At 42.7% G+C, this 71,932-nt stretch overlaps 3 protein-coding genes across 6 annotated transcripts in view; 1 reads left to right on the top strand and 2 right to left on the bottom strand.

The window, feature by feature from the left end:
* The window catches only part of hectd4 (HECT domain containing E3 ubiquitin protein ligase 4), a 54,050-nt gene extending 30,141 nt beyond the window's left edge, over nt 1–23,909 (bottom strand). The window contains exons 1-15 of the mRNA XM_088994705.1: nt 23,198–23,909; nt 6,513–7,060; nt 4,009–4,098; nt 3,795–3,922; nt 3,175–3,283; nt 2,318–2,456; nt 2,023–2,193; nt 1,736–1,928; nt 1,469–1,630; nt 1,258–1,371; nt 1,040–1,180; nt 648–883; nt 422–564; nt 259–329; nt 77–182 (exon numbers count right to left, since the gene is read on the bottom strand). Coding sequence (XP_088850831.1) covers nt 77–182; nt 259–329; nt 422–564; nt 648–883; nt 1,040–1,180; nt 1,258–1,371; nt 1,469–1,630; nt 1,736–1,928; nt 2,023–2,193; nt 2,318–2,456; nt 3,175–3,283; nt 3,795–3,922; nt 4,009–4,098; nt 6,513–7,060; nt 23,198–23,344 — 2,498 coding nt within the window. The 5' untranslated portion in view covers nt 23,345–23,909. The remainder of the gene's footprint in view (nt 1–76; nt 183–258; nt 330–421; nt 565–647; nt 884–1,039; nt 1,181–1,257; nt 1,372–1,468; nt 1,631–1,735; nt 1,929–2,022; nt 2,194–2,317; nt 2,457–3,174; nt 3,284–3,794; nt 3,923–4,008; nt 4,099–6,512; nt 7,061–23,197) is intronic.
* Nucleotides 23,910–43,009: 19,100 nt separating this feature from the next.
* Nucleotides 43,010–69,305, bottom strand: LOC148899459 (rabphilin-3A-like). Of its 3 annotated transcripts, none has more exons than XM_088994699.1 (19): nt 69,165–69,305; nt 52,925–53,013; nt 52,807–52,818; nt 52,405–52,536; nt 52,177–52,306; nt 51,390–51,473; nt 51,187–51,331; nt 51,031–51,069; nt 49,626–49,805; nt 49,350–49,532; nt 48,099–48,178; nt 47,667–47,741; nt 47,258–47,367; nt 47,019–47,145; nt 46,875–46,931; nt 46,627–46,781; nt 46,404–46,485; nt 46,187–46,283; nt 43,010–46,081 (listed from the first exon to the last, which is right to left on the bottom strand). In XM_088994699.1, exons 2-19 carry the CDS (start codon nt 52,933–52,935, stop codon nt 45,951–45,953), a joined length of 1,830 nt encoding a protein of 609 aa, XP_088850825.1. In that variant the 5' UTR covers nt 52,936–53,013; nt 69,165–69,305; the 3' UTR covers nt 43,010–45,950. The 3 variants fall into 3 exon arrangements, with proteins under 3 accessions (XP_088850825.1, XP_088850824.1, XP_088850826.1); XM_088994698.1 differs by lacking the exon at nt 69,165–69,305 and adding an exon at nt 62,104–62,299; XM_088994700.1 differs by lacking the exons at nt 52,807–52,818; nt 69,165–69,305 and adding an exon at nt 62,104–62,299.
* vps33a (VPS33A core subunit of CORVET and HOPS complexes) lies at nt 63,581–70,391 on the top strand. 2 transcript variants are annotated; one of them, XM_088994701.1, is made up of 13 exons: nt 63,581–63,706; nt 63,948–64,013; nt 64,145–64,272; nt 64,412–64,598; nt 65,188–65,304; nt 65,397–65,571; nt 65,803–65,996; nt 67,944–68,070; nt 68,174–68,241; nt 68,389–68,526; nt 68,908–69,045; nt 69,125–69,293; nt 69,791–70,391. In XM_088994701.1, the coding sequence occupies exons 1-13, from the start codon at nt 63,605–63,607 to the stop codon at nt 69,982–69,984; spliced, it is 1,803 nt and encodes a 600-aa protein (XP_088850827.1). In that variant the 5' UTR covers nt 63,581–63,604; the 3' UTR covers nt 69,985–70,391. The 2 variants fall into 2 exon arrangements, with proteins under 2 accessions (XP_088850827.1, XP_088850828.1); XM_088994702.1 differs by lacking the exon at nt 68,908–69,045.
* Nucleotides 70,392–71,932: the final 1,541 nt, after the last annotated feature.

Below are 71,932 nucleotides of genomic sequence, written 5' to 3'. Positions count from 1 at the left end.
ATTCAATCTCATTAGATAATCGTTGTTTTTTTGGTCCATATCACCCATCCCTATGTTACCAGATGGATGCACTCACCTATAGTGGTCATCTTCTTCACTTCCAAACCTATTTTTCTGCAGTAGATCCGCCATGTTAGTGAGGATTACATCCCGAAGCTGAGACAGCCCACTATTCCGTTCATCTGAGAATTAAAGCAAATGTTTACTTCTGAAGGATAATGGCATTCTGATTTATTGAAATAGTCTATATTTCAGCACCTTCACTTAAAACAAGTTTCAGCAATTCTTTGAGTTCAGTCTCTCCCTGATACAAAGTGTTCAGGCCTGAGCTGTACAAAAAGAGAAACAGTAAATACATTCGAAACATCTTTTCCAAAGGAAGCAGAAGGAGTATATAACGTTTAAAACACAATAACATTACCTTATGGCCAAGCACACCTCTCTTTGAATCTCAGCCCCTATTTGATCCACTGGAGCCATTAGTAGCTGCCATAAGAGCAGGCCTGCCCTACTCACAGTTTCCCTATTCTGATCTGACTGAGGATTGAAGAACCTAAATACAACCTGGAGAAACAAAGTACATACAATCACCAATTAAATGAAGAAAGTGGCTCAATACATATGGGTCAAAGTCACAGAAAACTAACCTGAAACACGACCAAAACACAGCGGATGATGCTGGTATCTCCACTGACCATGGCCTTTTCCATTATGTCACAGATGCTGCTAAAGTGACTGGCCTCGATAGGATGTTGTTTGCCCAACAGGGCACCCAGTGGAAGACTATTACTGCTGGCTGCTAGCAGGTTAAGTTGGTGGACACACATGGCACCTACATGATGAAGTAGCTGATTGATCACTTCACTTGTGTCCAACATTTCTTCTGTGAAAAGGAATTTTTTTTATTTTTAAAATTAGAATAAAAATAAACAACATGCACAATCACACACATTAATAATGCCTTGGGATCTGAGATTTGTGATTGACTATTTTTTTTTTTTAAACAGTTATATCGCATATTTAAATGCTAAATTACAACCTTTGGGTTCTCTTCTGACATGGCTCACACCCAACCTATGGCACACATGATGAAAGGCTTGATTCCCCGGGTTACACCACTGATCTATGTAATCACTAGAGCAAGTCCAGATCAAGTTGTTCAGTGCATCATAACATGCTCCTAAAAGGTCACACAATAAAATGGAAGTTAGTTTAATGTACGCTCCAACACTCATTTGGGACAGTGGTAGTGCTCACCCAGTCCTGCCACCTGAGCTCCTCTGCCAAGGGAACTACCAGGGGCATCAATGAGGTCAGCTCGGCTGCTGAACTGGCCATCAGCAAGGTTGAAGACTAAACTAGACGCTAGTACTGAAATAGAGGTTGCTTTAGTGGATAACTTCCACCCTTTAATTGAGCTATTATCCAAAAAATGGTAGTGACAATGACGGGCTAAATGTGCTCTTACTTTTCAAAGAGGACAAGCTACTGCTGCCTCCAAACAGTGAGCGTGTAGCAGAGCTCCCAGATACACCAGGAGGCGGGACTAGCATCACCAAGTATGTTCCACACACATACATTGGGGTCTTCCTCAGAGTCTTCAGAGGGAGTCCACAGCTTGTGTTGACAGCTACGGAGATGAAAAACACAGAGAAGAGCTAGGACACAAGAAACTCTTAGGATATTAATTAAGCATTGAAGTTAACTGGCTGGATTGTTAAAATGATTAATTTACCAGACTGCTCCTCTTTGACAGTGTTTGTGATGGTAGAGCCTGTGAGAGCAGCCAATGTGGCAGAATGTGAGGCCCGGAAGCGAGACATTCGACTCAATAGAAGCTCATTCAAGCACTTGGAAGACTCGCCTTCTTTGCGAGTCAGAATAACTCTCTCTTGCAAGATGTCGGCAACACACAGTCCTGTCTGTGTCTGCATTATGAACAAAAGCAGATAGCCCATCAAACACTGAACAAATCTCATAAGCCTGTTAAAAATCACCAAAGGGTGCAATGAAATGACTCACAGAAAGGTGAAAGACATCCATGAAGACTGAATGGCCCTTTTGGGTCTTCTCGTTGAGACTGGCCGGCGACCACACCCAATATAGGTAGGTTCCATCTGAGCAGAGATGCAGCGTAGTCATGCTGCTGCCCACTGGAAAGTGATGGGCTGGCATGGGGATAATCTGAATAACCTAAAAACAACAGCAGGAACATGAGATCATGTAAACAGGATTCATTTGTGAATATGCGGGAGATTATAACTATAAAAGTATTCCCATTTCCAGCTTTTATGATGCAGATTTGATGGACCATTACCTGTAACGTGAAGGGGTCAATGACCTGGCACAGCTGATGAGGCTTGGCATCAAAGGCAGAAGGGCGATGGAGAAGGCGACAACTGCAGTACACCACCCAACCAGGCTCCAACTCCTCGTTTCGACAGTAAACAAATCCCCTGCACAATCAGATGCAGATCTTTCATATTGGCACTTCGCGCAACTGAATCAGGGATGGATGATGCAAACAAAAATCTGATGAGCCTGCAAAACCACAAAATACTGCATTTGTCAAAATATGGGGAAAACTTGGTCATCACACCAGCGATAGGAAACAAAAAGAGGAGTAGAGAAAGAGAGACCTTTTTTAGATTTTGCATAATGCAGTGGGCTTTCCTCAACCTGATGAAAATGTGAGAAGTCAAAGAGATTTCAACAAGAGGTGGAACTGTTTTATAGCTCATCTAGGATATGCTGGGGTGCGGTCACTATGTAAGAATAAAAATGATAAATAAATATGTAATGTATAAAAATGATGACTTGGAAGTTAAGATAGATAAAGAACTAACGGTCTCATCTCAGCAGGAGCTATCTCTAACTGATTGAGAAGTATGTTTAACATTGAATGAGCTCATTTGTGAATGCAGTGAAAATAGCAATATAAATTGGATTCAACCACATCATGTGTTAAATAATTCAGGGATAAAGAGTGCCTTGTTGTCCCATCAACTAATCAATTAAAGCCATTCAAGAGGGACATGACTCCAAACAGCCTGATATCTATTTAGGAAATACAGCACAGGAAACAATGCAGAAATGAGTATGATGGATGTGATGAATGATATATATATAGCATTTTTTTTAGGGGCACTGTTGAATATAGGCGTGTCGTGTTACCTTAGTGTTCCATGTAAGCCAGAGCCAAGCTTACTGACTCCTCTCCCAGAGGAGTTTGTGGTGTACAGATAGAGGCCGTCTGTGGCCAGACAGCGCCCCAGGTCGGTGTCTGTGAGAAATGAGAACAAACAATTACAATGTAGGAAAGGATATTCAGTGGTGATGAAAAGGAGGATCAATACAACAAGAGAATTAGGAGGATCGCTGTTAGCACCGTTGGACTCAGTTGACAACTATACTGCCAGAACACATGCAAGGAAAGAAGACTTGATCTTATAGTGCTAACTTTTCAAGTACAGTACCATAAATGCAAAATCGTTGCTATGGACATGCAGCAGAACACTCCGGGTTGATGTCTATTGTTCTGTGAAATATTTTTTTCCATTTCTTTGTGAGTCATCACTGATTTGTCTGTACTCCACCTTTTAACACCCTGCTGAACAAATATTTCCGTATTTTCTGCAGAATACAGAATGCCTCCCTTAACCACGTTAATATGTTGTGCAGTAGTTAAAGCAGTCTCCAACACAAAAATATAGAATTAAAAAAAAAAAACACACACACACACACATAAAATACAATAAAAATCATAATAACTGAATGTAATCAGGTCTTTTTACCTTTATTCTCAGCTCCTCCAGCAGAGTTATCAGGTGTAGGTAGCATATCCTCGAATCCCCATGACACACTGTGTTTCCCCCCAAGTAGACATGATGAAGAGCCTGGCCCTCCTTCCAAGAGTAAAAGCCTGAAGCAAGTATGAAGGGTTACTTCCATGGAGGATAAAGTCACTTATTCAGTCAATTATTTGATGATTCAACAACAGAATGTTACCTATACAGTACGTCTGACACTGGGAGCTGGCCCAGATCCGACTGTTTCTGCAGTAGGTGCACTGTGTGGATGAAGGTCTTTAAAGATCCCCTGGAAAAAATAATGCCAGTTTGCCATTATGATGAGACCAAGTCTTTTAGAATATTGACATATCACAATGTGTCATCACTGCAGGGTACAAGAAATGTGCATTTGGTGCAATGGCTCATCCAGGATGGAACCGTGTAATACACGCCAGAAAGCAATCTGAATTCATGGCAAATAATCCATTCACTGAGATTTTCTGACAATAACACCAATTACCATGTTATTATGGGCAATGTTATGACAAATATTGTACGTTGCATTTGTCCAAATTGACAACATGTTCACACCATGACAGGCGAACAAGACTATCGTAAAGATTTTTTGTGTCTTCCTTAACCTTCCAAATCGTAAATTTACCAATAGCAATGCTTCCTGACAACAAAGAGCGGCTGATCCTATCAAAGGTTGAACAAAATGTAGAGAGTTCTGGTTTTGACAAGTCAAGATCAGTTGTCACCAGCAGAAGCTGAAGCAGTTGTAAGTTTACTGTCCACACTACACAGGTTCACAGGGCCTCCTATCTCTTGACAAGTTACAGGCTCGATGACCTACAGAAATAGATTTTCGAATTTTCTTTAAAAAGAGTACTCGCCGTACACAGGAACGGAAGTCACTTCATCAGAAGCTACTTTAATATATACAAACACTCCATCCAAAAACTCCTTGATGTCTATCCTTGCATAACTGTTCCAAGGATAGGCAAATTGCATGCAATGCAGGTAGGATGCTGTTTGAAACAGCAACTTAAAGAAGCTTACAGTGGCAACACTGCAAAAACACGCCATGAATTCTAACTTGACAATTGTGCAAGCAGTCAAAATATTGACACACGATGGAGTCAAGTCCCTCTATTAGACATTGAATTGGATTACATTTTTTGCAAGTAGAGGAATCCAACAGATATATTCATGCGTGAAATACAGTGCATATCCAGCTATGTTAAAACACCAGATTTCTGCAGTAAAATGAAATCATTTCAAAACGCTTGCCGTCGTTAATGTGATGTATAATCTCTATCGAGTGGGCATAAAAAGAATGGTTTTAGAGAGGAGAAGGAAAACTGAACAAGTGCAATATTACGATAGAACAAGTGTGTACCTTCTCTCTGAATTAGAGACATGGCTGCGATAAGATTCAAACATTCGTATTCGGACCAGTGTTAAATTGTAGCCCAACGCATACGTTTCACAATCTAGAATGCATCATATTAACCTCAAATAGTTAATCTGTTCTAATAGGCTTTTCCTGAGATCTGTTATGGCACAAGGCCCGATCCTGCAAGAGGCACTCACAGCACCAGACAGATCTCGTTGTTCAAAGGTAACAATCAAGAGAAGGGTATAAAATATTTTGAAGGCATAATAATCAGTGTACATATTGAAGTCATAACTCAGCGAAGACTACAGGTATAATGACAATACAAAGAACTGGATGTCAAAATTACTGAAAAGGTGAAAAGTGCTTGAAGAGGCTGCAAAGAGGCGACAGTAACCTTGAGGGAGCTTTAGGGCTTTTTTGGCAAGTAATGGTTGCTTACTGTATGTGAAGACAACCTCCTGTCTTCTTCATCTATCTAGGGATTCTAGGCTATGAGGTCGGGTGGAAACATCTAAAAGCACCTAAATTCATGTGCAAATATCTGTTATTGGGCAAATAAAAACAAAAGTTGAATTTGTTTTCGCAATTTCCAAAGGTACAAAAAAGTTTCAAAAACAATACCATCCCTATTTTGAAGAAATGTGCTGGCAGCACTGGACTTTGATGCTTTGAGGTTATTCTGCTGGTGGAAATGAGTCCGTCAAGATGGGAAGAGGGAATTTTCAACAGCTTGAAAGCTGAAGCTCATCTTTCAACACCACAATGACACAAGCCACACATTAAAATGATCTCACTAGACTCAAGACCTGCCTGAATATTAACCAAAATCTGTGGGTTGATCTGAAAAGAAGGATATCATTACAAACTGACAAATTTCAATTGTTTTTGAAGGGAGCAATAATTGCCACATTAAGATGTCACACTATAAAACCTCTAGTGCAAATAGATTAAGTGCTGTAATAAAAGTCAAAGATTCTGCAACAAAGCCTTAGTTTAAATGTATCCACATTTATGCATCCAGCTTAGTGCAGCCTCCCAGCCCCACAATAGATTTTTAACTCAATTGAAATGCAGAGTATAACAACTAAATACTAATAGTGAAAAATATTTTTAAATTCTATTTTTTACAGGACAAAAACAAGGCGCTTTGAGAGGTTGCGCAAAGCTTTTAGGTCTACGGTATGGACAGCGTTTTGTACTGCTCTTGAACCACACACTTGACTCTAGCACAGTGGTTGATGACTGTCTCAACCCAGGAATTAAGTCTATTTGCTTAACGCTCAGAAATTCAGTCACACAATATATCTCTCCGTACTCACCTGGCACCGGCAAGCGCAACCAGCGCAGCAGCAGCATTTTCCCTATCTCTGGGACTGCGAAGAATCTGCATTTGAGCAGCCTTTTGCATTTGGACGGACTCCTGAGCACCATCTTCCAACCAGGAGCAGAGCAGCCCTTCCAGGCCATTCAGGCAGTCGGCGGGCTCTTTGCTGAGGCTGAGCGGCTGGCAGTCTCGGAGACAAGACAGCAGCACCTCGGCGGTGACACCACAGAGCGCCGGGTCACTGCGAGTCTGTGACTGTAAAAGAGGGAAGACCAGCAGCAGGCCAACACGGGAGGTAAAGGGAGCCTGCTCGGGCTGCTGGAGCAGACCTTGTCTTTTGAGCAAGGCTAAGGTCTCCTCATCAGCACTCCCTTCTCGCTCCTGTTGTTCCTCCATGGCCAGCTGCCGCTGTGCCCCCCACAGGCCACGCAGAGCATTGAGTCTGTATTCCAGCAGGCGGGCATAAGCATTACTCTGATTTCCACAGACCGCACGTAGACGCTCAGCCAGCTCAACTGGGTTCTTCGTCTCAAATGTCAGAATCTAAAATGAAGGACAGTGGTGGACGATGAGAACAATGAAAAATTAAATTATGAGACTCAGTGGCACGCACGCACATCAGAAAAAAATGATTAAATAAATCTCCGAAGGCCCAAGGAGACAAAACCTTGGCTCAATTAAAAAGTTTCCTTAAAAAAGGCCATTTTGAATACAATCAAGGTAAAAACACCATCGTGCCTACAGTTCTTTTCTCTGGGAAATAATAGTCAAGACATAATGAAACAATGTGCTTCATGTGCACTTAAGCAGCATTTCAGCCATCGATTAGAATGTGAGCCTATGAAAGAACGACTAGCGGGGAAAAAACTATTATTGCATTTAGCAGGCACAATATATATTGATTACATTTCACGAACTCTACTAATGTTACGGGAAATGGCTTTAACCGGAGCCTTAGCCCTCTGTGCCTTGTTCTAAGAAATACTTGTGCTGCTGCTGAATGGAACACAGTTAGCATCAAAACAAAATCCAAAATAGTTATGCATTTTTAGGGTTTAGCACCGTTAGACAGAGGAGGGTGTGAGGGGTGGACAACGGCAAAAACATAAACAAATACTGTAGATTACAACCAATAGGAAGACAAAGGTTGAGCAGAATTTCAGGTTTTATTAACACAAATGATAGGCTTGTCGTAATTTTATTAAGGAGATCTTCTGTTCTTCTCCAAATGTGTTAAATCCATCATATGCCAAATAATATGTTGGCTTCATTCTAATGTTAACATTAATGAGATAATACAAAAAAGGTGTACCCTGTTTGAAGATTAAGAGGCGTCCCAGGCCAAACCGCCACTTAATGCTAAAAAGATACGTCAATTTGTTCATGCTGTCTAATTAAACAACCCCTTTTACATTGGCCAAATGACCTACATACTTTGCCCAAATAAAGTATCTGACTATATTCATCTTCCAACTTAAAGGACAACCAACGTCACTTTTTTGTTTACTGACATCAGAAAAATGTTTTCTAGCATCTAAAATACCCAAAACACGGAGTATGATATTTTTAGTCACATGCAAAACACCAATAAAAATGACTTAAAGTGTCTAAAGTACTTCAATTTCAAACCGGAAGTGGCCAGTTTCAGAAGGTCTCACTCCCATGTTCGTGGTGTCACGGAAAGACGTCTTGCCTTGCTGGAGAATCAAAACAATGGCTTCAGATTCTGAGAATATGCTTTCTTGTTACTGATCCAGTTATGAATATGATTCAAATAGTTCTGAAGAGGAAAGCATACATGTTTGTAATCGATTAAATAATTTATTCCGTGTCATTTTGAGGGGGGAAATGTAGCACCGAATGTGTGTCATCTGGGGGGGGGGGGGGGTGTAGCACAGAAAAGAGGCAGAAGAGGGTGAGAAAGCTCAGTGGAAACGGGCTTATTAATACCTTACAATTTTTGTCAGTGAATATCAAATACAGTGATACCACGGTTCTTGACCATAATCCGTTCCAGAAACCTTTTCGAAAAGCGATTTGTTCGAACACCGAAACCATTTTTCCCGTTCCAACACCCTGAATGTTTACCTTTTTAGTACAGTATGTTATACATTATTTTATGCTTGAAATTGCACATTAAAATGCTGACCAACACATAAAAAGCAATGTATATCTCAGAAAATGTTAAGCAAACTGGCAAAGACACAAATAACAAACATAAATTTTCATTATGTTAATTAATATGCTATAATTATTAATAATTGTACATTCGTAAAGAAAAGAATTATGAATAGGATTTTTTACCTTTGTAGTGGTCAGCAGAAGGCACAGGTGGACGGAGGAAGGAAATTTATTGTTTGGAAGGAGAGTCCCCTTCCATAAAAACTTCGGGGAGCTCTTCTGTCTGAGGGGTGCTCACATGTTCAAATCTCTTTGGTACGGATGACTCGGCTACAGGATGTTCTTAAAATATCTATCCAATGACACTTACTCTCACTCCCATAGCCACATCGCTAGATTTCACAGCCTCCTTATTCTTTAAGATCGTACTGATCGTAGATTTTGCCATGCGAAATCTACGATCAGTAGATTGACGTATTGAGCACCAGGGGTGCTCAATACGTCAATCGTGATCGACCAATCGATCTCCATGGTACTATTGGTAGATCGCAAGACAAGGTGATGTGACATTGTCAGGAACTGACGCTTAACAAATCAAGTGGAGTTCTTTTGAGAGAAAAAAACTCAACGTCAGCCAATCAGCCATCCCTTTATTTGATTGATACACCGGAGAACCAATCAAATGACATCTCATTGAGAGACTCACTGCGAGCTCAAACAACGCCCCTTCGTTGCAAAGTGAACAAGGATGTCGTTAGTTACATCGTAAGTTTTCGCTCGGTTTTTCCCCTTCAACGTAAGATAGAGTATAAAAAATGGAAGAGCTGGACCAAGTAAGAAGAAAAAAACGTATCACTTTCATACGAAATGAGAGGATGACTTTTTTTTCACGATAGGTCGTTTTTTTCACGATGACATTTTCAAGTGCGGTTGTCTCGTCTGCCAGTTATCAGAGTGAACTCAGGTAATGGCAAACAATTGACATAATTATGTTGTGTTGTACGTCTGTGTAAGCTCTCAGTCGTACAGGAGTGGTCCATCGATGAGAAGGTTTCTTCAGCCGTCATCTGTACAAAAGTGAAGGTTTCGGACGTTTCGCCTCCTATCCAAGAGGCTTCGTCAGCGAACTAAAGTCTGACTGGTCGTATCGGCCCCATTTATATATCCCTAATGTCCAGACATGGTGGCGCCAGACACAGCTATGATAGGTCCCTACTCTCAGGTTGGGGGGGGGGGAGAGGACCCCTCCCTGTGGCCTCACTGATTGTTCCTACATTCCTGACTAACGACTGGCTTATTTCCCCCACGCCCACCGGTATCACCTCATCAGCATAACGAATGTTGCCTAACCTGTTTTGCCTAAGCAGGCTATTGTATGAACGATCCAAATTGAATCTCACCCCACCAGACCGGTTTAAAGAAGGATTTTGTTGTTTTATAAGAATCGCTTCTTTTACCCCCCTTTCAAACCATCTATGTTCTTTCGCTAAGATTTTAACCTCATTGTCGTCAAATGAGTGGTTGCTAGCTTTTAGGTGCAAATGTACTGCCGATTGAGGCCCACTTGTATTATCCCTGCGATGTTGATAAAGTCTTTTTTTGAGAATTTGTTGAGTCTCCCCAATGTTCTGCTCTTTACAATTTTCATTCTTACAATGTATGGAATAAACTACATTACTTTGTTTTTCATTTGGTAGCCTATCATTTGGATGCACTAATTTTTGCCTTAACGCGTTTATCGGTTTGAAATAAGTTGGAATTTTATGTTGCCAAGGGACTCTTTGTAATTTTTCAGAAACTCCTGCAATGTAAGGTACTGCTACTCCTCTCCTTTTTGTATCTTGATAATTATTGGTTTCATTCCCTATTCTTTCTTTCTGACATTTGTTAAATGACCACTGAGGGTACCCACAGTTAGTGAGTGCTCTCCTGATATGTTTAGACTCCTTTTCTCTACCTTCAATGCTAGTTGGTATTAGTTTAGCCCTATGCAGATGACGGCTGAAGAAACCTTCTCATCGATGGACCACTCCTGTACGACTGAGAGCTTACACAGACGTATTCCTGGCCAATTGAACCATCTCCCTTCATTCCCTGTACATAAAATGTTGCAAACAAAGTAGATTTGCAAGGAGCTACAGGAAGATCTTCACTTGCGAATTACATCCAGTTGGATGCCTTGGCGTAGATAGGGTAGAAAGCATTTCATGAAAAAAACTAATCATAACAATAATAATGAAATATTTCTACAATGAATCAGAAGGTTCAATGCCCGTATTCTCTAATTTATGAATGAAATATGAAAACATATCACCGAGGTGGACAATATGTCTGCCTGTACCTGGATCAAATCCACCGAAATCACGTTACAGCACCCTGGAACACAACTCAGACCTGATTTCACTGAGTCTAAAATCTAGTCTACATGTTGTCACCCAATTGACCAGCATGCAAGGGGCCCTTGTTCTGCCGGAAAGCCAAATGAGGCTCAGCATGCTTTGCCAAATTCCCAAATGTAGACTTGCCTCAACATGAAGATGTGCTTGTCTTCCAAAATAGGGCCCAATGTATTCCATTGGTGCGAGATTTAGGTGGCTTGTCATTGCAGTCATTTTGGCATCCTTGGACTTGGTCGTGAGGATTTTACTTGAGGATGTTTGTTTATCTATTTGTGAGGACGTTTGTTTATCTATTTATGGCAGCATTGTATCATGACAGGCAGGATTAATTAAATGTTCTTCCATTAGATTGCAGACGCTTTTTGTTTCACCTTTATAATCTATTTTTTAATTGTGATGTCATGAGATAATGACCAGTGTAAAAATGTCTTGATTCAATAAAGGTCAGGAAACCTCCTCACACCGGAACAACACTTACAGCATATGGGTCCCCAAACTTTATGAAATTTGAAAGATTCTTTCTCACTTCTGTTTAGTGGGAAGGGCTGCCGGTTCGAGAGACATGTGCAAAATATGAAAATGCGCGCAAACTTTCATCATTATTTGTAATAACTAAAGTCATTTATGTGACGATGCCAATCGTGTCTTTCTCACGGTTAGTCAGAAACAGAAGATAAATATCAACACTTTCTTTCGATAAATCTGTCAGTTTTTGCATTTTCAAACGATTATTTACACAATATTAACAGAAAACCACAATGCACCATCATTGGTGAGATCCAAAATGTTTGTATTGTAATTAAAGAAATAAACTACTGTATTATAAAGTCGTTTTATTTACCTTTGTGATGGTCGTTAATGTTGTTGCCTCTCGACGATCCGAGTGAAGTTGGCGTACTTTCTCAGTGATAATACCCTCACTCACACGGTCCCCTGCTAGCTACTTTTCGGGAATCCAACCCAACAGAAGTTTGTAAACCTCTTTTATGACCTGAGACATTGCTTAGACAACACAGAAACACCCTTAGCCACACGTAGCAATGGTTGACTTAGCGTACTGGTACTGGGACGCTAAGTCACACAAACGCACACCTCGTTTATAATTTTGTTTCCTCTTCAGCTTTATACCAGCCTGTGGTGGGGTCTTTTTTCGGTCCCATAAGAGCAAAAGTATCCTCGATAACAAACCACGTCTGCACTCAAAGAAAGAAAGTGAGAAAAACTTGTCCGCCGGCCACCGTGGTGCTGTTCGACCGTGCGGTTTTGTGTTCATCCGCCGAAAACTAGTCCGCCAGCCACCGAGGCGCTATGTGGTTTGGTTCGTCCGCCGAAAACGAGTTTGTCTGCCAAGATTATACTCTCGCAAATTTCATGTTCGTGAGGCGAAACGTTTCGTGTCTGAAGCGTTCGTATGCGGAGGTATCACTATATACAATTTTACACGTTACAATGTACATTATGTCTACACAACATGAATTGATAAAAGTATTGATTTTTATCAACAAGTTGTTGTTTAAAGGGACAAAAACAGCTGAAGCTCGAACAAAGCGGTAACATGGAAAAAGGAAGATACTGCCCCCTTGTGGCAGGGAAACACATTGCCAGAGGCCATGGCCAGTGCTTTATCGGCACCCAAACAAGAAAAAAATAAAAGCCGAACAAATTCGGGAATGGTGCGCTCTACGTCATATTTTCAATTCCGGAGGCAGATGATCAGCACATTAAAATATCAGCCCTTCTTAGAAGTGCCAAACCACCTCCGTCCATAATAACATTAGAAGAGAGAAAGGTGTTAACTACTCTAAAAAAAGATACAAATATTACCATTTTGCCAGCAGACAAGGGTAGGTGTACAGTGCTTCTCAACACATCGGATTATGAAGATAAAATAAATAGGTAAATCAGTGATTCTTCCACTTATGAGCAACTAAAAACGATCCTTCCAATAGATACAAGAAAGAAATGATATACTGTCTCCAAAAGTTAGAGAAAGGAAAACATATAGACAAACAGACATTTTAGATTAAACCCAGGGGAGGCCACGCCATGTATCTATGGCCTGCCAAAAATACATAAAGAAGGGTTCCCCCTCAGACCCATTGTTTGTAGCATTGACTCCTCTACATACGATGTAGCCAAATACGTAGTTAAAAACTATCTTAGCTCAGTTGGTTGGTAACACAGAATATCACGTAGAGAACACCACAGGGTTTGTAGAGAGGATCAAAGACCTCATATTGGAACCTGAGGAAACTTTGGCATCATACGATGTGACTTCTCTCTTTACATCTGTCCCAACCCCAGCAGCAGTCTCAGTGGTGAGGACGAGGCTGCTGGCGGATGTTTCTCTGCATGAAAGAACCAAACTTAAACCGGATCACATCTGCCAATTATTAGAAATCTGCCTTAATACTACGTATTTTCAATTTCGGGAAAATTTTTATAAACAAATTCATGGTTGTGCTATGGGCTCACCAGTTTCACCCATAGTGGCTAATCTTTACATGGAAGAGATGGAGAAACAGACCCTCACATCCTTCCCAGGGACAAAACCTAGACACTGGTTTAGATATGTGGACGATACTTTTGTCATAATTAAGAAACAAGAAATTCAATCCTTCACAGATCACCTCAACTCTGTAGACTTCAACATTAAATTTACTCGTGAGGACATTCAAGAGAACCAACTAGCCTTCTTGGATTGTAAAGTAATTATAAAAGAGGACAGAGCGCTAACAACAGAAGTCTTTAGGAAGGCTACGCACACTGACCAATACTTACTTTTTGACTCTAACCACCCTTTACAACATAAACTAGTAGTTATCAGAACCCTCCAGCATAGGGCTAAACCAGGGGTGGGCAAACTTTTTGACTCGCGGGCCGCATTGGGTTCTAAAATTTGACAGAGGGGCCGGGCCAGGAGCATTTGGAGGGAGTGTTTGGGCCGGAAATACTCTGAACAAGTTATGTCCATAATTTATAAAATCACTTCAAATGACTTCGACTGAGCGTATTTTACAAAGATTCCACAGCATATAGCTATAGTTTACGTTTTAAGACTTGCGCTGAATATTCATGAAGTCTTGTTTTCGAGTTGATGACGATCCCCATGTGACGTCACGTTTGGACCGCCCCTGACCGAGAAAGCGACATACAATGCATTTTGGGTACTTTGTTTGGTCTGAAAACTTCGTGTTGATCAGTGTTGATGGTGAAATTAGAAAGAAAACACATAAATAACGCGATGGTGAATCGTTGTGTGTTGCACCAAGACAACTATTTGATATTCGCTGACATAAATTCCCAGCTGACAAATCAGCCCATTTCCAACGGAGCAATCTTCTGCATTTTCTGGGTGCTACATTGCTGTCATTGACGGATCGAATTGATATGGGAGGACTCCTTGAATCAATTGCAAACATTTATGCTTTCCTCTTTAAAACTATTTGAATCATATTCATAACTGGATGAGTAACAAGAAAACATCTTCTCCGAATCTGAAGCCGTTGTTTTGATTCTCGATCAAAGGCAAGACGTCTTGGCGTGACGTCACGAACAGGGGGGTGGGACCTTCTGAAACTGACCATTTCCGGATTCATTTGAAGTCATTTTTAAAAAATGGTGCCGGTGCCTTTAAATGTAGTATGTACAAACCTTATAGCACAGTAAGAACACTACAACCCAATTTATTAACTGTCTTTCAAATGTGAAAAATATCCCTGATCAGTTAATAAATTTGTCTCAAGGAACATGGCGTTTACATACTATTTCGCAGATACTTGGAGGAGGAAATGGAAATAGATTAAAATAACATGCACTGTGATTTATCAAGATTGCGTCTGTTTTTAATAAGTTTCCATCGAAGGGGCAAAGTTAAAGAAATCCACATTTATTGAAAAAATGGAATCACTTTCAAAATTCAAAACATATTATTACACAACGAAATATTCAAGCTCAATAATACCTACTTGTGTTAAATTCCGCCAAATCATAGATGGTTTGTCCTGACCGCGCGCTCAACAAACTCCTCACTGACGCCCTCGCCTACACGCACAAACAAAACACGAGTACCGTCGCCGAGCACACAAACATAGACCACCTGCAGTTGAAATTTGCATTCTCGGCACGGCAGCCAATCAGAAGCCTGCTTCTTTCTTCCGGACTTTCGCAAGCGTTATAAAGTCGTGCAATTGCATGTCATTTTCCAAAATAGATGCACAGAACCTCAGACCAGAAGAAAGATTCAAAAGAAGCTAACAACATATGTGACGCTAAAAAAACGTAAATTTACATTAAACCGTGACTGTAAAGTGTACGTGAGACTTATGAAAGGGGCTTAGTGGCTCGTAGGAAGCAATGCAAACGTTGCATTGTGCACCGCAGTGACAATCGACTACTGCAGCAAAATCTACGGCCATGCACATTTACCGTAAATTAAGCAAGGTGGCATTTGTAGTAGGTGCATTCTTGATTTAACAAAAAAACTTTATACTTTGTTACAATGTTTTTTTAATGTGATTAGTTGTCTCTTTGTGCTTCAAGTTGTGAAAAATGGGACAGGCGACTTTTCAGTTATCTGCCCTGTTGTTCGCTAACTTTTTGTCATGAGTTTTAGACACTGTTTGTACTATAATTTGGGCAAGTTCGGCGGGCCGGATTAAAAAGCCTAACGGGCCGTATGTGGCCCGCGGGCCGTAGTTTGCCCATGCCTGGGCTAAACTAATACCAACTAGCACTGAAGGTAGAGAAAAGGAGTCAAAACATATCAGGAGAGCACTCACTAACTGTGGGTACCCTCAGTGGTCATTCAACAAATGTCAGAAAGAAAGAATAGCGAATGAAACCAATAATTCTCAAGATACAAAAAGGAGAGGAGTAGCAGTACCTTACATTGCAGGAGTTTCTGAAAAATTACAAAGAGTCCCTTGGCAACATAAAATTCCAACTTATTTCAAACCGATAAACGCGTTAAGGCAAAAATTAGTGCATCCAAATGATAGGCTACCAAATGAAAAACAAAGTAATGTAGTTTATTCCATACATTGTAAGAATGAAAATTGTAAAGAGCAGAACATTGGGGAGACTCAACAAATTCTCAAAAAAAGACTTTATCAACATCGCAGGGATAATATAAGTGGACCTCAATCGGCAGTACATTTGCACCTAAAAGCTAGCATCCACTCATTTGATGACAATGAGGTTAAAATCTTAGAGAAAGAACATAGATGGTCTGAAAGGGGGGTAAAAGAAGCGATTCTTATAAAACAACAAAATCCTTCATTAAACCGGTCTGGTGGGGTGAGGTTCAATTTGGATCGTTCATACAATAGCCTGCTTAGGCAAAACAGGTTAGGCAACTTTCGCAATGCTGATGAGGGTCGTTATGCTGATAAGGTGATACCGAGGGGAGTGGGGGTAATAGGCCAGTCGTTAGTCAGGAATGTAGGAACAATCAGTGGGGCCACAGGGAGGGGTCCTCTGCCCCCCCCCCCCCCCAACCTGAGAGTAGGGACCTATCATAGCTGTGTCCGGCGCCACCATGTCTGGACATTAGGGATATATAAATGGGGCCGATACGACCAGTCAGACTTTAGTTCGCTGACGAAGCCTCTTGGATAGGAGGCGAAACGTCCGAAACCTTCACTTTTGTACAGATGACGGCTGAAGAAACCTTCTCATCGATATGTTGTGTTGTGCAACATATGCAGATATACATCAACATAAATTGCAATAATCTTCACTATATTTCCCAATAAATATAATGAGTAGATCATTTTGACTTGGTCATTTCAAAAGTAACTCCCTTGCTGAATAAAGTGTGAGCACCCCTGCCCGAGCCAGATCAGACACTCGCACATCTCCTTCATATTTTGCTATTACAGTAAAGTCTTGTTATATCGATATCGGATATATCGATAGTCCCTGTTATATCGATACTATTTCTATGCACGCACGGAGAAAATTACATGCAAACAGGGTTGGATATATCGATAGTCCCGGTTATATCGATATTTTTTCGGACTCCCTTGAATATCGATATAACAAGACTTTACTGTATTTCTTTCTTAAATGCAATAGTTGTCCACACTACTTTTTCTTTTTTCACTTGTAGCAGCACTTACTTTCTTTGGAGGCATGATTAGGGGCTAAAACTCTTCGTACACCTATATTGAACGCGAGAGCAAAACGCAGCACGTCCGCAAGCGACAACAGTTGGTCACGAAGTGAGCGATACACCTGTACGGCGCTCAGAATCCCACCCTCGCGTACGCACTCACGCGTCGTACCGCCGTTCGAAATCCGATTGTTGTTCGAACTACGAAGCAAGAATTTCTCGAATATTATGTTCGGACTCTGATTTGTTCGAACTGTGAGTCGTTCGAAAACCGAGGTTCCACTGTAGATGCTCGGTGCCACACACAAGGATTCACCATCGCATCATGTATGTGTTTTCCTTCTAATTTCGCCATCAACACGGATCAACACGAAGTTTTAAGACCAAACAAAGTATTGGAAAACGCATTGAGGTGATGCAAGGTATGTCCTTTCTCGCTGAGGGACGTTCCTTCAGTGATGTAGGGTGAGGACTCGTCACCAACTCAAAAACAAGACTTCCGGGATATTCAGCGCGAGTTTTAAAACGTAAAATATAGCTATATGCGGTGTAAAATACGCTCAGTAGAAGTCATTTGAAGCCATTTTACAAATTATGGACAGAACTTGTCCGGAGACGTCGGTTGTCCTTTAAAAGTTGGTTTAAGCAATCAGTCAGTGTGTTGGGTGACTAGGCGTGAACTGTGGCCGATAGCAGCTCACGCAGCTTTTAAATTAATATGCATTCTGTTTCTACATGTGGGAATGAAGCAACTGAAGCGGAATGGCAACTGTGTCATACAGTGGTACTGTAGCAGTTGAGGAACGAGTATACACGACTGACTGCAGTACGTCTTTATTCACACTGCGAACAAGTGGATCCGACTTGAACAAGGAAAAATGCAGTAAAATATTCTCAACATGAACACGCCCCCACTGTGCACCTGCTGGGTGAGATGCCTGGTCCTGGTGTCCGCCACACAGCCCCGGCAAAATGTCCTCGCCTGCAACTAAATGCGCTGGTTTGAGTCTGTCCAATGAAATTCCCTCCCTTCGCCCACCCATATCGAGCACAAAACTCTTCTCACCGCGTTCGAGCACTCTAAATGGGCCATTGTACGGCGGCTGAAGGGGAGAGCGGTGGGCATCGTGATGCAAGAAGACAAACTGGGCTCACCTAAGAGCAGACGGAACAAATACTTTGGGGAGACAATGGTGAAATGGTGCTAGCGTCAGGGGATCCTCTGGCAAAATGGGGAAAGAAGGTGCACCCAAAGCTTCAGGAAGAAATTCGCCGCGGAGTGGCTGACCGAGCACTAACTCTGCCGGAGCGGCGTTAAGGTCTTCTTTTGGGGCCGAACGTAACCCGAGCAGGACCCACGGAAGTCGGTCAACCCAGTTACCGTCCGATAGCGCGGCCCGTAGCGCGGCCCGTAGCGCGGCTTAAAAAGGACAACCGACGTCACTTTTTTGTTTCCTAACTGACATTAGAAAAACGTTTTATAGCATCTAAAATACCCAAAACACGCAGTATGATATTTTTATTCAAATGCAAAATACCAATAAAAATGACTGAAAGTGTCCAAAATCTGCAAAAAATTGAGCTGCGAATTGGGCATTTTCAGAAAGTCCCGCCCCCAGTTCGTGATGTCACGCCAAGACGTCTTGCATTGCTGGAGAATCAAAACAATGGCTTCAGATTCGGAGAATATGCTTTCTTGTTACACATCCAGTTATGAATATGATTCAAATAGTTCTGAAGAGGAAAGCATACATGTTTGCAATCAATTAAAGAATTTATTCCGTGCAATTTTGAGGCAACATTGAGGGGAAATGTCTCATCGAAAAAGAGGCACAAAATGGCGACCTCCTGTGGCCACCTACGTTTCCAGAGGCTGATAAATTCCTTATATGGAGCTTGGACGCCCTCTTCTGGCAGCTTTTGGGTGCAACACGAGGTCCCCAGACCAAACAAGTCCAGCAAAATACATTGACGTGATGAAAGGACCGCTACAATGCGTCTTTTTTTTCGGTCAGGGGCATTCCTTTAGTGATGGCACGTACGGACTCGTCAGCAACTCAAAAACAAGACTTCCTGTATATTCAGCGCGAGTCTTAAAACGTAAAATATAGCTATATGCAGTGGAATCTTATTAAAATACGCTCAGTAGAAGTCATTTGAAGCCATTTTACAAATTATGGACACAACTTGTCCGGAGACGTTGGTTGTCCTTTAAGTGACCGGTGGAAACGTTCACACATCGCGTTCGCCTGAGGGTGGTAGACCATAGTGCGGTGGACCTGCACACCCGAAGACTGCGCCATGGCCGACCAGAGCTCGGACACAAACTGGGGGCCCCTGTCCGAAGTGATATCGGATGGCGTGCCGAAACGCGCAAACCAGGACGACAGAAATGCGCGGGCTGTATCTGCCGAGGTCGTGGAGGACAGCGGGACTGCTTCTGTCGACCACGTGGTCTGATCGACCATAGTGAGGAGATGCGTGCAACCCTGCGAAGGAGGGAGGGGCCCGACCAGATCCACATGGATGTGGTCAAATCTCCTGGCCATGCATCAACCGAATGCAGCGTCCTCATCATTGCACAGTCCTTTGCAAAATAATAGAGAGTGAAAAAAAACTATGAAAAGTGAAATGACCATGATTTTTATTTTATACGCCATGATCTGTGCTTTACATTGTGTCCAACTCTCATTTCTTGTGCAATAATCTAATACCCTGGCGGGTGTCTGCTCAGCGATTTTAGCAATTTAAGAACCACAAAACCATGAATTTTATCACTGACATTCAACGGTATTTGTGAGAATAAAGTCCCTTGTTTGGTGGGCTACCAGTATGGCAAAATTGTTATTTCAGTTTCATTTTTTGCCATGCTTCAAATATTGCATTTGTTCGTTGTAAATTTTATGTAAGAGTTTCACCATTTGCCATAGTTCTGGGTGAATTTTCATTCTTCAATATCTATACATCATTATATTGTCAATGTAAACATAATATAGTATCCATCACCACAGCTACCCCTCACACTATCCAACTGCCTGGTGTCAACCGTTGAGACCTTCAAGTTCCTGGGAATCACAGGCTCCCAGGACATGAAGTGGGAGGTCAACACCAACTCTATGCTAAAAAAGGCCCAACAGAGAATGTACTTCCTGAGGCTGCTAAAGAAGCATGCTGCAACATTTCTACACGGCTGTCATCGAATCCATCCTGTGTTCTTCCATCACTGTTTGGTTCGGGGCCGCCACAAAAATGGACAAAATTCGACTTCAACGGACAGTTAGGACGGCGGAAAAAATTATTGGCACCGCCCTACCCACTCTTGAGGACTTGCACACTGCAAGACTCCAAAATAGGCTGCGGAAAATCATACTGGAACCTCCGCACCCTGCCCACCACCTTTTCCAGCTACTCCCCTCAGGCAGGCGCTACCGATCCATGCGCACCAAATCCAGCAGACATATAAACAGCTTCTTCCCCCAAGCCATTAACTCTTTGAACAGTAACCCAAATGGAATTGTATAGTGCCTCTTTGCAATTTTTTTGCTGATGATACTAGTGCAGCGTGTTCGACCGGAAACAAATTCCTTGTGTGTTCTACATACTTGGCAATAAAGATGATTCTGATTCTGATCATAGGACCACTTTCCCGATGTGGTCATCCATGTTCATCTTGACGGTTTGCTTGTCGATCTCCACGGTCACTGATCTTTCCAGCCATGCCCATCTAAAACAGTTTTTGATCCCAGCACTTGTCGATTTCCCTCGCTCAATCTTCATCCTTCTTTTGTCACACTTTCGCCATCGTAAGCAACGTCGCTTGAGTAGTTTGGCGCTATCTAACTATGTCTCACGCGCCATGACCACCAGCTAACTGTCGAGTTACACTACTATGCTAAGGGGCTTGTGAAAACCGATGGGGAAAGCATGGCAAAGGTAAAACTCGATTTACCGCTAATCCGATAGTCATTATACAGCAAAACTCGGTTGTACAATCGAGTCATCTGCCACAAACATGTTTTAATGTTTATGTCGCAAAACGCAAATATGTACACGACGAGGAGCTGAAGTAGAGTATATGATAGTCATGCTTGTGGCAGCACTTAGAATCTAACGTGGAGTGTATTTTATTTGTTTACATTTTCTTTTGTTTCATCTCAAATGAACTGTCTGTATTGTGTCAATAGTTGCTTTATAAAATTACTTGTGATCTTTGACGTAATCCTATCCCGCTGCTACTATCCGCCATCTTTATCTGTCTGCTGTTCTTGAACGTATGAGGTCACTGTGAGACGAGCTATTCTCAAATCTCATTTTTTTGAGCACCAGCAGACGCCGATTGAGGCTATTCGTAGTTCGGTCTCTGATAGAGATTAGACAGCGAACATCTCTGACAGTCACTTTCCAAATCTGGGTGAATGGTATGGTTACAAAACGGTGAAAATTGAGAGTGGAAAAAAACGCTTTTTTTGGAAATCGGGAGATTTGGCTCTCTAATCGTGAGGCGTGAGTATTGCGGTCAAAATCGGGAGTCTCCCGACCAAATCGTGGGACTTCATTTATATACGTATGTGTAACTGTCGCGGCTTCGAATTGAAGCGGATTTATGTTAGACACGAGATGTGAGACAATCTCTTTTTGTCAATGGATGCTACATTGTGGGACTATTAAAGGCTTTCAAATTCTGATTCTGACACAACCCTCTGTATATATCCGGGCTTGGGACCAGCACAATAAGACATTGGCTTGTGTCCCCTTGTGGCTAAAGAACAAGCAACTCTATAAACTTAATAAAGATGAAGATGCTTGATAAAAAAAAGGCCCCCAAACACTAAATGGTGTTCAACATTCAAATAAAGTAAAACTGCTCATCATTTGATGACAATGCTCTGATGAAAAGTCATAAATATGAAATAAAATAATCACATAAGACTGTTCCAGTTTCGGACAGATTATTTGAGACAGTGAAGTGATTTTTCTAGTTTGTAAACTAGACCAACATCCTTCTCTTCATAACCTTCTGGTGGTTTCATGTAAATGTCATTCCAAAGGTGCGTGTAAATACGCTGTGCTCATATTTATTTGGTGAAGAAGTAAAATAAAGTGAATGCTGCTGTGAAATGTAAATGTCTCCACTGCGAGACGAATAAAGGTAAATCCAATCCAATCTTACCATGAAATGGACGTCTCTTTCCCGACATGTCACAAACAGAACTTCAAAGTCTTTTCAGAAAGCTTTGCCTTTACGACAACAAAAATGCTGTGATTTTACATTAACGGGTGACGCTTCTTTTCTTCTAGGGATCAATATTCAAATGTATTCATGTTACTACATGAAGTCTTCATGTCACTACATGAAGACATTTGAATATTGATCACTAGAAGAAAAGAAGCGAAATGTTCATACCAATATGTATGTTATATATTTGGATACATTTTTGTGAAATGTGAAATGTTCATACCAACATGTATTTGTTATATATTTTGATACATTTTTATGCTTTAGAAAACACTTTTTTCAGAATTTTGGGGGGATTGGAACAAATTAGTCCATTTAAGGAAAATGTGTCTCAACTGAAAACTGAATTGTTTTCCAGAACCAATCAATCTTTAGATGCTCAACAAATATGTTAAATATCAATATCAATATCAAAATATCAATCATTATAGAGGTGTATGTTTCAGTTCTTGTGCGTTTTACCAAGCTAAATTACTCTCAATCAAGCCATAATTGTAAACGAATCCTTCCTTTAAATTTGGTACATTTAATTTACATTATGTGGGCGAAAAATAAATCGGATAATTTTATTTTGAAAGATTTACCGGAAACACGTGCACAAACAAGCAACCTGACAGTGAGTCGATAACAAGCTGGGCAGGGAAAGTTGCAATCGTTAGCGCGATATCGATATCATCCAGGGTGTGTTGCCGCAGACAGCAAAACACATTCTATAGATAAGCTGAACCAACGCCCGCCGCCGTCATCCTTGCTTGTTCCATATAAACACATTGAAATACAAAGCGTCATAGGCGTGTGACTCGACTCACCTCCTGCTCGGTGTCCCTCTGCTCAGACACGCCAATTTCACTCGGGAGTTCGGCCAGATCTGTGACCCGAATGAGCCCATCGTGGAGAAAAATTGTTTCCTCTTTCACCGAAAGCCACTGAGATGAGTCCACAGCCCCGGAACCCATCGCTCTCGCCTCCGACAATGATGCCGAAAGGGTCGAACATTAAAAATTCAGTGCCAGAATGACAGAAAACGCCCTAGCTTCGGCTGCTGTACGATAACAATATACTGTACTGTTAGCAGGTCCGTCTGTTTTGACGGCGGTGTTTCGACAGAACCCGCCGTGCTCGGCTGCAAGCTAGCGGACCGCAGCCGCACGGCGAAAATATAACGTTGACAGGTCCTGTTCACGTCCCATGTCTGCGCCTTGTCCGTCCGTGACTGCTGCTGCTAGCTGTCTGTTTCGGCTCGCTTCGAGCGGAGCATGCTACCCGTGCGGCGTCGACTCGGTTGCGTTACCCAGCAGTGTGGGCGTGACACTCGCTCCAAATTTGTTCGAGCGCCACGCCTTTACAGCGACAGTCGGATAGGGACGAATATTGGATTTGTCCTCGGCATTTTTTGTAAGAAAAATCACCCATTCGAGCAGCTCCGCGTACGGCCCAACCACTGAGTGGCCGAAGACGATAATGTATGAAAATGCAGCTGTCAGTGCGACGCCATGTTTCCAAGGCCAACAAGCTCCTCCCAACATGCACTGTGACCAAAAGGTCAAGTTTGGAAGTCCACCAACACGATGCAAGTACAGTACAGTACTTTCAATCGCTACGAAAAGTTACCATTTTGGTTACTGTTAAAACGCTAATACTGCTGCCAGAATGACTAGCGCAACACAGCATAACATCCAAAGATGTAGATTATAAAATGTATGACAAGAAATTGATTTGCTTTAACCAATCCATCAGAAGACTGAATAATCCATATGTAATTTTGAGGCATAAAACAAAACCTCAAGGTGAATTTAACACCTATTTGGTTAAAGAAACAGTCATATTTATATGAAGTCCAAGATGGCGCCCGAGTAGGCAGCCTCAGCAAGTGCTCTCACGAGCCTTGCTTTTTTTGGTTGTTTTTGTCTTGTTTTGTGTTTTCCTTTGTCACTTTGTGTTGTTGTGCATCATGTGGAACGGATACAGATTGTTTTTCAGCATTTTTGACCACGACATTCATCAAGGAGGAGACTGTGCTGAGCGGCTGCGCCTTTTCGGCAGCATGATTATGCCAGTACTGTTTTTGAATGTGAGGAATGTCGGAGCCATTCGACTGCCATCGCTGGACACCAAAAGGGCCGTTGTGCTTTTTTTTGCGCCTGTAATGGGCAGCATCTTCACAGCCCCGCTATGTTTAGCGGAAAGGTCAGTGCTGTTAGACAGTCTCCGGCTGGATGGATGCATGGCTTGAGGAACCCGCGATAAGAAGAAAGGAGCATCAGCGCAGAGCGCCGATGCGTATGTGGAACTGTTGCGGCTTGGAATTGAAGCAGATTTATGTGGAACAGGAGATGTGAGACAATCTCTTTTCGTCAATGGATGCTACAGCTGCGTGTTTGCTTTCAACATTTAGCTTGCCGATCCATGCGCACCAAATCCAGCAGACATTTAAACAGCTTCTTCCCCCAAGCCATTAACTCTTTGAACTCTTCAACAGTAGCCAAAATGGAACTGTATAGTGCCATTTAGCAGTTTTTTTGACAACGATACTAGTGCAGCGTGTTCTACCGGAAACAAATTCCTTGTGTGTTCTACATACTTGGCAATAAAGATGATTCTGATTCTGATTCTGACATGCACATTCCACCATGATGTCCCTGATCCACTGGTGGAAAGACGCTTTGATCCTCTCCTCTTTCATCTAGAACTGCTTCATGTCATCACAAAGAGGGTCCAGCAAGTCCTGAAGAATGAATGTCTCTCATCTACAACATCAACATCTTGTGGAACGATTCAACCGCACCATGCAACAGCAGCTTGCCATCCTCACCTCCACACACCAATGTGACTGGGACAGGCACATCCCACTGGTGCTGATGGCTTATCGATCAGCGGTTCAGAGTTCCACCAGCTGTACCCCTGCTCTGCTGATGCTGGGCCGGGAAATACGGACACTGGCAGAAATGGCGTTTGGAAGACCACCAGGCGGCCCAGAGGACCAGCCGGGGCTGGAGTATGCCCGTCGACTGCAGGATCGGCTGGAGGCAGCGCACGCATTCGCACGGGACCAGCTGGAGAAAGCCGGAGCACGCCAAAAGAGGAATTATGACGTGCGGAGCAAGGGGCGAGACTTCCAGGCCGGGGAACTGGTTTGGGTGTCTACGCCCAAACGGAAAAAAGGCCGCTGCCCCAAACTAGACAGCCACTGGGATTGGATTGGATTGGATTGGATATGCCTTTATTAGTCTCACAGTGGAGAAATTAACTTTAAGGGGATGGCCCTTGTCGGGTACTCGAGCGGGTGGGGGAGGTTGTTTATCGGGTAGCGGTCCCCCCCAGGGGCAAGAAAATTGCTCTACATCGGGACAGGTTGGCCCCCTACCGAGGCAGCGGTATTCCTGTATTTGAGGCGGGGTCTGCTTCGTCCACGTCAGGTAATCTGGTTAGCCCAGGTTCCCCACCCTCCTCCAGTTTTGCCCCGAGTTAGCCAGCGCAGGGGGGAACCGAGCCACAGCCAGGTCGACCACAGAGACGCAGACAAAGGCCACAGCGACTTGAGGACTTTTTTTGTTGACCCCTCGGGGCGAGGGTTTCATAAAGGGGAGGGTAGTGTAACGTTCAGTGCTTGTGTTATGCATGCTGGGCTTGTTGGGGTCCCGTGACGACACACACGGAGCGAAGGGAGGACCCAAGAACGGGGGTTAGGCAGTATGCCTGAGGGATTGTCTGCGCGTGAGTTGTGGCGTAATGGATGCTACAGCTGCGTGTTTGCTTTCAACATTTAGCTTGTAGTCGACGTGCACATTCCACCATGATGTCCCTGATCCACTGGTGGAAAGACGCTTTGATCCTCTCCTCTTTCATCTAGAACTGCTTCATGTCATCACAAAGAGGGTACAGCAAGTCCTGAAGAATGAATGTCTCTCTGTGTCTTTGTTTTGTCATATTGTCTCTATGCTGTCATATTATGTTTTTTTTGTTCTTTTGACTTCAAGACGGCGCTGCGAGAGTGGCTGCCTTTCCAGCAGCTGCCTTTCCAGCAGCTAATGTATTTTGTTTTTCTACTTTCATTCCTTTCATCACTTTGCTGCTGTGAAATGTAAATTTCTCCACCGTGAGACTAATAAAGGCATATCCAATCCAATCCAATCTACACATGCATGCTGGGACCAATGTAAAAAGGAGAACCTTTAGTAATTAGAAATTTACGTATAAATGAATTTAGATAAGAGATCTACACTAAGTATACTATTGAAGATGGTCCCAATAACCACAAAACAGACTCAGCTGTTGAAGATGACGAGATTTTCTGACAGGACAGATAGAGAAATTTGGAGTCTCAGAAAGGTGATACTGACATGGTTTGAACATGTTCAGAGAAGGGACTGTGGGTATATTCCTTCCTTCCGCCTCATGTCTGCTGACCAGACATTATTAGATGTGCTAAAAAGTAAACAGAGGCTGAGAGGGAATCTATTTAGCCTTTTCCGTTGCTGGTCCCACTCTCTGGAATGACCTGCCACAAAACATTCGGCAAGCCTTGGTCTAGGAACTCGGCAAACATTTTATTCTGCGCATGCTCTTAAAAAGGCTTCACAATTTCCGGGTATCACATGATCAGCTCGTTTCGCAGGTGATATCATGAAATTTCCTCTATCGTGTCAAGTCAAGTCAGTCAGCTTTATTGTCAAATATGCTAATATGCATGACATACAGCACAGATGAAATTAATGTCCTCTCAGACCCAGCGTGCGAGACATGCAAGGCACTTATAACGTGGCTAAAAAGACATACAATTGACAAGACAATACATGTAATTTATGTATGTAAAGTGAGGTAGTGTCGTCTGGAAAGTGAGGAAGTGACGTATATAAAGTGACGTAATGTAGTAATGCAAAAACAAACAAGAAAGGGTTGAAGTGAGGTCTTGCAGAAAAAAATGAGATAGAACAAAAAAATAGAGTTCAGGATGATCGTACAGCATGTAGCGTGTACTCAGAGTTCGGTGAGTGTGGCAGTGGGAAGGGGCAGGCTGGGCAGGGCTGGGAGGGAGTTGAGTCTCCGGACTGCCTGGTGGCAGAAACTGTCCTTGAGCCTGCTGGTCTTGGCTCGGAGACTCTGCAGTCTCCTACCCGATGGCAGCAGGCTGAAGAGGCTGTGGGAGGGGTGTGTGGGATCGCCAGCGATCCTGATGGCTCTGCGGGTGAGGCGGGTGTTGTAGATATCCTGAAGGGGGGAAGAGAGACACCGATGATCTTCTCAGACACAGGCAGACAGGATGAACTTAGTACAACGATCTTCTCAGCTGTCCTCACGATGCGCTGCAGAGTCTTACGGCAGGACACGGTGCAGGTGCCGTACCACACGGTGATACAGCTGGTCAGGATGCTCTCGATGGTACCGCGGTAGAAGGAGGTCATGATGGGGGTCGGGGCTCCAACTCTTTTGAGCTTGCGGAGGAAGTACAGGCGCTGGTGGGATCTCTTGGCCATCGGCCGTGTTGTGGCTCCAGGACAGGTCTTCGGATATGTGCACTCCCAGGAACTTGGTGCTGCTCACTCTCTCCACTGCAGCACCGTCGATGGTTAGTGGAGCATTCTGGGGGCGCACTCTCCTGAAGTCCACAACAATCTCCTTCGTCTTCTCCACATTCAGACGAAGATTGTTGTCCTTGCACCACGTGGCCAGGAGGCTGACCTCATCCCTGTAGGCTGTCTCCTCGTCGTTGTTGATGAGGCCCACCACAGTCGTGTCATCCGCAAACTTTATGAAGAGGTTGGAGCTGGGTGATGATGGTGAACAGTCTTGTGTGAGCAGAGTGAAGAGGCGGGGGCTCAGCACACACCCCTGGGGGCCCCTGTGTTCAGCGTGATGGTGCTGGAAGTGTTGTCGCCAACTCTGACTGCCTTTGGTCTCCCCGCCAGGAAGTCCAGCAGCCAGTTGCACAGGGAGGTGCTGATCCCCAGTTTGCTCAGTTTATCTGTGAGCTGTTGGGGGATGATTGTGTCTTTGCCTTACACACACATTGACACACGCACACTCAACACTCCCACTCAAAGACATGTTCACAATTTCATGGAGCAAACAAAAAGAATAACACGAAAAACATTGAAACAAGAAATACATTGTTGTAAAAATAAAAACATCCTACATATTTGCAACACTCTGCAAGCTTCAAAATATTCGCATTTCTCCAAAGAAATATCTCTTCAATCTTTCAAGTTTCACTTTTGTCACCACCTTAGTAAAAACATCTGCAACCATGTTTTCTGTCAGACAATATTTTATATTTTCCCCTCAGTATGCGCAGACCGTACAAAACAATATTTAATATCTACATGTTTGCTTCTCTGCCTACACACTGGGTTTTTGGACAAAGCTATTGCCCCCTGATTGTCCTCATATCTTTACTGGTACGTGGTGATTACTGCTATCTATCCCTTTTAATAATTGGACAAGGTACATGCTTTCTTGAGTTGTGGCCGTCAGTGCCATACTCCGCTTCACAGGTTGATAACGCCACAGTTGGCTGTTTTCTACTTTTCCACGATATAGCTGGACCTTCCTTAGTTAGGCTAAAACATTATCCGGTTGTGCTCCTCCTGTCATTTATATCGGCAGCCCAATCAGCGTCACTATATCCTTCTCGTCTTAACTTGCCTTAAAATTTTCGGAAATTAAGCTCTTGATCTGTAGTACCTTTTAAATATTTTAGTAAGTGTTTAACTGCAGTCCAATGCTGCCGTTTTGGCTCAGCTATAGGTGTTGTGAGAGTTTGCTAACAACCCAGCTTAAATCAGGTCTGGTACATGTATATTAGGCTGCCCACTATCTCTCTGTACCCTGATGAGTTGATAATTTCACCCTCACTGTTAAAGTCCAATTTCTGTTATATAGTTATTTTGATCTCTCCTTTACTTTGTTTAAAAGCGATTCCTAGGAAGTTTCTAAGTGGACCCATATCTTTTATTTTGAGCCTTCTTTTTAGCATTTCTTTTACTTCACTCAGTAGGGTATCGTTACTCGCCGCTATGATTAAGTCATTCACCCACACTAACAGAATGACTTTCTCATTTTTTGGATTCTCTGCAGTAGACACAGTGATCAGCATCATTTTGTACAAAACCATTCTTTATGACGTGGTTGTTTAGTAACATGTTCCAGTTACGCCGTGACTGCTTTAAGCCATACAGTGATTTGTTGAGCTTTCATACCAAACGTTCTCCTGTTTGTGACGTGATCTCAAAGCCTTCAGGTTGCTCCACATATAATTCACAGTCCATTGGGGCATGGAGATATGCAGTCTTCACGTCCATTTGGTGTAGGGTGAGATCTTCTTGCACATCCACCTGCATCAGTGCTCAAATGGAATTCATATTAGCTGTCGGCAAAAATGTCTCTCTGTAGTCAATTCCTTCCACTTGACCAAATGCTTTTGCCACAAATATGGCTTTACAAGTCTCAGATCCATCTGGGTTTTCTTTCACCGTATACACCCAGCGACCTGCCACGGCTTGTTTGCCCTTCGGTAGCGGGGTCAGAGTGAAAGTCTCATTTTCTTTCATGGATTCCATCTCCTCTTCCATTGCAGTAGCACATATTTTTTACTTTTCAGATTGCATAGCCTCTTTAAAAGTTCTAGGTACACCACCATTAGTAAGAAATAGTCAATATTTTCGGTTTTGGCATCATCACACATGTACTCCTTTAAATATTCTGGAGCCCTTTTTTGTCTTTTAGGAAACCTCCTTCCCTGTTCAGTCTGAATATTGCCTGTTTCTACTGTCTCTTCGGTACACGGTTCTTTGCTTTTCTCAAATAGATCTTGACTTGATTTCCTTTAGGGGTACTTTACTGTAGCTTTGAATATTGTCCCACAAGTCACAACCCGTTTGAGTTTGACCATCTGTGTTGTTTTTCATTAAGAATTTCACCAGTCTATGTCTCGGGGTGGTACACATTATAGGCTGGACTATACTTATCATAGCCTATGAAAATCCCCTTCTCACATCTGGAATCTAACTTCTTTTTGTCCTGTTTATATACGTAACATTCACATCCAAATATTTGCATGTTAGAAAGGTTGGGTACAATGTAGCCACAAGGGGGCACAAGCCAGTGTCTATTGTGCCGGTCCCAAGGCCGGATAAATACAAAGGGTTGTGTCAGGAAGGGCATCCGACGTAAAAAAAAAAATTGCCAAAACAAATATGCGAATCAAACCTATGAATCCCATACCGGATCGGTCGAGGCCCGGGTTAACAACGGCCGCCATTGGTACTGTTGACCTTCAGGGTGCCAGTGGAAAATGGACTACTGTTGGTCGAAGAAGGAGAGGAGGGAGGTGTGCCCGGAGGAAAAGAGAGAAATGGAACGCCAAGAGTATAGAACTAAGAGTAGGAACAATAACAGGTAAAGAGCTGGTTGACATGATGCAGAGAAGGAAGGTAGACATACTGTGTGTCCAGGAGACCAGGTGGAAAGGGAGCAAGGCTAGAAGCTTAGGGTCAGGGTTTAAGTTGTTCTATCATGGTGAAGACAGAAAGAGAAATGGAGTTGGGGTTATCTTAAAAGAGGAGTTTGTTAGGAATGTCTTAGAAGTAAAAAGAGTATCAGATAGAATGATGAGTCTGAAACTAGAAATTGAAGGCGTGATGTTCAATGATGTTTGTGGGTATGCCCCACAAGTAGGATGTGAGCTGGCGGAGAAGGAGAAATTTTGGTTGGACTTTGATGAAGTCATACAGAACATCCCGAGAAGTGAGAGGGTTGTAATTGGTGGAGACTTCAATGGACATGTTGGCGCAGGAAACAAAGATGATGAGGAGGTGATGGGCAGGTTTGGACTCCAGATGAGGAACGCTGAAGGACAGATGGTGGTTGACTTTGCTAAGAGAATGCAAATGGCTATTGTGAATACTTTCTTTCAGAAGAGACAGGAACATAGGGTGACCTATAAGAGTGGAGGCAGAAGTACACAGGTAGACTACATTTTGTGTCAACGGCGCCATCTAAAGGAAATCAGTAATTGCAAAGTAGTGGTTGGTGAGAGCGTAGCCAGACAGCATAGGTTGGTGGTGTGTAGGATGACGCTGGCAGTGAGGAAGATGAAGAAACCAAAGGCTGAAGTGAGGACAAAATGGTGGAAGTTGAAAAAGGAAGAATGTTGCATGACATTTAGGAAGGAGGTAAGACACGCACTGGGTGAGCAAGAGGTCCTCCCAGATGACTGGCAAACTACAGCAAACATCGATGAGAAGGTTTCTTCAGCCGTCACTCCTGTACGACTGAGAGCTTACACAGACAAACTACAGCAAACATAATCAGAGACACGGGTCGGAAAGTACTTGGTGTATCGAGTGGAAGAAAGGTAGATAAGGAGACTTGGTGGTGGAATGGGGAGGTGCAGGAGTGTATACAGAGAAAGAGGTTAGCAAAGAAGAAGTGGGACACAGAGGACGGACGAGAGTAGACAGCAGTACAAGGAGATGCAGCACACGGTTAAAGTAAAGGTGGCAAAGGCCAAACAAGAGGCCTATGATGACTTGTATGCTCGGCTAGACAGCAAGGAAGGTGAGACTGATCTTTACAGGCTGGCGAGACAGAGAAACAAAGACGGTAAGGACCTGCAGCAGGTTCGGGTGATTAAGGATAGAGATGGCAATGTATTAACAGGTGCCAGTAGTGTGATGGCAAGATGGAAAGAGTACTTTGAAGAATTGATGAATGAGGAAAATGAGAAGGAACAAAGAGTAGAAGACGTGACTGTTGTGGACCAAGACGTAGCAAGCATTAGCAAGGATGAAGTGAGGAGGGCGCTGAAGAGGATGAATGGGGGAAAGGCACTTGGGCCTGATGATTTACCAATCGAGGTATGGAAGTGTCTTGGAGAGGTGGCGGTGGTGTTCCTGACTGGGTTATTCAACAAGATCTTAGATGGTGAACAGATGCCTGAAGAATGGAGACGAAGTGTACTCGTGCCCATTTTTAAGAACAAAGTAGATGTGCAGAGTTTTACTAACTACAGAGGAATAAAGATGATGAGCCATACAATGAAACTCTGGGAAAGAGTAATTGAAGCTAGACCAGGGGTGGGCAAACTTTTTGACTCGCGGGCCGCATTGGGTTCTAAAATTTGACAGAGGGGCCGGGCCAGGAGCATTTGGAGGGAGTGTTTGGGCCGGAAATACTCCGAACAAGTTATGTCCATAATTTATAAAATCACTTCAAATGACTTCGACTGAGCGTATTTTACAAAGATTCCACAGCATATAGCTATAGTTTACATTCTAAGACTTGCGCTGAATATTCACGAAGTCTTGTTTTCGAGTTGATGACGATCCCCATGTGACGTCACGTTTGGACCGCCCCTGACCGAGAAAGCGACATACAATGCATTTTGGGTACTTTGTTTGGTCTGAAAACTTCGTGTTGATCCGTGTTGATGGCGAAATTAGAAGGAAAACACATAAATAACGCCATGGTGAATCGTTGTGTGTTGCACCAAGACAACTATTTGATATTCGCTGACACGAATTCCCAGCTGACAAATCAGCCCATTTCCAACGGAGCTTGGGCGCCATCTTCTGCTTTTTCTGGGCGCTACATTGCTGTCATTGACGGCTCGAATTGATATGGGAGGACTCCGAGAATCAATTGCAAACATTTATGCTTTCCTCTTCAGAAGAACAAGAACAAGAAACCATCTTCTCCGAATCTGAAGCCATTGTTTTGATTCTCGAGCAAGGCAAGACGTCTTGGCGTGACATCACGAACAGAGGGGTGGGACCTTCTGAAACTGATCATTTCCGGATTCATTTTGAAGTCATTTTTATTGGTGTTTTTCATTTAACTAAAAATATCAACCTGCCTGATTTGGGTATTTTAGATGCTATGAAACGTTTTTCTGATGTCAGTGGGAAACAAAAACAAAAAATGGTGCCGGTTGTCCTTTAAATGTAGTATGTACAAACATCATAGCACAGTAAGAACACTACAACCCAATTTATTAACTGTCTTTCAAATGTGAAAAATATCCCTGATCCGTTAATAAATTTGTCTCAAGGAATATGGCGTTTGCATACTATTTCGCAGATACTTGGAGGAGGAAATTGAAAAAGATTAAAATAACATATGCACTGTGATTTATCAAGATTGCGTCTGTTTTTAAGTTTCCATCGAAGGGGCAAAGTTAAACAAATCAACATTTATTGAAAAATGGAATCACTTTCAACATTCAAAACATATTATTACACAACGAAATATTCAAGCTCAATAATACCTACTTGTGTTAAATTCCGCCAAATCATAGATGGTTTGTCCTGACCGCGCGCTCAACAAACTCCTCACTGACGCTCTCGCCTTCACGCGCTAACAATACACGTGTACCGTCGCCGAGCACACAAACATAAGACTACCTGCAGTTGAAATTTGCATACTCGGCTCGGCAGCTAATCAGAAGCCTGCTTCTTTCTTCCGGACTTTCGCAAGCGTTACAAAGTCGTGCAATTGCATGTCATTTTCCAAAATAGATGCACAGAACCTCAGACTAGAAGAAAGATTCAAAAGAAGCTAACAACATATGTGACGCTACAAAACGTAAATTTACATTAAACCGTGACTGTAAAGTGTACGTGAGACTTATGAAAGGGGCTTAGTGGCTCGTAGGAATCAATGCAAACGTTGCATTGTGCACCACCGTGACAATCGACTACTGTAGCAAAATTTACAGCCATGCGCCTTTGCCGTAAATTAAGCAAGGTAGCATTTGTAGTTGGTGCATTCTTGATTTAAAAAAAACTTTATACTTTGTGACAATGTTTTTTAATGGGATTGGTCTCATTTTGCTTCAAGTTGTGAAAAATGGGGCAGGCAACTTTTCAGTTATCTGCCCTGTTGTTCGCTAGCTTTTTGTCATGAGTTTTATTAAAAAAAACTTTATACTTTGTGACAATGTTTTTTAATGGGATTGGTCTCATTTTGCTTCAAGTTGTGAAAAATGGGGCAGGCAACTTTTCAGTTATCTGCCCTGTTGTTCGCTAGCTTTTTGTCATGAGTTTTAGACACTGTTTGTACTATAATTTGGGCAAGTTCGGCGGGCCGGATTGAAAAGCCTAACGGGCCGTATGTGGCCCGCGGGCCGTAGTTTGCCCATATCTGAGCTAGAGTAAGAGCAGAAGTGAACATTTGTGAGCAGCAGTATGGCTTCATGCCAAAAAAAAAAAGAGTAAGACAGATGCAGTGTTTGCTTTAAGAATGCTGACAGAGAAGTACAGAAGGAATTGCATTGTGTCTTTGTAGATCTGGAGAAAGCGTACGACAGGGTGCCCAGAGAAGAGCTGTGGCATTGCATGAGGAAGTCTGGAGTGACGGAAAAGTATGTTAGAGCGGTACAAGACATGTATCATGACTGTAAGACAGTTGTGAGGTGCGCTGTCGGTATGACTGAGGAATTCAAGGTGGAGGTGGAGAGCTCTGAGCCCCTTCTTGTTTGCGATGGTGATGGACAGGCTGACAGACGATGTTAGACAAGAATCTCCTTGGACTATGATGTTTGCAGATGACATTGTGATCTGTAGCGAGAACAGGGAAAAGGTGGCGAAGAAACTAGAGATGTGGAGATATGCCCTGGAAAGGAGAGGAATGAAGATCATTCGCAGCAAGACGGAATATATGTGTGTGAATGAGAGGGATCCAAGTGCAAGAGTGATGCTACAGGGAGAAGAGATAAAGAAGGTGGAGGATTTTAAGTACTTGGGGTCAACTGTCCAGAGCAATGGAGAGTGTGGAAAAGAGGTGAAGAAGTGTGTCCAGGCAGGCTGGAGCGGCTGGAGAAAAATGTCAGGTATGATGTGTGATAGAAGGGTTTCAGCTAGGATGAAAGGGAAAGTGTATAAAACCGTGGTCAGACCAGCCATGATGTTTGGACTGGAGACAGTGCGTCTGAAGAAAAGACAGGAAGCAGAGCTGGAGGTAGCAGAGCTGAAGATGTTGAGGTTTTCTTTGGGAGTGACCAGGTTGGATAGGATCAGGAATGAGTACATTAGAGGCATAACTCATATTAGAGGCTTTGCAGAGAAAGTCAGAGATGCCAGACTGAGATGGTTTGGACATGTCCAGAGGAGAGAGAGTGACTATATCGGGAGAAGGATGCTGAGCCTTGAACTGCCAGGCAGGAGACCGAGAGGAAGACCAAAGAGAAGGTTTATGGATGTGGTCAAAGAGGATATGAAGGTAGCTGGTGTGAGAGAAGAGGATGCACAAAACCGGGATAGATGGAGGACATTGATTCGCTGTGGCGACCCCTGAGGGGAAAAGCAGAAAGGAAAAGAAGAAGAAAGGTTGGGTACCTTTCCTGTAAAAGCCTGGTAAGGTGTCTGTAGCCGCTTATTGTAGCATCTGTTGCAAATTTGAGCGGCCGCTTGTACAGCATATGTCCATAGTTGCTTGGGAAGGTTACTTTCCAACAGCATGCATCTAGACATCTCATATAGTGTTCGCCAACCTCTCTCGGCAGTACCGTTCTGATGGGGCGAGTAGGGTGCACTCTTCTCATGCCTTATCCCATTCTTTATTAGTAAAGATTGAAACTCTTGCCCAGTGAACTCTGTTCCCTTGTCGGATCGGATGCATTTTATTTGTCCATATGAGGCTACATCGGCTATGAATTTTTCTGTAGCCTTTGTCGTGTCAGCCTTTGCCTTAATAAAATATGGAAAAATCATCCCACTGTGGTCATCAGTGAATGCTATTGAGTACCTGTAGCCGTTTCTATCTGTCGGTTCTATAGGACCGCACAGGTCTGTGTGCACTAGCTGTAGCACAGTTGCAGCTTTAGCATCTGCATATCTGGTCCTGCTCTGTGTCAGCTTGCCCTGTGTGCATATTCCACAGTTTTGACTAGGCTTGTGTTTCCCTCTAATAGACATTTCTTGACCACTTTTTCTAATTTAGCTACATCTTCGAAGTTACAATGACCCAGTATTTTGTGCCAAGTTTGGATATCATAACAACCATATGCTTCATCGACATTTTTCTCTTCTATTGTGGTTAGGTAATGCATTCTACCAAATACCTCCATTTTGAATTTTGTCCCATCCCTGTGGATTAACCACTCATCACCGTCTTTGAAGCAGACCTCTGCTCCACTTGCTGTTGCTGCTTTGACGGAGAAAATGTTCTGCGGAAATGCTAGGATGTAGAGTGCTTGCTTGAGTCTTGTCTTCACGCGTCGTCCCTCGCTGTCCAGCAAGTAGACCTCAGCCTCGCCTCTCATCTTTGTCATTCCGCTCACCTTGGTTCTTGTCTGAGAGCTCTGTGATGTGTTCCTCGGGTTTGAAGCTCTTGTGGACTGTTTTGAACTAATGTGGCGTCGTTGACCATATGTGCTGTGGCGCCACTGTCGACCATAAAGCCTTTCTTGTTTCCACTTGTCGAATGGTCATTTAGATTGAAGAAGAATGTGTGCTCTGACTCGATCTCGTCAGCGGCTCCCTTCATGACATCGCAGCCTCGTCCTCAACCACGTTGGCCTTAATGTGGCGTGTCCCACCTTCTTTCCTCTCTTCTCGGCTGGGAAGTGCGAGGACATGTCCTGGCCATGTGACCTCTTTTACCGCAGGTGTAGCACTCGATATCAGCCAGGTCCATTTTCCTTTCACTCCCTCTCCCATGCGGTTTTGTAGTCCCGCTGGTTGTCATTACATTGTCTTGTTTGGCACTCTGGTCACCCTTTCCGTACTTTTCTGTATTCTCAAAACTTCTTAGCTTTGTTTTGAATTCGCCGAAAGTCATTCTGTCATTGGATTGGGTGACGTGCACAACGAACGGTTTGTAAGAGTCAGGAAGCCCTTTTAGCACCATGGCTATCTGAAGCCCGTCGCTAATATGCGCTTCTTAATGAGGTGAATACAGTCTCTGCTCGGATAACGTAGTCTGTGACTGTCTCATAGCTGCCTTTTCGTAGTGAGGAAAGTTCGCAATACAAACTCACCACCCGTGGTTTGTCCTTTCCAGCATAATGTTCACTGAGAATCTCCAGTGCTCTTCTCCCGTCACGTTTTGCGTCTCTCATGACCAGCGATAGGCTCTTATTGTCCAGACATTGCACCAACTCTGCATATGCCTCTCCATTCTTAGCCTTGTCTTCGGCGAGAGCTTCTTCGCTGTCTTCCTCAATGTTCGGGACGCCCAAAATAACGTCTCTGAGGCCTCGCAACTCCGTGTGCGCCAGGAACCTCGTCTCCCAGAGCTCGTAGTTTTTCTCATCGCCATCGAACAAAAGTCTAAACCATCTTTGGCCTGTGGTACTGGGCCCATAACCTGTTGCGGTAGTCATTCTGGCAGCAGTCCTAGCTTTTTAACAGTAACCAAAATGGTAACTTTTCGTAGCGATTGAAAGTACTCACGAGAGAAATGATGCACAGCAGTGTCATTCATTGGTCTGGGAACTCGACAAACATTTTATTCTGCGCATGCTCTTAAAAAGGCTTCACAATTTACGGGTATCACATGATCAGCTTGTTTCGCATCCAACCAGCCACGAACCCACCGAGCCATCAGATACCTAGCAAGGGAGCTTATTGTGTCACTACCTAAAACGCCTTAATTGTTTTAGTTCTGAAAATATTAATTGCAAAAGACTTACGTTTAAAAATGCAAAAGACTTAAACTTAAAAAGATATAAATTTCAAAGTATTACACTCGATCTAAATTAGTTTTAAAATTCCAACAAACTACATTTACATTTTCTGAAGTAATAGAAAACCATGAAATGTAAATCAATCAAATTCATTGTTGTTATTTCAATTTTCCGTTGTTAGCAAACAGGAGTCAATCTTCCTGCAAATTGAGGGAAGCTCTTGTTGCATCCAATGGTTCGCTCAACCGAACAATGTTGGATTTGTGGCGGGCACTGGGACCGGGCATCTCACCCAGCAAGTGTACGGGAGGGGGCGGGTTTATGTCACATATATTTCACTGCAGTTTCGGTTTTACTTTACTTTCTCCTTGTTAGCAGTTGGAATAAAGACGTACTCCAATTGACCGTGTGTTCTCATTCCTCAACTGCTACACTGGTGACCCCGACGTTCGAAATGTTCATGACAGCAGACGAAGAGATATCTTCCACGACCGGCGCCTCAGCTCGCAGTTGCCGCCTACGGCGCGAAGCTGCCCGAGTTTTGGAGTAGCGACCCGGCTTCGTGGTTCCAACATGTGGAAGCGCTTTTCCACCTACGAGGCGTCACGACAGATGAGCCGAAATATTATCTGGTCGTGGCGTCTCTCAACGAACAGACGACTCGTCGTGTGCTGCCTCTCTTGCGTGCACCTCCACCGAGCGAAAAATACGCAGCGCTCAAACACCTGCTGCTCCGACGGTTCACGTTGTCGGCCTCTGAGAGAGCAGACAGGCTTCTTTCTCTTCCCGGACTCGGCGACGGAACAGCAGTGGACCTGATGGACAAAATGTTGTCGCTACTGGGTTCGGATGACGGCGGATTCCTGTTCCCCCACGTGTTCCTTCGCCAGCTACCGGCCTCTGTGCGCGCCGTGCTAGCCAACTCGACGTGCCTAGCCACCGGCGACTACCGAGGTTTGGCTGAAGAAGCGGACCGGGTGCTGCTGGCGACACGGAGGTTCGCCGTGCAAAGCGTGACGGCCGAACCCCTCGGCGGAGCGGCAGCGAACATCGACCCGACCCTAATAGCCGGAGTGGTCACGCGGAAGCGACACGAGAAAGCCCTCTGTTTTTTCCACCAGCGGTTTGGCGCCAAGGCCCGACGCTGCACACCACCCTGCACCTACGAGGCTCCGGGAAACGCCAGCGCCGGCACCCAATAGCGGCCGTGGGTGCCGGCAACGAAAGCGAGCTGCTTTTTACCACAGACTCCTCGTCAGGTAGACGTTTTCTGGTGGACAGCGGGGCACAAGTAAGCCTGCTGACGCCCACGGCCTCGGACAAGACGGCAGGTGGATGTGGGCCTCCCCTGCGCGCAGCTAACGGCTCGCCCATCGCCAGCTTTGGCACCAGGTCGGTAACTGTGTGTTTCCACGAACAAAAATTCGAGTGGGACTTTATTGTGGCCTCGATTACAGTTCCGATAATCGGCGCGGATTTTTTATGCGCTCATGGACTGCTTGTGGACATTGCTAACCGTCGTTTGATCGACGCCATCTCTTTCGCCACTTTCCCATGTTAGGCTGGAGGGCTTGGAGCGTTGACGCACGCAAATTATTTAACGTCAGGTAACGTTTATGAACGCCTGCTTACCGATTATCCGTCGTTAACCACACCCGCCTTTTCCAATGCCGATACAAAACACGGGGTACAACATTTCATTCCCACGGTTGGCCCGCCAGTTTTTGCCCGCGCTCGTCGCCTCGACGCGGCAAAATTGGCAATGGCGAAAGGGGAGTTCGCGACGATGGAGCGCTTGGGCATCGTGAGGCGTTCCAACAGCCCGTGGGCCTCACCATTGCACATGGTGCCCAAAAGTGACGGTTCTTGGCGGCCGTGCGGTGATTTTCGTCGGCTTAATAATGTAACCACACACGACCGTTACCCAATTCCGCACATCCAGGACTTTTCCGCACGTTTGGCCGGAGCCGTGATCTTTTCCAAAGTTGATCTCGTTCGCGGTTATCACCAGGTTCCGGTACGGGCAGAAGATGTGCCAAAAACTGCAGTAATAACCCCTTTTGGCCTCTTTGAATTCTTCCGTATGCCTTTTGGCCTGAAGGGGGCGGCACAGACCTTTCAGAGACTGATGGACTCATTCTTGCGAGGCCTAGATTTTGTGTTCGTCTACCTCGACGACATTCTTGTGGCCAGCCCTTCACCAGAGGAACACCTGTCGCACTTAAGGATGGTTTTCAAGCGTCTTGATGTGCATGGCCTTATCGTTAACCCTGTGAAGTGCCAATTTGGTTTGCCCAAGATCGATTTCTTGGGGCACCGCATTTCTCCACAGGGTGCCATCCCCTTACCCGCCAAAGTGCAGGCTGTGGTGAATTTCCCCCGCCCAGCCACAGTTAAAGCTTTGCAGGAGTTTTTGGGCATGATAAATTTTTACAACCGGTTTCTTCCTCACGCAGCCGACCTCCTACAACCCCTCTACGGCGCCTTGAGAAAAAAGAAGGCTAACGACCCCGTCGAGTGGGCACCGCGACGAGCACAATCCTTCCAACGGGCCAAGGAAGTTCTTGCGGGTGCAACTCTTCTGGTCCACCCGATCTCAACCGCACAGGTGGCCTTGACTACCGACGCGTCTGATGTTGCCGTAGGGGCGGTGGTTGAGCAGCTTGTGGAGAACGAATGGCAGCCCCTTGCATTTTTCAGTCGGAAGCTGCAAGATAACGAACGCAAGTATAGTGTTTTCGACAGAGAGTTGTTAGCACTCTATCTTGCAACGCGCCATTTTCGTTTCCTCCTCGAGGGGCGCCGGTTCACCGCCTACGTAGATCATAAACCCCTTACATTCGCCATGTCCAAGGTGACCGAACCGTGGTCGGCCCGACAGCAACGGCATCTAGCGGCTATTTCCGAATTCACAACAGACATTCGGCATGTGGCCGGCAAATGTAACCCTGTGGCCGATTGCCTGTCACGCACGATCGTTTGTCCAGTCCAGCTCGGGGTGGATTTCTCAGAGATGGCCACGGCCCAATCTGAGGATCCGGACATCCACGAACTCAAGGCAGCAGGCACGGCCCTGAAACTGGAGGAGGTGGCAGTGTGTGAAGGGGGTCCCGCTCTCCTCTGCGATGTGTCTACGGGTTGTACTCGTCCCGTGGTTCCGCAGGCGTGGCGTCGGCGAATTTTTGATTCAATTCATTCCCTTTCACACCCTGGCGTCCGGGCGTCAGTCAAACTACTTGGGGCCAAGTTTGTCTGGCCTGGGTTAAGAAAGGACGTCAGGAAGTGGGCAGCTGCATGCGTGGCATGTCAGCGCGCCAAAGTCCAGAGGCACACCCGGGCGAACCTAGAAACTTTTCCGATTCCGGCCAGGAGATTTGACCACATCCATGTGGACCTGGTCGGGCCCCTCCCTCCTTCGCAGGGTTGCACACATCTCCTCACTATGGTCGATCGGACCACTAGGTGGCCGGAAGCTGTCCCCCTGTCCTCCACAACCTCGACAGACATTGCCCGCGCATTTCTTCCATCCTGGGTCGCACGTTTCGGCACGCCGTCCGATATCACTTCGGACAGAGGCCCCCAGTTTGTTTCCGAGCTCTGGTCGGCCATGGCGCAGTCCTTGGGTGTGCAGGTACACCGCACTATGGCCTACCACCCGCAGGCTAATGGGATGTGTGAACGTTTCCACCGGTCACTTAAAGCCGCGCTACGGGCCGCACTATCGGACGGTAACTGGGTTGACCGGCTTCCGTGGGTCCTGCTCGGGTTACGTTCAGCTCCTAAAGAAGACCTTAACGCCGCTCCGGCAGAGTTAGTACTCGGTCAGCCACTCCGCATCCCTGGTGAATTCCTGCCTGAAGCTTCGGGTGCACCTTCTTTCCCCCTTTTGCCAGGGGAGCCCCTGGCTCCAGCACCATTTCACCACGGCGTCCCCAAAATATTCATTCCGTCTGCTCTCAGGTCAGCCCGTTTCGTCTTCGTGCGTCATGATGCCCACCGCTCTCCCCTCCGGCCGCCGTATGATGGCCCGTTTAGAGTGCTCGAACACGGGGAAAAGAGTTTTGTGCTCGATATGGGTGGGAGAAGGGAGGGCGTTTCTATCGACAGACTCAAGCCGGCTCACATAATTGCAGGCGAGGACGTTTCGCCGGCCCAGGTCCCACGTCGCGGACGTGTCGTTCCCCCACTCAGTTCCCCCACTCAGTTCTCACCCGGATCACCTGCCCGAGCAATTTCACCTTTACCACCGAACGACGGACTGCATAGTCGTTGTGGCAGGCTGGTCAAGCCCCCTGCAAGATTTTCGCCTTGACTGTCCTTCTGGGTGTTCTGGGGGGGGCTGTGTGGCGGGCACTGGGACCGGGCATCTCACCCAGCAGGTGTACGGGAGGGGGCGGGTTTATGTCACATATATTTCACTGCAGTTTCGGTTTTACTTTACTTTCTCCTTGTTAGCAGTTGGAATAAAGACGTACTCCAATCGACCGTGTGTTCTCATTCCTCAACTGCTACAGATTAACATTATGAGGCACATTCTCTTTTTAAATTTTTTTTCAAGGTGGAACTCTGACATTAGTCAAGATGGAGGCAATGAGGGGCAGTTCCAAATATCAGTCAGTGTTACCACACAGCCTTCAGGTTTTTATGAGAAAGAAAAAAATACTCTGCAAAATCGTACTGGAACACCTGAACTTCATTCAGTGTTATACAGAGGTCATTTAAATTGGTGGTAACTGTGGGTTTACTTCCATTTTTATCTTTGAATGTGATTGGTGAACACATTCACATCCCCAGTGGGACATGATGCATGGGATTCAAAATGGTTGCAATGAATTAAAATTAGTATTATTAAGTTTACACTCATTATAAATGTTTTTAAAGTCATCTGATGGTAATGACACTTCATTCAGGTTATTTCTCTCAGAGAGATATCAACCAACCGCCCATAACAACGGGCATCACACCCAAGGACAACGTTGGTTTTAACACCACACATGAATTGATTTTATTTGATTTTATTGACCTGTGTTTACTCTGCAAAAAAAAATGCATGCAACATTGTGTGCAAACATACAAGTTCCCAGTGCATGCACTACTCTATTTACAGTACAACAGTGATCAAAGTTGGCAGAATGTTCTGAGAAATACCAGTTTTAAAGGAAACAATTAATCAAACATGATTTGTGTTGATCTCATGTAATTAACACGGCGGCCAAAGGAGCACAAAATAGAATCATGTACAAGATGCTACTGGCAGGTGCTGTACACACTGCCACAGGGGGTAGAGTTCTACAGACAATAATACTGCAATGACTCTCTTCAAAGTGCAGCTGCTACCCTTTAAGAGCCATGTGATGATATTCTTCTCAAATCAACTTTGAAGTTCATTCAAATATTAGGCATGTCATACAGAACATGGCCTCAAAGAGATGTAAACAAAATAATCACACATGATTATTCTCACTGTATATATATATATATATATATATATATACTGTATTGACTCGTACCACAATAAACTTCAAGCATAGAATTTCTTGTTTTTGTACTTGGAATCACTCGCAAAAAGCTCTGTAAATTGAGGTCATTCCACTTTTGTAAGGTGTGCTTTGCTTGGTTTGCTGTGATTATTGAATACACGCCACAAAGCCATGAATTGAGAGGGAGTGGCAGAATAACCCTGCGTTGTGCAAATGGTGTGTTTTGGGAAAGAGTGGGCCACTACTGCCGCAGGCACATGAGAGTTACAAGCACAGTACATGCAGGTAAGGCTGCACACACTTATGACAAAAACAGTTCCACTTTTTTTTGCTGACTAATTTGTTAAGGAATGAACGAACGCTTACCCTTTGCATTCAGTGTAAAACTTGACACAGAAAATCTGTCTGAGTGTTAATTACTACAAACTGAAATGTCACAGATTCAGTAACCACACATAAATACACCTATTATTTACCTTAGTGCCCTCTAATAAAATCACAACTTAACATCAATGGGTGGATCCAAATAGTCATGAGTCACTTATGTCAGATTTCTATCCTAACCTGAGCGATGTATCGGTATGTAAACATTTCTTCATGGTTGTATACATTATCTTTTGTGTTTTATTCCACATCAGTGGTTTGGCATGCTCGTATAATTCAAGTGCTGTCACCAGGTGTGAAATTATCACACTAGATAAGCTTGACATTGTAGTGAATGTTCAGTCGCAAGCTTTTTGCTTGGAGGATCCACAGTAATGATTGTGACCTCTGGTGCTACAACATATTGCTTTCCTTTTTTAATGCGTACAAAGCAACCAATGTCTCAGACTCGGCATACCGCTGTACAATTGTGCAACTCTTCGTCTACGTGTCTCTGATACATAAATGAAATTGCTGGCTAAGTCCTCACAAACAGGTATTATAAACTATTATTTCATACTTTCATCCGTGTTGTACAGTAGGTCACAGAAAAGTGATTTTTTCCAGGAACAAACTCTGCTCCACTCTCAGACCACATGTATGATTCCTGTTTTCATCAACATTTCTTGTTTTTGAGTACAATTTAAGACATATACATTAGTTTAGGGCTAGCATGCGCTTGACTCAAGCAAATGCATTTTGAGGGAACAAAGGTCATACTTGTAGACCGAGACTTGCTTTGTTTCTTTTTACCCTGCTGTTTGTATTCAATCCACATATGTTAACAATGGCAGACAAGACAGAAAACTTTTTTGCTGCATGATCAATGCACCAATGTAAAAATTCAAGAAATTACAACTAGGTTCAACTTTGAAGTGACAACAGTTTCCACTCTTCTGGTATGATTGCAGTCATATGAGATTTTTTTTTGTTGTCCATTCCTCCAAAAGAACATTTGTGAGGTCAGGCATCACTATAGTTGGACCTGAGAGAGGGCCCGGTGGCTCGTTATCTATGTTCCCAAAAGTGTTTGATGGAATTGAAGTTTGTGTTCTGTGCAGGTTATTCCACAGACAACTCATCCTACCATGGTTTTTATGGACCTTCCATAGGGCAATTATGCGCTGGGGCACTGATAGAGAATAGACAGAATAGAAGTTACCATATTTAAAAGCTTCAAGGTTAGTTAGCCGCCGAACACAAAGCCCACAATGGAAGCACAGAGAAACCTGGGGTCAATCTGAGGTGAACAGACACAGCCTGTTAACCTGTCATCTTCATGTAGGAGATTTGGCCTCGGACTGATTTAGTACTTAGTCAACTCCTTCACAGGACATAAATTAGGACTTTGGAAACTACTTCACATCATTAGCCATGTTACAAATGTATCGGTTCAGGGAAAGATGACTAATTAGAATGTCTATGTTCTGTTGTTTATAGTTGTTGGTGCTTGGGACATCCAGGGACGTGGTATTCAAATCAAGAAGACTATGTTTTACTAATGTATCACTTAAATGTGCAGATACTCTCAATAAATAGCTTGTCAGAGAGCTGCAGAACTTGGGCGTCGGTCATGAATGGCTGCGTCCCCTGCCGGCAGTAAAAGACAATCTTCCTGTGTTCGAGCCTTTGTTCAGTGTCCAACCGAATATCTGACTGGCACGCATAGCCATGCTGGGGCAGAAAATGGTCTTGTCTCTAATGTAACCATGTGTTAATTATAGAATTGACGAAAAGGTTATTGTCGGATGAAAATCTGATTTAGGATGATATAAGGGATAAAACCAACTTTTGATTGATTGACAAATTACTGAGTGTGCCTAGAAATATTTCTTGATAAATAAAGCATGTCTCAGATAGTGGATCAAGCCAGCAGAGGGAGAACAGAAAAAGACAGAAGAGGTACAAGAGTAGTGCGTATTATTAGGTAGTGAAATGCATAACAAAACAAGGCTATATAAAAAAAGCCGTACAGAGAGATAAATTCGGACCAAGAGGAAGGGGATGTTCTAGCTCATGCTGTTTTGTAACAGGTAGTTAATCACTTGCGGTGTGATTCTCAATCATCAATGTGTGCCAGCGCTCAATCCTCTTGTCTTTGTTCTTCAAACACTCATACCAGTGTTTTAGCCTTTCTCCTTTGGCAGTGATGCCCAGCTGACAGCCACCTGTCGGGATGGAAATAAAGGGTGAGGGCCTGGTGGTAAAATGACAGCTCAATTCTTTTTACTTTCCATTTGATTTTATCAATGCAATCCTGATCAAATATTTACCAATGTAGTCATTGGACTTCCCAATATCATAATCCCACACGGAGACATCCAAAGTCTTCTTAGCCAGTTCACTGTGTTTAATATCAAAGCTGAATTCCTGAAATGGAATAAAGACACACACATGACCAAATACAGTATTTGTCAAATCCAAACAGTGGTCAATAATTGTTTTTTGCATTCAACATATTTGTACTATACCAAGAGTTCTCCGACCAACCTCATTGAACTCTGGGTTTAAAGTCCTTTTCTTGATCTGAGTTTTGCACTTGCCCTTCTTTCCCATGTCGGGTTTCAGCACTCTGTCAATGATAGTAGCAGGTTTGACACACTTTTTCCAGTCTCAAATTCAAAAACTTTCAAGAGAAATATAAATCTTGTCCAAAACACTACAGCTGCGTCAAATTGCATGTTTACACATAAAAACACAGAGCAATGCGTACATTTTGACATAAGGGTCAGAATATCCATTCGCATCCATGGCAGCCAAATGAACGCAGCGCACCACACCCACAAGGAGGCGGTTGAGCTGGGTGTTGTACATTAGGGAGATCAGAATGCGACCACGTTCCTCTACCTCTCCACCATCTTTTGCAGACTAGAAAACACAGCAAGAGTGAGAGGGTACATATATCATAGGCATCAAACTTGGGCTGCAATGTGTTAGATTCTTTTGGAAACGGAGGGACACCTCATCTTCATAGAGAGCAATGCCTCGAGCTCCACCTGCTGTCGCTGTTCTCTTTGTCTGAGTGGAAGACATCGCATCATTGGTTCAGGTAGGGATTCGGAAAAAAAAACATACCATGAAAGGCTGCAAATCATCGTCACTCACTGGAACAACTCTCTCCAGACACACATTGAAATTTTTCTTCTGGTTCATCTTTAATTTCTTCAGTGCCACTCGGGTCTCTCCAATGAACTCATTGTGCCCAAACTTGTCCTCATCACAGACAGACAGCCTGCGCAAAACCAGTGCCAGGACACCATGCAATATTGAGGAGGCCCTTGAAAACAAATTGCCTACGCAATATGAGTCTGGGTAATCTGAGTGTCACTACTCTCTGTAATCACCTGAGGGTCTTACGCTGCATGTCATCATCCGTCAGGCCATGATAGGTGAGTGTTTCATTCCACGTAGGGTTGCGAGTGTTCCTCAGGGTCTTTGTGCGCAGCTTTGTTGACTGTTAATGAAGAAGAAATCAAAACAGGAGACATGAAGGAGGCTGTAGGAGATCATGTTGACTGCTTTCATTATTTAGCTCATACTTCTTTAAGTGTCCGCATTGAGAAAACAGCAGACATATTCATGAAATGTGGCTTTTTTTGGGATACCACACCTTTTTGGAATGAATGAATTTCTTTTTAATCACAAGGTGTCAGGATTGATCTTACAGAAAAGTCATATTCCCTCAATTGTGTTCCTTCATTTGGATAATAGATATACTGTGCATACTTTCAAATATTTTTCCTTTCATTTAACCTTGCTAGCTCCTGGCAGCAGATGAAGCTTGACGTAAGGATCTGCCAGTCCATTTGAGTCCATAGGTTTCAAGCCCTGAGGATGAGAAGGAGAATGTATGAAAAATATGTTGATGAGGAAATTTTCATGGACATATTGGATGTTGGGTTCAAATAATGTATTAATAAAAGAAGAAATATAAAATTACTCCAACATGATTCAAAATAACATTGAGTGACTATGTACTACAACTCTCAAAGATATCGGACTCTTGATTTCGTTTTTATGAGCTTCATTACTACATGACAGGTGTTTCCAAACTACAAACATGCACCAGTTTGCATTTTGCCGCATAGAAAGGAGGTGTGTTTAATCAATTATTAACATAACAACCCTATATTTAAGTAGAATTGTCCCTTGGTGCAAGAATTGAATCAGGAAAGTTGTGCGTACCTTTGCCTTAAGGATGCTACAATGAAGGCTGTTGTTTTCCTGGTCATACATAAGACTAAACTCCAGAGAGCCCAAGGTGGCTGAAAGACACCAATCAAGACAGGTCAGCACATGAAATAGGGTTTTTTATGCTTATGGGGTCAGGTTTAAAAATATAGCACATACCCTGCGTGTTTAATGTATGCTCAATGCAATTTTTGGTGGACTCTCATGCAGAAGCTATCACTTAAATGACCGATTGATACGGTAATAATAGAAACGGGGAGGTGCTTTAAAAAAATTAATGCAGACATTTTGCTTTTGCAAGTTTGAGAAAGCTCAGTCCTGCCCTGACAGAGAATAATCATATTATCCATTCATCTATCCATTTTCCAGACCGCCTTATCCTCAATAGGGTCGCGGGGGTTGCAGGAGCCTATCCCAGCTGTCTTCGGACATTAGGCGGCCAATTGCAGGGGACACAAAGACAAACAACCAGTCCCTTTCACACTCACACCTAGGGACAATTTAGAGCGGTGGTTCTTAATCTTGTTGGAGGCACCGAACCCCACCAGTTCCAATGCTCATTCACCGAACCCTTCTTCCAATGACTGTGCATACTAACTGCAGACAAGACTGAGGGGTGGACCTGTGGCGGAGGATCAACCGAACCCCTGAGACCGACTCACCCCGATCGAACCCAGGTTAAGAAACACTGATTTAGAGTGTTAAATCAGCCTGCCACATATGTTTTTGGAATGCGGATGGTCTTGAACTAACAACCTCTGCACTATGAAGTCGGTGTGCTAACCACTCGACTACGGGGCCGCCGTGCAATCATATCATCAAACTTTAATTTCGGGCATAAGTGAAACATGGTGGAATCTCATCAACAACAATGGTGAAAAATAAAATGTTTTGTTAAACATGATTTATTGAGTTTAGCATTTTTCAATCTACTTTGACCAGTTGTTGAGAATACATTTTGCTTCTTGGATACCTTGTAGTGCTTAATTCAGCTGTACTAGTCTAAATAGGTAAAGCAATGCTGAGAAATAAATACATTTGCTCTTTTTTTCAAGAACTAAGACTAAACATGTCCAACAGTTTGAAATGTAAATTCCAATTACAATGGGCCAAATGTTTTTTTAACCTTAAAAAGCCAGCAATGGGGAAAAAAAATTACAAATGTATGACAATAATTGTCACCCTGGCGAACCAAAACCTGTCAGTGTTACCCCAAAGAAAAGAGGGTGGACGTGATGTACGCACTGGCTTCATCAGAATCATAGTCATTGACCTCCTCTTCCTCTGTGGCGGGGGGAGGTTGATGTCGGGCTGGAGGAGCACTGTAAGCAGTGAGCTGCCTTCTGTCCTCTCGTACAGCAGAAGGTGCTCTCTGCTCTAAAGAGACTGTACCAGAGGAGTAAGCACCTCCTTCACGACCCACCTGACCTATAAACAAGCATGAAGGATATAGATGTTGCTTAATATTGAGGCCTGATAATGTGACGGTGTATAGAAGAATGGAGCCCAGCTGCCCCTCACCCTGTGGAGCCACAGACGGTGTCACAACGGGCTGCGGTCTGGAGCTCTGAACAGGCACCATTCTCTTCATCACCACAGGGCTTCCCTGCTCCACCTCTTCAGGGCCACCACTGCCTGTGGCCATGCGCACAACTGATGGCTTTGGGGCCACAGGTGGATAACCAGCACGGCCCTTAAGCTCTAAAAATGAGAATAATACAGTCAATACGCATACACACATCATTCATGAGAGACATGTGTATATTTGCACTTCTGGCTCTCACTGCAGCAGAATATATAATAACTCCCCAGTCTCCCTGGATGCTTTGGATGTTGCAGCTTTTTGTTCAAAGGCATTGACCTACATTCGGTACAACAAGCTGCTGCAGTCAACTACAGTGCATATATGGGACCACTGTATAGTTCATTCTTTCTATTTTCAGGAAGTCACGTGACATACTCTCACATGTACTGCACTGAGCAGTACTCTTGTTGACAATGAATTGAGAGAAGAGGAGGTAAGAGGGTGTTAAATTGGTTACAGCTGACAAGTATGAAAATGTAACTTGATAACCACTTTAAAAGTAAGGTAACTGTATTCAGATGACTTTTTATGGAGAATAATGTGTCGAAGAAACTCTTAACAGAAAAGTCCACAACAAGACACTGAAGCTATGAATTCAACAAATTCACCAGAATTGGATGACGGGTGGCTGAATGAATCTACAAATACAATTGGATCATAGGCTCAGTGAGAAAATGTAAAGCGCGACTCTTTCCTCTCTCCAATAAAATGAAAAGGGCCTAATTCAATGGGAAGTTATATGTAAAATGGATACAGAATTTTCTTTAGTGTACCTCCCAGGACTTGGGCAGTCATTCTCAAACCCTTTCGCATTAGCATTTAAGCAACTTGCACACCAAACCGACGAGGAGAAGTTTATTCACAACCAGGAATTCCTCAGCGAGCATGAAGAAAAAGTTATATTCGAAAGACACAGACAAAAAAAAACATAATGACATCACACTAGATCCGTATTCAATAGATTGTTTAAAATGTGTTGGAAAGTGAAATACTATCACGTCAACATTGACAAACGCAAAGGCAGATTTATTTAAAGACCAAAGGCATTTCAAATTTACTATGGTTCATGTCAAACAGGACTATTTTGGAGAAGTAACGTGAAAAGACCAATTATCAAGTATTTTCCCAACCAGGATAAAACAGAGACTAAACAATTCCTTGACAAACATTGTCTCCTTACATTTGCTGAATTTCAAAAACAGATACTGTACTGTCAAATTTAAATATTAGGCAACACCCACTGAAGCATCAAACACTTGGGTGCCACAAATCCTCAGAAAATAAAAAAGCCATGGAGAATAAACTTCTAGGCATGTGATCGATCAGTGTATGATAACTTGCCTGAAACCTGGTTACCAGTTACAGGAGGTTGACTCTGACCTGGGAGAAAGAACATCTCTCATTGAAAATGTGTGTTGCAGGATCTATGAGTCAGCCTATCCCATGCTAATAGATGTATAAATCAGACTAAAAGCAGCGAGCTACTGAACACACCACCTTGTTGATTTTGATTTGCCTCCTCCCTCGGTTTGGTGGTTGCTTCCTGGGCACGTTGATCTTTCGGTTTAGATAATGGCATGGGTGCAGGAAGGAATTGTTTGGGAAATCCTTTAAAGAACCAGGCACCAGACCTCTTCCAAACCTGAGAAAAAAAAGTTTCTTAAAGGGAAGTTCTTCATATCCTAGCAGGAATTACTTACCTCTCGCTGTTCTCTGCAAATTTTGCACAGCCACACAGCACGGGGCCTACTGCTGCACTGGGTCCCACACTTCGTACACATGTTCTAGATAAAAAGAAAACTGATAGAGCCCATTGCTTGCCATTTATAGTGCCATTACAAATACAAATTCATTGTAAGATGGCAGAATGTCGACAAAGATCAAACAGAATATTGTGTTCTAAGATTTGGAATCAACACTGCCAATTCATGTGGCCACATTGAGAGACAAGCACTGTACAGCTTCATCGCTTCAATGCCAGTGCATTGGAACACGTACTGAATGACCAGTGAGGTCGCTATGGTGACGTTCCGCTGTGCCTGTCACTCCAAGAGGGCACAGCGTGCGGTATCTGCTATCATGTGTTATGCATTAAATTGAGTTATACTGTCTAGGACAAGAGTGTCAAACACATTTTTTGCCGCATATTGTAGTTACGGTTTCCTCTCTTGTGGAAGCCATTAGAATATCCCCTCCACATATTACAAATAGAGCGCACAACAAATTAATAGCTAGTTTTGAAATTTGAAGTAAAAAATAAGGACTGTTCTTGTGGTTTTTACATGGGACATTTTGAAATTTGAGTTTGGACATTCAGAATTTCAACAGTTTGATTTGCTTTTCCGGGCCGACTAAAATGATGTGGCAGGACAGATTTGGCCCCGGGCACTTCACTTTGACATCGGTGATCTAGGATAAGTATCTCTCAGTATTCCCATCTCACAAATTCCTTAGGAAACTATCACTTGGGGTTATTTCAGCTCTTACCTTTTTGCAGTCCTCACACACCACAGAACTGACCCCAGGTGTGCCCAGCTGCTCCCCACACAGCACACAGCGAGACAGTCCATCCCCACACACAGTCTTCTTTATGTCATCCAGGCGGTTTATTAAGCGCCTACAGAGGCACACCTAACTTAATTGACAGCTGGCTTAAAATGACTAAGCGTGAAATTATCACTGTGCAAAGAACACTGGTAAGTTTCAATGTCTCACCCAATCCTCTCTTGCTCCATGGCCTCCATTTTCTCAGCTCGTGCTATAACACCATTGATAATTTCTTTTTCTTCATCTGTCAACTCTGGAGCAGGACCAGGACCAGGGCCTGGCTGCAAGGTCCAGTTGCCCCTAGTTTTCAAAGAGTGCATGCATGGATGGATGGATGGATGGATGGATGGATGGATTTTTAAAAAATATTTCACAAATGTGCCATAACACACGTCACATATTTGTAACAACTAAACTGAGTGCAGCATCCTTGACTATAATAATGCTACATGTGCAATGTAAACATACTTCTCATATTCATGTATAAACGTCCTTTCATACAGTTAAAGGGGCACAAAAATGCAGTGAAAGGGGAAGATGAGAGAGATAATTGAGGTGTTCCGCACTTACTGCTCTTTATCACTGTGTCGCAGATCACAAAACGGCAGGATGTAGGTGGAAACAAAGCATTACTCTTTGGTGATTATACAGCCAAATGACAACACCATGTGCTGATAATCATGCTCACCTTGCATGCATGTCTCTCTGCCTGTCGTTGGGCACCCAGCGATCCGAGATGCTGCTTATCACTGTTAGTCATAGCAGCACTAACACATTCTATAAAACAGAGGAATGCAACATCAAAGTTTAATCAGATTGAAATTCTAGCATTAAAGGTTTGGCCTCTGTTTAGTAGAAAATTAATATTGTGTGAGGAAGTCGGTATCGAGGCTTAATAAGTATAGTTGATTCTTTAGAAGAATGATTAGTTCTGATTTAAAACCTCGAGTTCACACATTTACCTTTTTCATTGTTTTTACACTGCACTGACTTAACTTAAACTCCAGGTTGCTCTGTCATCAGAGAACATTTGATCTAAACGGGCCAGAGCAGTGCAGGCCTGTAATTGGCCACCCACCAGATGCATTTCATTGCTACAGACTGATGAAATGAATGAGTCAAAACAGAATTTTGCTGACCTCATATTTATGACTACCACAATGTACATAAATCAATTCAACAGGTAAAAACGTTTTTGTATAATCACTTTGACATTAATTTGAATGCTTAAAATTAATCCAAGTGCTGAATCATTCAAATATCTGCTATAGTCCCAATTCTAAAATATGCACATTTGCGGTGTTTATTTTATAGTGGATTTTCTCTGGCCACTCCGGTTTCCTCCTACATTCCAAAAATATGCATGGCAGGCTGATTGAACATTCCGAATTGTCCCTAGGTGTGAGTATGAGCACGGATTTTTGTTCATCTCTGTGTGCCCTGGGATTGGCTGGCAACTGGTTCAGGGTGTCCCCCACCTATTGCCGGTAGACATCTGGGATTGGCAACAGCACCTACCGCAATCCTTTTGAGGTCAAAGTGGATCAGAAAATGAATAAAAGAATGGATGAATAATGCACCGCACATTTTCAATGTGGGGCAGGTCAGTCTATTACTCACACTTGTTTTATCACGGAGCCACGCTGTTATAAAATGTAAAGAATGTGGCTTGCCATTGTCATGTTGAAATAAAAGAGACAGTCAAGAAGTTGCAGCTCTGATGACGGCGATGATGCTCCAAAACCTGTTTGTACTTTTTCAGCATTATTGGTGCCTTCACAGATGTTCAAGTTCACCATGCTATTGTTGTACATGTATTCTGAACATTTGAAGTACCTTAAACATTTGTTAACGGTACTGTTGAAGAGTTAATAGACCACATCGCATGATCACTAAATTTTCCTTTTGCCGTTGGGTAATTGCATTAGTATTTTTTCCTCTCTGCTTGTTTTAAACATGTGACTTCCTTTGAATAGCATATTTTTTTAGGCCGCCTCAAAGTAAAAAAGTTTGCATTTGAAAATCCTTGTGCAATCCATTTTTTTGGAAATCCATGTGCAAAGATGTGTCCACTCCAGTGCCAGGGTTTTCGTCATTGTCACTCGAATTCCAGGACCCACAAAACATTGAGTTTTAGGACTACAAATACATTCAATGCAGCGTAAGAAACATTTGACTCTCTTCTTTCATCAGAAAAAAACACTAGTTACTTCCTAGATGATATGGGTCTGGAGTTATATGAGCTTGGAATGAGGGTGGCTGTCCAAAATACAATACAAAACACATATTGGTTTATATGGCGCTTTAACAACAGCTGAAGATGGAATAAAGCGCTAACATGGAAAAAAAGGAAATGCCCTGTTGTGGAAGGAAAAAACCATAGCCAGAGGCCATGGCCTGCGCTTTATCAGCACCCAAACGAGAAAAAAAACAAAACCTGAACAAATTAGGGAATGGCACTTTCATTCATATTTTCAATTCCTGAATTAATTCGTGAATGGCAGTGAATGAGTTAATGTCACATAAAGTCTTCACACGGGCCAAGGTTATAAATGCAATTAATCTGCCTCACCTCCATGTGAAAAAGCAGTGCAGATATAGGGCCACAAACACGGTTAACATTTACACAATATGATATACAGCAGAAACTCTCAGGGAGGGGACCACGATGATATTTAAAGTAACCTCAGAATCATCTTCAATCCATTTAGCTGCCGAAATACAGTATACTGCATCGGTGCTTTTCAATAGTGAGCACTGGCACCAAAGCAAAACATACAAACAACAGATAACACAAGCTACATTTAGCATGTACACTCGTGCAAAACCATGAACATAAAGTCTTCCGTTCACCAATTTACTGCACAGAATTTCATATGGAGGAAGAAGAGAATGAATTTAGCAAGGCATTTATACGTCGAAGACAATAATAATTTCATATCTACATCGGTACTCCCCGAGCACATTTTATGCACAAAGCATCTGTCAGGCATTTTTAGAAACATGACCATGCCCTCATCTCGCTTATTTGAAGTGATTGAAGTTACCAGCACAAATTGAAAAGCAGGTGTATGAGTCATTACAGTAGGCTCACTGAAAGCACAGAGTTCAGTCAATATTTTCTTTACAAGATGTTATTGTTCACATGTGGTATGCAATGTAGGCAGGGTGACAACAATGCATGCAGGACAATGATGGATTGATCCAATATGGATCGTTATGGATCTTCCCGCTGCATACCACACTCGGATGAGGAGACATTAGGCTTAGACTATGCATAACAGAAATAGTGTTGACGTCTTTTGGCAGGAAAGACATCTTAAGTGTCAGCAGAGAAGTAACCAGAAATCATTTCTGGTTGGCAAGGTTGACAAATCGCCTCACGGAGTGGTGGCAGAGCCACTGCCCTTCAAACACACAATCAAGTCGGTACGAGTCGACGTAAAAATCTGCATTTTGCTGAGCTTCATTTACTTGATGATGGAATTTTCCTTGCTTTTGCGGCCTCTCATTTGCTACTTCTACTTTATGAACTGATTTGAAACAGACGGACGGGCGAGAATACTGAACAGTGATACCTTGGCTTATGAACTAAATTGGTTCCCAGACAGAGTGTTTAAGGTGAAAAGTGTGTATCCCAAAAATTAACTTCCCATAGGAAACCATTAAAATGAGAATAATCCGTTCCCAGGTCCCCATAATTTTCTACTTTCGAATTTTCTAAGCTTTAAAACTACATAAAATATACCTTATTGTATGTATAATAAATGTGCTGGGGTATTATAATTAAAGAAACTGTACTATATAATAAAGTTGCTTTATTTACCTTTGTGCTGGTCGTTGATGGCTTGTACATCTTGGAAGTTGTGAGATTGCAAAAGCAACAGATGCAAGCAGACACACTAGAAACATCATTAATAGCTGGTTCCCTTGCTTGTCTTCATTTCATGGCTAGTGTGGGTTAGTTGTTATTTTCGGGTCTTAACATCAGTGGTCTGAATCTCTTCCTTTGGCCACCTTATTATTCCTGCAGGGTATCTGATCACTGGCAGGGCATATCTGTTTATTGCCCGGGTCTTGTTCTTGCCATTGAGTTGGCTTCTGAGAAGTTGCCTCACCCGCTGGAGGTATTTGGTCGTAGCCGCTTTCCTTGTTGCTAGTTCGAGGTTGCCATTGGCCTGTGGTATACCAAGGTACTTGTAGCTGTGAACGTATATATATATATATATATATATATATATATATATATATATATATATATATATATATATATATATAGTAAAGTCTCGTTATATCGATATCGGATATATCGATAGTCCCGGTTATATCGATACTATTTCTATGCACGCACGGAGAAAATTACATGCAAACAGGGTCGGATATATCGATAGTCCCGGTTATATCGATATTTTTTCGGACTCCCTTGAATATCGATATAACGAGACTTTACTGTATATATATATATACATACATACATACATACATACATACATACATACATACATACATACATACATACATACATATATACATACATATATATATATATATATATATATATATATATATATATATATATATATATATATATATATATATATATATATATATATATATATATATATATATATATATATATATATATATATATATATATATATATATATATATATATATATATATATTCTTGGATTGGGAATTGTTACACAAAAAAAGAACTAAATCACATTCCCAGGACAGAGATTGTCATGCAGATAGAAGCTGTTGGAGATTACATTTAACTAACTTGATCAACCAAAGCTAAACAGGAGACTGTGTTGGCAAGTTAAATAAGATGGTGTTAATTGTTTATTTAATTTGTTTTAAGTACAGTAAAGTCTCGTTATATCGATATCGGATATATCGATAGTCCCGGTTATATCGATACTATTTCTATGCACACACGGAGAAAATTACATGACAACAGGGTCGGATATATCGATAGTCCCGGTTATATCGATATTTTTTCGGACTCCCTTGAATATCGATATAACGAGACTTTACTGTATATATTTTTAATATTCCTTTTTGGTAAACAGTTATTTTTAGAGCTGGAAATTTCACAAGATAGTGAACACAGAGATTATGTAGAAAAGACCAAAAACGGCCACACATCTATTCCACCAAAGGCATCCATCCCAATAGTGGTCTTAGACGAGAGTGCGCTGCACCGTGCAGTCCTACACGACTTGAGGAAGGCATCACTCAGCATTTCTTAATTATTTACTACTTCAGCCCCCAGTGCCGCTCACTTTGTGTACGCCCCCTCTCTCAAGGCATTTCCATCAGCTTTCTGATTCTCAGATCTTGAAAGGACAACCGACATCATTTTTTTGTTTCCTAAGTGACATCAGAAAAAACGTTTTATAGCATCTAAAATACCCAAAACACGCAGACTGATATTTTTAGTCAAATGCAAAACACCAATACAAATGACGTAGAGTGTCCCAAAACTACTTCAAAATGACCTCGGAAATGGCGAGTTTCAGAAGGTCCCGCCCCCTTGTTCGTGACATTACGCCAGGACGTCTTGCCTTGCTCTAAAAACAAAACAATGGCCTCAGATTCGGAGAAGATGCTTTCTTGTTACTCATCCAGTTATGAATATGAGTCAAATAGTTCTGAAGAGGAAAGCATAAATGTTCGCAATCGATTAAAGAAGTCCTTCTGGATCATTTTGAGGATTGGACTCCAATGTAACTCCCAAAAAATGCACAAGATGGCGCACAAGCTCCCTTGTAAATGGGCTGATTTGTCTGCTGGGAATTTGTGTCAACTGATATCAAATAGTAGTCTTGGTGCAACACACAACGATTCACCATCGCATTATTTATTTTCCTTCAAATTTCGCCATCAACACAGATAAACACGATGTTTTCAGACCAAACAAAGTACCCAAAATGCTTTGTGTGTCGCTTTCTCGGTCAGGGGCGTTCCTGACATTACCTCACGTCAGGAATCGTCACAAATTAGAAAACAAGACTTCCTGAATATTCAGCACGAGTCTCAAAACGTAAAATATAGCTATATGTGGTGGAATCTTTGTAAAATACGGTCAGTAGAAGTAATTTGAAGTGATTTGAAGTAATTTTACAAATTACACAACTTGTCCGGAGCCGTGGGTTGTCCTTTAAACATCTGCAGTGGATATTAAATGAGATCAACTCTCTGCATGGTTGTATTTGACAAATTGTATTAAAATAAAGTCAGCAGGAACAAAATCTAACACATCAAAGTCATCCGAACAGAAAAGTACAAAGTATCAAAGAAAACCATGAGTAAAAATCTGCCAAGATGACAGGGTGAAGCAAACACATACAATGACCCGACACGGAATGGTTGTGCCGGGAGTTCTTTAAACTGCCATTGATTGGAACGACCAACACAGTGGTTCTAAACCTCGTTGGAGGTACTGAACCCACCAGTTTCATATGTGCATTCACCGAACCCCTCGAGTGAAAAATAAAATATGTTTTTTTTTTCAAATTCAAGACATCGCTATGTTTTGTATTGCTACACAAAATGAGCCGTGCATGAACATCACCTTGTTTAAAGAACAAAACCAACACATTGCATAAACTCACAACAAATTACATATCTGCAAATCAGTTTGAGTTGTGCTGTTGCCTTTGAGAGACCAGTTCAGATATGCGTGGCTTTGCAAATGACATGAGAGTGCAAATCATGCAGATAGGACGCTCACTCCCATCACGTTCCATGATACATGAGAATCCATGTTGTACATATTCATCCGACCATTTTCTTCTTTTGCCCGACATAGTATGGATAAAATATTAAAACGACGTACTACGACAACAGTCACACGTTGATTACTGCTAGCTATTAGCTAGCCTATTCATTTGTTGTGAATGGGGGAAGCAGCAGCAGTCTAACTGGCCTCTCTTCTTTTCTCTGTATTCATTTTTCCGATTTGATATGCTTCTGACTCTATACTGCCCCCACAATTTCCTGTGGTATTTCTCCGTATTGCCCGGAGCTCTACCGATTGCCAAACAGACATAACAATGGACGAAATGACCTCTGGGGCCGGATGAAATATTCTGTTTCCGCAATCAACAGAAGTGTGTCAGCGGAGGCTCCGCCGAACCCCTGAGATCGTCTCACCGAACCCCACGGGTTGGATCAAACCCAGGTTAAGAACCAGTGGACCAACACCAATGCAGCTGGAGGCGGGGCTGACAGCGCTAGCCGTTGTTCAACAAGCAGAACGTGACAGTCTGCCACTGATCGGAACGACCAACACCTGTGCAGGTGCTGGCGGGGCCGACAGCACCACTCGTTGGTCGCCAACCAGATTGTGACAGTACCCTCCCCTCAAGGGACTGCTTCCAGAAGTACCAACAGTCTACCAAAAAGCCCAACTTGCCAAGGAACAAGGTGGAGACGGCAACCATTGCCTCTCCAGCCAATAAAAGGCGGTGGGCCAATGGAAACGGGACTCGGCCTGACGTGGAACGGCTTGTCGTGTGACGCAATTCAAACTCGATGAGGCATGGCACAACGTGGACGTGCTCTGCCAGGCGCAGAGTGGCACCCAGGAGTGAGTGGGGCCTCGGCCTGATGTAGACGCGGACGTAGCACGGCTCGTCGTGGATGTGACTCAATTCAAACATACACGACGACGCATGGCTGGACGTGGACGTGCACTGCCAGACACTGAGTGTCACCCTGGACGGCCACCTGGAAAGAGGTCTCGGCCTGACGTGGACGTGTATATAGATCCCAACTGTCCAGACCCTTGCTATGATAGGTCCCTGCCCTAAGGTTGGGGTGAGCAGAGGACTATTTCCTGAGGCTACACTGATTACTTCAGCCGTCAAAAGGACTCCCGGCACGACCATTGGGCGTTGGGTCATTGTATGCAATTGTATGCATTGTGCATTGTGTATGCTGTGCATGTGTTTGTTTCATCTTGGCAGACTTTTACTCTTGGTTTTTCTTTTGATACTTTGTATTTTTCTGTTCAAATGTATGGGTTGTAATTTATGTTTATATTGTCAAGTTATGTGTTTTATTGTTCTAAGAGGGTTAATTACCATGCTGATTTAAACAACTGCAAAGTTATTTAAAGAATTGCTTGTAGGGTTAATAGAGACAGGTCTCTGTTGGACCTTGAAGAGTCTAAATGTACAGTGATGACGAAAGTGGGTTTTGGTCTCTTTTATACTCAAGGCTCTCCTAAGTTAACTTGATCAGTAAGCCTCATGAATGACTTCAGACTCCTCAGAAATGCCTGAGCGTTCCAGGAGATCTAATTGCGATTTTTCAGAAAGGCATTGATTCGCACCAACTGCACTGATGAGAGTTTCAAGATGAAGACACTCCCCTTTGAAGATTGACTGACTGACTGAATGCAAATGGCAAAATAACTTTGGTTGGGAAACTAAAAGGAAACCTTAGTACAAAATTGACATCTCCCACATTTTGTTCTAAAAGGTATAAATACAAGACATTTTGATGAGCACACGTGCACCTTTCCCCAACAATATGGTAACAGCAGGGTGGGGGGGGGGAACTAAAATTATTTAAGAGTTTGAGTTAATGTGCATTAATATGTATAATCATGGCAGTATCAGTGCAATGCGAAATGGGCCTCTATTTTACAAACCGTGTCAATGCATCTGATAGGATGCATCTACCTCAGGTAAGTCATACTCGTCATCAGGGAGGAAGATAAGCCAATGGCACGAGAATCTGCTAACGGTCACCTAGATTTTCATCATTTTAAATAATGCAGTTAGTAAGCAGGACACTGACTAGACATCTTTTCCATATTTTTTTCCCTGAACACACACCTATATACTATAACATAATGTTCTTCTTTGCATTTGACTAGATTTGCACCATTTTGTCCATGCTGACAAGCCTGTAAAATTAAAAGAGGTATAAGCAAACATCATTGTCAAACCGTATACTGTACTAGGTATTTATGTAGAAGGAAACAGCTGTAGATATTTCTCAAACAGAATATTGTGTTTTTTTTTCTCCCCTCCCCCTTTTAATTCCTGGATTTCAGGTCTGTAGAAAGAAATGGAGATGGTAGAACCAATTCCTACTGCCACCCTCCAGCATCAGTTGACAAAGGTAGTAACTTGAGGGTGCAAAGTGAGACAACAACACAACAAGGAGACAGAAGCATCCGTTCAGTGGGCTCACTGGAGATTACATGTGCCCTGTCCCCATCAGAATTGGAAGGAATTCATTGAGGTTTTCCATCCTGCTACAAAAAAAATCCCGCAGCAACGCCCAAGGAGCGCAACCACTCAATTTCCTACATGCTTACCAAGTCTATGGTTTTATTCCAAGATCTGACTGCAACCGGCAAGCAAGGATTGTTTGAAGGCTGTCATCTTGTCATATTGACAATGCATTTTAGAAGGTGTAAAAATAGAACACAGCACATAGTCAAATGTATCTTCAAGATGAATTGACACTCTGCATCGATCTATGCTGCCATGAATGGCAATTTGCTTTTAAAACCTCATGGTTTTCAGAATAATAGCACATAATTGATCGTTCACTTAGGTTAATTAACAGGAGCGTCATGCATGAACAATGATCTGCAGAAATTGCCATTTTTCATGCAGGTGACTCAGTGAGTGAGTGGAGATCTGCTCCATCGAATTAATAAGGGGACATTGAAAAATGTTCCAGGTAAAATATCATTATTGGTCCTCCTCTCTTGTGAATGAAAGGTTGCATCCATTCAGTCAGTCAGTGGTCGAACGCGTGACCCTCACTGATGCTTCAGTTTGAGAATGCGTAATTTCAATATTTTATCATGCTTCTGGCGATGCGATGACATACCTGAGAATCCAGAGCATCCTCTCCTTCACAGTCAGTTGTCGGAGCAAGGATATGGAGATGACTATTATGGCGAACGAGTCAGTCAATACGCATGCTTCTTGACACACCGGAGCCTGGATTTTAACAATAAGCCCGCAAGAGTAGTCCGTGGCTCCAGGCACAGATCACTACGGTGCGCGTGGGAACTCGCCTTCTATTCTGCGTGGGGAATGAAAGCCCTTGATTCACGGGGAAGGAAACCCCTGGACGTGAAGTGATAACACTAATGCATAAATGAGCAGTCTCCACCTGATCAAAATTTGTCTAGCACGGCGAATTGAGGCACAATTCCGAGATATCTCGTTATTCATTAAATAGACGCACTTAGCACCTATTTGTTTAAATGTAATTTTATTTCAATTCTAGACTTCAGTGTATTTGAACATTGTGATATGTACAAAACAGTTAATGTTGACCCACGGTTGCTTAAAAAAGTATGTATGCTTAAATACAATGGAGCGATCTGGGGCAAACATTTCTGGGCAGCGATTTCAAAATTCGTCGCTTTCACTTCAATACTAAATCGAGGAAATCTCCAACGGGGCAATTGCGCCATCTAAAAGACAATGTATTTATTGCACTAAAGTGTCAAATACGACCGCTTTGTTTCTTTTCGTCATGAACTGTCACAAAAGATGAGTGGATCAAGCACCTAAAACTTGAACATACTCACTTTGTGTCAAATAAACATAATAGATGTGAAGTGTATGATAGAGGCATTGATGTTGTTGCCCATTCTGGATGTCTCATGCATGCCACGCCTTCAATTATGAAAAAAATGACACCTCCGAATCAGTGTCACTGTGGAATACTCGCATATCGGCAGTGTTCCGTGTATATGATTAGAAACATCCCAAAGGTGCTACGCAAACAATATTGCCCTGCAGTGACGTGCGGTGAGGTTCATGGCTGGTGAGGCACTGACGTCATCGATGACGTCACCGCCCGTCTCTACTTAGTATTTGAACGGTAAATTCGGCGATTTTGAAAAAAATCCTAAAACGGTGAAGTTAAATGGACAAGAACTTTACAGTACAAATCACTAAATACATCTAACTGTTTAAATTATTTTTTCATTTGATATTTCCATGACAGCTTTCCATGATGACAGGTGAGGCAGTGCCTCACCTGTCATCATGAGTGCCTCCGCTGACTGCACGTCACTGTTGCCCTGATATTTTGTAAAATGAAGTGACAGGGATGCGCTCTCTCGTAACCATAATTCACCCAGTACGCATGCGCAGAGTTTAGTTACTTTTCATCTTAAATAGCTTTCCCATCGATATCATGTGTGTCTGACTGACTGAATAAGTGATGTTTATTGAGAGTATTTTTTAGACTGTTATTGCACCAAAAAAATTATCATGTCAACGGAGAGATGTTTTTTGTCGGGTTATGTGGCGCAGGTCACATGAGATCGTACGAGTCACGTGATTTGCTCTCACCCCCAAAAAAAACAAAAATGGCTGCCCACTTATCATACGGCCGAGTTAATTTAAACATATTGAGAGAAGCAGCTCGAAAGGAGCTCAGGGAGTTCTTGGACAAGTGTGCAGGAAGCAAGGTAACTCATGTCTGTCGTAGACATAGGACCGGAGACAGGCTTTGACGAGTGACATCGGTGTGTAGCCATCAACAGAGCATGCTAAAAAGTGTTCGGAGCTTTGACTGACAGTTGATTTGATGTACTACTGTATATCGACAATATCTAACATTGGCAAACTTCGAAATACTGTACCGAGGGATTTTTTTACACATTGTGGATATAGGTACTCACGTGCTCTGCATATACCCTTACTCTGCAGGCCATAGTTTGGGATGAATATCTGACTGGACCTTTTGGACTAATAGCGCAAAATTCCCTACTTAAGGTAAGTGCATTCTTCGTGTGCGTTCATATTGCTGACTTACTAAGGCGTTTTTGTTTACTCTTATCAAAATTGAATGCAAAAATCTGCCTCTTCTGCCTCATATCATAAGTGCATTTTATTATTTGTTTCAGGAACATGAGGTGGAAAAAATGTTTACGCTCAAGACCGGACGGCTCCCCTCGGCCGATGTCAAAAATATCATCTTCTTTGTCCGTCCAAGACTAGAGCTCATGGACATTATTGCTGAGAATGTATTCAAGTAAGTCTTATTTGTCTCACTTTCAAACCATATCCCAAAAATATTATTTTCTACTTTAAAGGCAGTCTAGGATTTTAAAATCCTTGAGATTCACCCTATACATGACTAACTGGCCATGCCTTGTATTTTGTGTTGTCAGTGAAGATAAGCTTCGTTCTACTCGAGACTTTCACATCCTTTTTGTACCACGGCGGAGCTTGTTGTGTGAACAAAGGCTGAAGGAGCAGGGTGTGCTGGGCTCCTTCATAAACATTGATGAGTATATCTTGGACCTGATTCCTTATGATGGTGACTTGCTGTCAATGGAATATGAAAGTGCCTTCAGGGTATGTTTAATCTTTGCATTTAAAAGAATAATCAAGCATCCCACTACTCTTTAAATGAAGTGCCATCTGTCATAGGTCTAGAGAATCTAGAGAATCTAGAGAGTCAAGAGAATCTTATCAGCAAGCCAGCTTTAATTATGGCACATTTCATCGTAATGTAGGCTTCACAAGATAACAAGTCAAACAATTAAAAACAAAAGAACGAAGGAACAAGTAAATAAATGAAAGACATCACACAAATTGTAAAGCGTTAAAAGAGATACAGTGCAATATTTTTTTTCTTTAATGTATACTGCTTTCAATGAGCACAATCATCGACAGGTGGGGAGGTGGACCGTTTTAATGGAAAAAATATCATTTATCCAGCTACCGTAATTGCGTCCATTATATGTAAGGTTGTACGACATCCAGTGGTCAAGTTAGAGATTACAATCACTTGGATCAACCTTCATTAGCAGCAGTGTCCATCACATTATCGGTTGGCAGACAATTGTGGAAAAATAATTCTGTGACATGAAAGAGTTCTAAAAAGCAATATTTTTATCCTGGGTGTGGTATTAATTTTAATTTATTTTGATTTGTCTTACAGGAGTGCTACTTGGAAAATGACCAAACAAGCCTTTACCACACTGCCAAGGGCCTTATGACCTTACAGGCATTGTATGGCACCATTCCACAGATTTATGGGAAAGGAGAGTGTGCGAGGGTGGGTAAAGCAGAAATAATTGAACAACAAAGTTTTTATTGTGTGTGTGGACTGGTATTTACTGTCAATTGTCTTTTTCTGTATTCTATTAGCATGTTGCCAACATGATGCTGAGAATGAAAAGGGAGTTTGCAGGTATTCAGAATCAGATCTTGCCTGTGTTTGACACCCTACTCCTCTTAGACCGTAATGTAGACCTGCTAACTCCTCTGGCTACACAACTCACATATGAAGGTCTCATTGATGAGATCTATGGAATCACTAATGGTAAGGATATACCGTTGTGTGTGTGTGTGTGCGCGTGTGCGTGTGTGTGTGTGTGTGTGTGTGTGTGTGTGTGTGTGCGTGTGTGTGTGTGTGTGTGTGTGTGTGTGTGTGTGTGTGTGTGTGTGTGTGTGTGTGTGTGTGTGTGTGTGTGTGTGTGTGTGTGTGTGTGTGCGTTAAACATGTCTGACTCCTTTGTTTAGTGATCAGGTTCTGTTGAAATTGAATTTGTAGGTTATGTCAAGTTGCCACCTGAGAAGTTTGCCCACAAAAAACAAGGTGAAACAAGTAAAGATTTTCCCACAGAGCCCAAGAAGCTGCAACTCAACTCAGCAGAGGAGCTTTATGCCGAAATCCGTGACAAAAACTTCAATGCTGTTGGCGCAGCACTCAGTAAAAAGGCAAAAATTATTTCTGCTGCATTCGAGGTTGGTCCTGCTTCAACTTTAAACCACACCAAAATGTTTGTCTGCGCTGAAACATGCAAAAATGTGTTACAGTTGTGGTCAAAAGTTTACATACATTTGTGAAGAACATAATGTCATGGCTCTCTTGAGTTTCCGGTTATTTCTACAACTCCGATTTATTTTATGACTTTATTATGGGTAAACAGAAAAAGTGATGAAATCTGCTGGGTCAAAAATATACATACAGCAACACAAATTAGCAATTTTGGTAACGTAGAAAGTTGTGTCAGCGAAATTAGCTTCGTAGCATGGCCTCTTAACTTCTTGTGAGTGATTATGAGTGACTACGGCTGGTGACTTCTCTGAGGCCATTTAAATAGGGCTCATTGGATGCAAACGCCCACAAATGCTACAACGGGAAAGTCAAAGGAGCTCAGCATGGATCTGAAAAAGCGAATCATTGACTTGAACAAGTCAGGAAAGTCACTAGGAGCCATTTCAAAGCAGCTGCAGGTCCCAAGAGCAACAGTGCAAACAATTGTTTGTAAGTATAAAGTCCATGGCACTGTTTTGTCACTGCCACGATCAGGAAGAAAACGCAAGCTATCACCTGCTGCTTCGAGAAAATTGGTCAGAAGGGTGAAGATTCAACCGAGAATCACCAAAAAGCAGATCTGCGTAGAATTAGAAGCTGCTGGAACACAGGTGTCACTGTCCACAGTCAAGTGTGTTTTGCATCTCCATGGACTGAGAGGCTGCAGTGTAAGAAGGAAACCCTTGCTCCAAAAGCGGCACCTTAAGGCTCGACTGAAGTTTGCTGCTGATCACATGGACAAAGATAAGACCTTATGGAGGAAAGTTCTGTGGTCAGACGAAACAGAAATCGATCTGTTTGGTCACAATACCCAACAATATGTTTGCAGGAGAAAAAGTGAGGCCTTTAACCCCAAGTACACCATGCCGCCCATCAAGCGCAGTGGTGGTAGTATTATGCTGTTGGGCGGTTTTGCTCCCAATGGAACTAGTGCTTTATAGAGAGTAAATGGGATCATGAAGAAGGAGGATTACCTTCAAATTTGTCACGATAACCTAAAGCCATCAGCCCGAAGATTGGGTGTTCCAACAGGACAATGACGCCAAATACACATCAAAAGTGGTAATGGAATGGCCAAATCAGGCTGGAATTAAGTTTTTCGAATGGCCTTCCCAAAGTCCTGACTTAAACTTGTGGACAATTCTGAAGAAGCAAGTCCATGTCACTAAGCCATCAAATTTAACTGAACTGCACCTATTCTGCCAAGAGGAGTGGTCAAAGACTCAACCAGAAGCGTGCCAGAAGATTGTGGATGGCTACCAAAAGCACCTACTTGAAGTGAAAATGGCTTAGGGACATGTTAACAAATATTAGTGCTGCTGTATGTATATTTTTGACCCGGCAGATTTGATCACTCTTTCTGTTCACAGATAATAAAGTCATAAAAGAACCAAACTTCATGAATGTTCTTTGGATTGGATTTGCCTTTATTAGTCTGGCAGTGGAGAAATTTACATTTCACAACAGCAAAGTTATGAAAGAAATGAAAGTAACAATGTGACAATGAAGTATCGTTCCAATCACTCTATCAGAGAAAAATCAGAGTTGTAGAAATAACTGGAAACTCAAGAGAGCTATGACATTGTTCTTCACAAGGGTATGTAAACTTTTGCCCACAACTGTATATTTGCAAAAGCTACTAAAACGCTATGTTGCCTTCTCTTTCTCCAAGCCTAACTGAATTACAATCAGATAAAATTGTAATCTGAAATGTTATCACAAATGTCTTGAGGGAAAATCCATGTGGTTAGGAGGTTGATGGAAAGTGTCAAGAGATAAGATTAAGTCCTTTTTCCATCAGCGGAACAATGTCACATTTCTTGTGATGCTAATATGGCAGATTAACTATCAATGTGTCTTGTTTTATTTTACAGGAACGACACAATGCGAAAACAGTGGGCGAAATTAAGCAGTTTGTTTCGCAATTGCCTCACATGCAGGCAGCACGGAGCTCTCTGGCCAACCACACATCTATTGCAGAACTCATAAAGGACATCACAAGTCTGTTAACAATCAGTTGCCGTCCTTAATTTTACATATCCGTTGAAGAACAAAAGTTTGTTTCACTACAAAAGTTTGTTTCAGTGGGTTGTATCTGTTTCAGCATCCGAGGCGTTCTTTGATAACCTAACAGTTGAGCAGGAGTTCATGACTGGAGTTGACACAGACAAAGTATCTAACTGTTTTATAATCCATCTTTTATTCAAACTGTTGTAATTATATATTTTTAGTGCAGATTTACTGTCTGTGTTGTACTGTACTGCATTTGAGAATTTTTTTTCGGTATATCTTTAATATCTTGGACATTGTATAATCCAGGTGAACATGTACATTGAAGACCGCATTGCCCAAAAAGATCCCCTCATCAAGATACTGCGGCTCATGTGCATGCAGTCCATCTGCAACAATGGCCTGAAACAAAAGGTCCTTGACCATTACAAGCGGGAGATTCTCCAGGTAGAGTGAAAAATAAAATTCTTTTTTTTTGTTTTAAATGTTTAAATGTTAATCTGTTGTAATTTGTGACACAGATACATATTATTGTCTGGACAAACATTGCGGACCATTTAGTGGTTACTCTTGAAGTACCTTCAACTACATTGAAATATGGAGATGCGCTTGTATCATTAAATGTGCAAATGTCCAAAATATTTTGGTAAAATAAAAGAGGTTCCGGTCGAAGTTATAGGTCTGACGCAATATTCAATTATTTTGAATGGGTGTACTTTTTCGCTATAATGTATCAAGATACAATGTGGTTTATTCCTTTACTCTTTTTTGTCAATAATTATATATTTGGTGACATCCATTAATTCGGCTGCTTTTCTTTTATATGAGACCTTTGGCTATGAGCACATCCTGACACTGAACAACCTTGAGAAAGGGGGTCTTCTGAAACCTCAGAATAGCTCAAGGAATAATAACCCTACGATTAGGAAAACCCTTAAATTGTGGATGGAGGATGCAAATGAGCAAGTATGAATAGCAAGGAATGACATGTATTAAGTGTGACGACGAAATTATATTTAGTGAGTTGATTTTGTCTGTCTCTCAGAACCCCAATGACATTTCCTACGTGTACAGTGGTTACGCACCATTGAGCATACGACTCACGCAATTGTTGGCCAGACCGGGGTGGCGAAGCATTGAGGAGGTGCTGAAGATGCTCCCGGGTCCACACTTTGAGGAGCGCCAGCAGCTGCCTGCTGGACTCCACAAAAAACGTAAGGGCAAACACTAACAGCCTTCCTTCTGCCTGCAAGATATTGATAAGAGTAAGGCTTTGTTAATGTGAGGACAAATGCTGAATGAGTAGATAGATTGCAATAGGTTTCCATTGTTACCCTACCCCAGTCAGTTTGTACTTGTTGCATGTGTACATGTGGTGAAAGAGAGGGACAGATAACAACACAGGCTTTAACATGTCACCACCAGCACTGCCATATTGGCAGTTGGAGGTGTCAACACTGATGGTAATGACACTTAATTTGAAATATGTTAATTAGATTTGCTGGCTTGCTTCTGCTTGCCCGTATTAGAACAGATTTTCAAAGGTGATAATAGAAGATTCTCAGCAAAACTTATGAATAATTGGATGCTTTTAACATTTTTTCTAGCTCTGGCTTTGTTCACCTACCTCATAAAAATAACAAAAAAAACAGCTACAATTAGGTTTATATATTAATGGATGTGTGAGATGACATCTATGACCAACTTTCAGGCCAGCAGGGGGAGAACAGGACAACACTGGTGTTTTTCCTGGGAGGAGTGACATATGCCGAAATAGCAGCTCTCCGTTTTCTTTCTCAAATGGAGGACAGCGGGATGGAATACGTTATAGCTACAACCAAACTCATCAATGGTGCATCTTGGATCAAATCTCTCATGGACACACCTGAAGCACAGACAAATTGAGTCAACTATGACACACCTGCACACATCAAACAACCCTTTGACTGACATCTATTCATGTCAGTATCAGCATGCTGCAGGTGTCTCATTGATGTCCATGTTAGGGAAACGGATGGCACTCTTTCTTTTCCTCGATTGTACTGAGATGATGAAAAACTGGCTTATTGTTACTGTACATTGTGAAAAAGCCACTTCCCCATTAAGAAGCTTATTGTATGTATAAAGTGTTTGTCAAAGTGTAATTTGTGAGGGGGAAAAGTATTTATTTTTTACAATTATGGTTTGATCATTTCTCTTCGTGTGTATGCTTTTTTTTCCCTACAGATAAAATATATTGACAAAATCAAGAAGTTAAAGTGGTCCTCCCTCTATGATTCAATATTGTCTCTGCAACACTACTGACGTGAATGCCTCTTTTTTTAACAGAGGATCTTGATGAGTGGGGGAGGTGGGAGTAGAGCTGTCGTCAATGGCCCAGCCCTCGGAAGGAGCAATTAGTGCAGTAACAGGCCTCCCGATCAGCCGATAATGCTCCTGGTCCGTCTGGAGAGCCCAGGCCTCAGCATCCTATCATTTGACAGCACAGGACACTGATTGAATTAGGAAGCCATTTGCTCAATGTTCCGGCAAAGAATAACTGTGCGGCAGCAAGGCTTTAGGTCTTCAGTCAATATCATCTCCTTGGCTCTACTGTATAAACAGGTCTCCCTGCTGACAGGACATACTCTGTGTACTCTTCACGGATAAATCCATGTTTTTTTAATTAGATTTATGAGTAAGGTTTGTTTCATGGGTCTTATATTATACTAGTGTGGGTCTGAGGAGCAGGTGCACAGGAGGCATAACTACCATTAGGATAAATCCCAGGGGCGTAAAATCCTTGTGGTCGGTTTTGTCTTTGGCTCCTCCTCGACTGGGAGTTAAAAGGCTGAAGGTTGCACCAGCCAACTTCGAGGCGAGGAGAGTAACAGCCTGCCCTGTGAACAGCGCTGGTCCACATCAATATCAAGGTGAGATTTTTAATTTGAAGCTAAGATACTAATGATGGTTGTTGCTTATGAATGTTTGGGTGTTTTCATTTTGATTCAGATATCATTTGTTTACCATTTTCTAAATTACAATTTAACACATGGTGCTTCATAAACTACATTATAAGTCTCATTTTTGCAAATACTTCTATCACGCAACATTTTTTAAATGTAAATTTTATGTTTTTAATATTAGTGTGGTTATTTTTTAGTTATGGCCTTTTTTGAGTGTGTAATTTGAAGATGACATATATGAGAGCAAATGGTGAGTATAGTTTTTGGTTTTTGAATGTTGCTGTGCCGATGACCATTTTGTGTTTGAGTCTTTTACTGAGCGAGTTGCTTGTTCTGTAGCCACAAATGGGCATAAGTCTTCTTGTGCCGGTCCCAAGCCCGGATAAATACAGAGGGTTGTGTCAGGAAGGGCATCCGACGTAAAAGCTTGGCCAAAACAAACATGCGAATCAAACCTAAAGATGGAGGACACTGATTTGCTGTGGCGACCCCTTGAAGGGAAAAGCTGAAAGGAAAAGAACATTTTATAATCCCCCTGTGCTACATTTGTCATCCAAACTACTCACTTGTTCACCTGCCATCAAATAACCATCTGTTCACCAGCAACAGAATAATGTGGAATTTAACTGGACAACGAAAACAATTGCTTTCTATTCATTCAGCATTGTTAGTATTTTTTATGAGCTTATACGGGCGGAGAAGAGCTTTATCAGGCACTTTGTTTGGGCCAGATTGTTTATGACGTTGTGTTGAGAAAAAATCTTCACAACAGTGCCAGGCAGTAAAGACGGATTGATTTTTGTACGGTTTGTTGTGATTTGTTGTAAATGCTCATCTAGTTGCCAATTGTGAGTTCTCCCAGCTACTTAATGTGACTGGAATGATGGATGAATGATAGAGACATACAA

This window comes from Hippocampus bargibanti, linkage group LG04 (assembly GCF_051943395.1).
Source record: "Hippocampus bargibanti isolate YZ-2025 linkage group LG04, ASM5194339v1, whole genome shotgun sequence".
NCBI classification, from domain to species: Eukaryota; Metazoa; Chordata; class Actinopteri; order Syngnathiformes; family Syngnathidae; genus Hippocampus; species Hippocampus bargibanti.
Note: the sequence above shows the minus strand (reverse complement) of the source record. Positions and strands in the feature narration are given on the sequence as shown.

What these genes read in the sequence shown, in the direction of transcription:
- LOC148899459 (XM_088994699.1), bottom strand. An exon ending in ATGGAGCAAGAGAGGATTGG is followed by an intron (nt 52,307 to 52,404) that starts GTGAGACATTGA and finishes GTGCCTCTGTAG; the next exon opens with GCGCTTAATAAACCGCCTGG. An exon ending in TCTGACCCTTATGTCAAAAT is followed by an intron (nt 46,486 to 46,626) that starts GTACGCATTGCT and finishes TATCATTGACAG; the next exon opens with AGTGCTGAAACCCGACATGG.
- vps33a (XM_088994701.1), top strand. Translation starts at nt 63,605, where the DNA reads ATGGCTGCCCACTTATCATACGGCCGAGTTAATTTAAACATATTGAGA. An exon ending in ACTCATAAAGGACATCACAA is followed by an intron (nt 68,071 to 68,173) that starts GTCTGTTAACAA and finishes TATCTGTTTCAG; the next exon opens with CATCCGAGGCGTTCTTTGAT. An exon ending in TGCTGGACTCCACAAAAAAC is followed by an intron (nt 69,294 to 69,790) that starts GTAAGGGCAAAC and finishes ACCAACTTTCAG; the next exon opens with GCCAGCAGGGGGAGAACAGG.